The following is a 72,089-nucleotide window of genomic DNA, read 5'->3' as shown; positions in this document are numbered from 1 at the left end:
AAGTCCCATCCCCTCCCTGTAGCACAGAGGTCCATGGCCAGGAATTCAAAGTATGGTCTTTGGGGGACATTTAAGATTGAAACTATTAAAAAAAAAAAAAGATAGAAACCTTAACAGTCATGGAACTCAGTCTGTAGCCTTTCTACATAGAGGTCAGGCAGCAGGACTGAAAGTTTGAGCTCTCCATTTCCATGGAGGTTTTGGTGGCCTGGCTCATCCTGGCACTATCTAAGAGTCATTTTATTAGAATACAAGTGACAGTATCGTCCAAGGGCTTGAAAGCTCTATACCAGGAACCAGGGACAAATACACAGTATAGTCCTCCATGGGTCCAGGATATCCTGCCCAAACTGAAATCGGCAGATGCTCAATTCCTTACATAAAGTGGCATTCAGCCAGGCTTGGGGGTGCACACCTGTAACCCCAGCACTCGAGAGGCTGAGACAGGAGGCTTGCTTTGAGTTTGAGGCCAGCCTGGGCTAATGGTAAGACCCTGTTTCAAAAGAAAAGGGGACCGTGTTTGCATATAATCTATACACATTCTCCGTATACCTCAAATCATCTCTGGAGTACCTCCAATACTCAAGACAATGTAAATGTTGTGTAAATAGTTGTTATACTGGATTGTTTCAGGAAAAAGACAAGAAAAAGTCTATACTTGCTCGGTACAGATGCAGTTTTTATATTTGAGTGTTTTAGATCCACGGTTGGTTGAATCAGCAGATGTGGAAGTTGCAGTGCAAAGCACTGGTCTCTGCCCAGCTTCTCCCTTGCCCTATTCTGCTTAACCTCTACATTTAAAAAGTTTAGCCGAATTTAGGCACAGTGGCACATGCCCGTAATCCCAACTACTTAGAAGGCTGAGGCAGGAAAACAAAACATTGAAGGCCAGTCTGCCTCCAAAAAAAGACTGGGGGTGTAGCTTCATGCAGAGAGCCCGGGTTCACTCTGCAGTACCACAGGTAAATTTTGTGTTTTGCTGGAGAGCTGTCCCCCAGTAGAAGACCTGCACACAAACCCTGTCTCCAGCTCTGCCCCCAGGAGGCCCAACCTAAAACACATCTGGAGCTCTCCCCGCAGGGACTTGTGTGTCCTTTACATTTCCTCTCTGGGAGTTTCATGAGATTTAACCCACAGCTAATTCACCCTTGCCTTCCTGTGACACCCAGCGCAATGGCCTTGCACATGTAACATTTTCATTACATTTTATGGAATGAGTAACATAATTTAAAATCATCTGCACAGCGAGGCAAGGTTAAACTACTGACTTCCTTTTTTGAAGTCCCTCTGTGTACCCCTTGCCTCCCAGGCCTGGATCAGGGACGGGTCGGTTCTCTATCAGGAGGATGAGGGCCCAGGACTTCGGGAAGGCAAGGCCTGGACTATGGAAACCTGAGCAGCACCTTCCATTCCTGCCTGTTGCCAGACACAGAAGGCCGGGCAGTGCCTTGAGTAGTTTTGTTCTTTCCAACTTCTCTGCCTGATCAAGTTAAACAGTCCCCAAGAGGAAATACATGTGGCAAAGATAAAACAAATATTTTTTTCCAACTGGATTGGTTCGTTCTTTGTGTGGGTTCAGACATGGGAGAGCTAGAATGTTTTGATTAAATCGGTGTTTCCATCAAATGATTCACTTGTTTACTAACGGCTGTCAGATTCCACGTCATTATTTACCAGAGTGCGAATTCCTGGTATTGTTGAAAGGACTGCTTTCAATGGGAAAACGGCAAGGTTCTTTAACCTAATGTTCTTGTTACATTACCGTGTGCAAAACTAACTCAAAGCAATGCAAGTACAGCCCTGCAAACGAGAGCCAAGTGGTTTTCTCTCTCTCCCTCCCTCTCTCCCTCTCTCTCTCTCTCTCTCTCTCTCTCTAGTTCTGCAGTGTGTTTCAGACAACAAACTTTCCATTCTCCTTTCTTTTCATATATTATGCATGCATCTCACCAGGATGATCCCATGACTTGCTTTTGTGATTGAAAGAAAGAGGGTATTGATTCCTGTGACCACCACAGTACAGGAACCTTGGTTCTTCCCAGCCTACAAAGGTCTGAGTGATCACGTGGGGTGCCACTGATCCATCTGGTGGCCAATTAGTTATCAGTGGCCCAGAGTGAGGGTGACCCAAACTACTAATAATGAGACAGGCCACTATTCTAGTACTTCGTGTGCAATAATTTATGAATCATAACTCATAATAACTCTATGAGGTGCAGGTACCATTCATAGGCTCATTTTACATATTTAATAATCAGGATTCAGAGGTGGTTTCTTTTGTTTTGTGCAGTACTAGAGCCTTTATACTGAGCTACAATCCCCAACCCCTTTTTTGTTGTCGTTGTTGTTTTTGGTACCGGGGATCGTACTCGGGTCCTTGTGCTTACAAAGCAGGCAGTGGAAACACTGAGCTAAATCCCTGGCTATTTTTCATCTTGAGACAGTGTCTCACTACGTTGCTAACTTGCCCAGGCTAGGCTGGAAATTGTGATCCTCCTGCCTCACCTCCCAGAATGTTGGAATTACAGACTTGCACTGCCATACCCGGCAGGTAACTTGTGTAAGCATAGAAGTTCTACATGACACAGCTGGATTTGGACCCCGGTGATCTGGCTAAGGGCTAGACTTATAGTATAATCATTAATAGGATGAGTCATGACAGCAACTACTGACATTCATTAAGCCTTAAGTATGTGCTGAGTTTTCTGTGTGTACTGATATCTTTAGCAGAACCTTCACCAAAACCCCATCAGGTACTTATCATGCTCATCTAACTGAAACACAGCAAGGTTAAATCACTTGTCCAGTGCTACCCATCTGGAGAAGGAAGGAATCAAGATTCCATTCTGTGTGAATTACCTGCAGTAGCTACACTCTTTTGTGTGGGGGGACTGGGGATCAAACTCAGGACCCTGCACTTGCAAGGCAGGTGGTGGAAACACTGAGTTGAATCCCCTGCCCAGCCGTTACACTCTTAACCTAAGCTTTTCTGCTCTTGCTCACAGGAGCTATGAGCTTCTGCTTTGTGAAATGGGTGCACATGACTGTGGGTGTCACCAAGAGCATATTCTTTCTGCCCTGAGCAGACACTCAGGGAGCCGTAGGACAAGAGCCTTATCTAACCTATAGCACACATCTGTTCTCTCCTATGCTTCCAGCATCTTCCTACTCATTTTGGGACTTTCCTGATGAGGACTGTTGGCATTCTCTATAGTGGCCATAACAAATGGCCATAAACTGAGTGGCTTAAAACAACACAAATTTGTTAGCTTCCAGGTCAGGAGATCAGAAGTCTAAAATAGGTCTTACTGAGGTAAAATGCAGGTGTCCCCTGGGCTGTGTTCCTTGGAGAGACCTGTGTTCCTGAGAAAGACCTGTTCCCTGGCTTTTCCTAGCTCTGAGGGGCCATGTCCATTTCCTGCATCCTGAAGGCCAGCGGTGTCCCAAGGCCTTCTAACTCCGTTCTCCCTGGCTGCTCCTCTTCAGCCTGCCTCCTCCACTCATCACACTGGGCCTGCCTGGATAACCCAGAACAATGGCCCCATTGTCAACCGACTGACAACTCTCAATCTCCTTTGCATTGTGTAGCAGGGCTCACTATAAGAAGAGATTTAATATAAAAATATGTATGCAAATGTGGTTATATAAAGGATTTACAAGGTAGGCTTACAATGGCTGCCTGTGGAACCTGGGATAGAAGACTCCAAAGTGGCCGTCTCCATACTGGAGAGCTGGAAGGTCCAGTCAAAAGTCAAAGCCCTAGAGCTCACTGCTAAGCTCAGGGCAAGTTCATGTAATAAAGCCAGAGTCTGAGCTAGAAGCCTGAAGGAACTGGGGGTGAACCTCTAAAGACAATGTTGAAGACTGGAGCTCCCCCAAAGAAGCAGAAGGGACGACTTCTTTCCTCTCCCCCTTTTTATTCAGACCAGACTACAAGCCTATTGGCTGATGACATGCACATCTGGGGTGGGTCTTCCCTTGCATGTCAATCATCCATAGACCTGCTCAAACGCTTTAGTAATCTGCTAGGTGGATCTTACTCAAATCAAGCTGACACCTAATTAACCCTCACACCACATAACACCCACATCAATTCTAGGGATGAGGACTTAGGCCTCTTTGAGGTAGCTGTGGGGACATTATTCTGGCCCTACAGGGAGTCCCCTTCCCCCACTCTCAGACCATAGGTTCAGGGTCACAATGTCCAACCCCACAACCCTGGCTCAAAGGATGGGCTTGGTACTCCAACTAGACTTCTGGGGAAGACGGCTGCCCCTTAGCCCATGGCTTCTGTTAGTTCTGTGGATACCCTCCAGGCTGCCAAGACAAGAGCCCAAACGTGGGACAAGCTTTCCTAAAAATGAGGCCTCTTCCTCCTGCTGCCTTTTTGGGAAGGTACCACGTGTCACTTAAAAGTCTCTAAAAGATAAACAACCAAGAACAACAGCTCTTTAAGGATGTCCAAAAAAAGCTTTTCTGGCAAGTTTGAGAACAGGAAGGAAATTAGGATCTGGCTAGGAGTTTACATATTCTGTAAAGATGATAAAAAGCCTTTTTTCTTTTCACATGTTTAAACAGAATTTTCCTCAAACTGTGCAACTCAAAATAAATTAAGTCTCCTTGAGAGGCAAAGTACAGTCCTGTCACAGTGGCCCGCTCATACATGATGACCTACATGGGAGATGACAAATGTCCAGGCTACGGCCACATTTTAATATATGTGTGCTAGAAGAATGGCCTTGGGGACCCACACAGTCAGCAAGGAGGCCTGCTGAGGGACATCCTGGCCCTGAGATAAGTCCAGGAAGGCAGAGGCACATGTCCTGCGGGGCACTTCTCACAAGTCTCGGTCTGCTCTGGCAGACCCTCCCTGGCTCAGCTGTCGGCTGGGAATGACAGCTGGGTCCTGCCAGCTACATCTCCGGGCTGTGCCAACACGTGGGCTCTTTCCTCCTTCTCCTTAGATGCGTCACGCCAGGGGAGGAGAGGAAGTTCCGGCTGCTGGGAGCCGCAAGAACCATCCAAAGGGGCATCAAACTCAACGCATAGGTGGAGGCAAGAGCAAAGACACGAGTGTTCCAGGTCATCCTCAAGGGCGCGGTAGAAGTGAGCTAAAGTCCAGCACAAAGATATTCCATACATCTGTCGAATAGCTATATAGATTATATTATAGATATATAATAGCCATGACTTTCGTGTATCAGCTATTAATGGGACATCAGCCACAGGCACTCGTGACACCGTGTGCTGCAGATAACGTTCCTCGGGGGCCACATTCAAATTCCACAGCCACAGGAACTCAGAACTCCAACCATCCCTACCTCTTGCTCTCAAGAAAGCAGATCAGAATTTAAGAGTGACGCTGCGGAATCTCTCATCTGGAGCTCTCTACCACATAAAGATGATCGATCTTTCCCAAGCTTTGCTCCTTCGGATATTATTTTGGTCTCTAAAGCGGGTGAAAGACAGGCCCGTTTCACAAAGGTTTTCAACCGTAAAGACTGAAGTGGAAGGGCAGCCCGAGTTCCGGGTTAACACCTCCCGGGGGCTCTGCACATATTGTGAGATGTGCCGCTCAGGGCCGACTTCGAGCAGACTCTGCACTCTTCAAGGATCCAGTTATCACTGCGCTGCAGTGTCAAGTGACTGATCTGCTCCGCACATCAAGACAGGCGTATTTCATACACGAGCAGCGGGGAGTCTACTCAGGGAAAAGACTAGTTTTCTCCTTTGCTTGCTTTATAGAAATGCCTGCCCTCACTCCCTACGCACCTGCCCCAAACCAGACTTTTCACTTGTAGCAAGTCCTGCTGGAATAAACATGCCAACACACACACACACACACACACGCCCCTAACCCTCCCCTGAGAGAGATGAGACCACAGTCCAACTCCATAAAACTTGTCCCTCTAGTCCTCTTCAAACATTACCCTGGAGGGCTTGGAAAAAATCCAGATGGCAGGGCTCCCCCCAACCCCAGAACTTCGGATTCAGCACATCTTGGGCAGGTCTCCAAGAGTTGCTTTCCTCTGCTAAGTTGCCAAGTGGCTGCTGCTCTGGCCTGAGCCTTAGCCTTTGAGAACCACTGCTTAGGGCATCGCTTTGGGTCTGGAAAACCCAAATGATCAGCAGTGTCTCTCATGCAGAGAATGTCCCCGAAGAAAACCTTGATTCCCTTTGGCTTCTGAGCACCCTGCCACTTTCCTCAGTGCCCCTCCGTGGACCTCCTGCTGTACACTCCGGCTGGACTCTGCTCACCGAAGTCAAAAATCACACAATGGCTTCGAAATGCAACAGACAGGGAACGCCAACTTTTGAGTGTCTCACCAGCCCCGTCACAGCTCCGCACTGGTTCACCTGGTCTTTGAGCTCGAACTTCACTGCTCCCTTTACTATTTCTCTTATTTGCAGCAACTGCCCCTCCCTTCTTAGTGTAATTCAAATGCAATTTTGAATCACAGCACGCCACGCCACTGCCCACAGGGTTGGGCCCCAATCCCAGCCCTGATCATCAAGTCACCCCAGCCTCTGAGTCACAAAGACTGAGCCAGAGACAGTGACTTCCTCCAAACCAGTCAGCCTTTCCCTAGGATTTTATGGAGCCTTTCACTGAATCTAAAACTCCATCGATAAGAAGCACAATTATTTTATGTGTTACCAAGATAAAAGACTGCCGATGTGCAGCCTCGACAAGGTAGATACCATCTACTAAAAGATGCTCCCGATTTCAGAACTGTTAACAGTGAGTGGAAGTTTATAACCTTTGGACAATGACATATGAAATGAGGCTGCCAGGGGGTTGTTCTCAAGCCAACGGCTACCCCCGCCAGCTCTTAAATATCCTCTCAGGCTTCCGTTTCTCTCGAGCTGTGCCTTAATCACTCTGACTAATCCTGACCACCACCCTTTGCTGGACCCCTGGGACCCCCTCCTAACAGGCTGCTGGCTCCGTTGTTGACCTGGATCTCATGCTGCCCACTGCAGTCAAAGTCTCTGAGCCGCGTGAGCACAGGGCCATCCCAGCCGAAACCCTGGGTTCCTTCCCACTGTCTCAGGCCTGCTCTCCAGCGTCCTCTAGCTGTGCTGAAAATTGTTGGGCTCTAGACTCAACTTATTTACCTGGCCTAGAGCATCCTTCCTATATAACCTTCCTTTTTAATTTTATTTTTGGTATCGGAGATCAAACTCAAGACCTCACGCTAGCCAGGCAAGTGCTGTGCCACTGAGCTAAATCCTGGGCCTTAGAGCATCTGTCCTAATGTGCACCTGATTAGCATCAGCCCCCCTGCGATCCCACCATAAATCTCACCTCTTCTAAGAGCTACTCCTCCCTCCCCACACCAGATCGAGTCCTGTGGTTTCACTGACTACTTTCCCGGTTCTTTCGGCATCTTCATCGTTTACTCTAGCTTTTTATATGTAGGGGCATACTGACACCTTTTTTACTCTCCAATCTGAATAACAAACTATGCCAGAGATATCAGGAAGAGACAGACAGCTACTTTGAGGGCATGGGGGGGCTGCCATGGGAACTCTACTCAGCCACTCCTGCGTGGTTTCCACAACGGATGTGATGTTCTCGAAGTCCTGGAAGCTAGAAGTTTGAGCTCAAGCGTCACAGGCTGGCTGCTTCTGAGACCTCTCTCCTTGTCTTGTAGATGGCTGGATTTCCCCATGTTCCCAATCTCTTTTTGTGGATTGTACTGCGTTCGGGGCTGCCCCATGACCCCCTTGACCTTAATCACCTCTTTAGAGACCCTGCCTCACATATAGCCCCTTTGGGAGGGACTGGGAACTCAGACTTCAACAAATGAGTTTGGAAGGGGGACAGAACCCATCCCTACATGGCAGCAGTGAGTGGATTAACTGGTGAAGATTCAATGTGTCTCTACTAGAAAGAATCAGCTACCAGCCATCACCCCTAGGGGAACACCGGGCCAGGTGATCAAGAGCCCTTTTGGGCTGTAGTGGGTTGTGCATTACCCACCCCGAGATACATCCACATCCCAACCCCGGGAATCTGTGGGTGAGACTCAGTGTGGAAGACGAGCCTTCGCAGATGGAATTCAGTTAAAGGTCATGTCCAGATGAGATCCTGCTGGTTTAGTGTGGGCCCTAAATCAGGGACAAGGAGAAGACAAGGAGAGGAGCGGTGAGGGAGGGGAGGGGAGGAGAGAGCGGCGCTGTGAAGATGCAGGCAGAGGTCTGAGGGCTGCATATGCAGGCCTAGGAGTGCAGCCATGGAGCAGACGCCAGGAGGGGCAGGGAACAGAGTCTCCCTCGGAACCCACACGTGCAGCCGATCCTGCAGACCGCTTGACTTTGAACCTTGGACCTTGAGAACTACGAGAAAATGAATTTCTAAGGTTTTGGGGCACCCCGTTTGTGGCGATTCCTTACGACAGCCACAGAAACGAACACTTCCATTTTCTACTGTCGTGGCGGAAGCTGAGCTTCGGGATGAAGTCGGTGGTTTCAAGCTTCCGGGAGACAGGTCTGGTTGCTTGTAAATAGTCACCAGCCTGCTCTGAGTAACGACCAACACGAGAGTCACCGTCCCGACTCTGACAGCAGGCACCGCCGGTCTCCCCTGTGTCCCTGTGTCCCTGTGCCCGCTTCCCTGCACCTCGTAGTCAGACCAGAGGATTTGGGGTGTTGCTCCACGGATAAAAACACCCATTTGAACACGTTTACTAGTTGAGCTTCTGAAGTAGGTAGGCCTGTCGGTTTTAGTGTGGCCCTAGTAGCCATGAACGCAAGCGTGTATTATTTATGGGTTACACAGCTGTTGAGAGGAGCGCCCTAACCTCAGTGTCCGCCCTCCAGGCTGGCCTGCATCTCTCCCACTCCTCATGAACTAGGGAACTTGGCCTGTATGCAAAGGTCCCGTAGGTGATGCCTTTTCTGTTCAATGTGTGTGGAGCCGGCAGCTGATGCTGAAAATTGTCACGCAGCCCTCACAAAATTATACTTGTGAAATGTCCAAAAATAAAGCAATCTACCTAATTTCTATTTTTAAAAAAAATTTTTGGCACAGAGAGCCCACCAAGTACGCCCAGAGCAGAAGCATCTCTCTCACACCACCCTGCTTACTGAAGGGTGGGGCACCCTCTTTCCGGTGGAGAGGACAGAACGTCTTTGTGTAACACATTTAGAAATTTTTAAAGTTTCACAGAACCGTTCCTTTCCCAGAAAGCTTAAAGTGTGCTTTGTAATATCCGGCAACAAGTCCTGATAGCAAACTTCCCCACCAGCTTTTCTAATCGCGATGACATCACTGATCCGCCACCACTGGAGGAAACCACTCTTCTAGGTAGCTGCAATGGAGTCACTCAGTCTGAGGGGGAAAAAAGGAAAAGAGAAAAAACCCCAGCAGCCGGGCGTGGTGGTGGCGCACGCCTGTAATCCCAGCGCTCAGGAGGCAGAGGCAGGAGGATCGCTGTGCATTCGAGACCAGCCTGGGCTACACAGTGAGTTCCAGGTCAGTCTCAACTACATAGTGAGACCCTGCCTCAAACAAACAAACAAACAAACAAACAAAAAAGAACCCCCCCAGCAAACTCTGCGTTCAGCTGTTAGCTGATAAATGGAGGAGGAACTGGTTTTTAAAAGTCCCTTGAACTGAGCAGGCTTCTCAGTTTCATTTGTTTGATGATTTTATTTGCATTATCTCATTGTAGCATAAATTGCTAGTTAAAAAGCTTTCTTACTCCCAGCAAAATTAAGAAATATAGATCAGAGTCCCTCACCGTGGGTATCCCCAGTTCAAAGAATTCAGAGTTCACTTTGCTTATATGAGGAATGTTTAAAAGTCCCTTGAACTGAGCAGGCTTCTCAGTTTCATTTGTTTGATGATTTTATTTGCATTATCTCATTGTAGCATAAATTGCTAGTTAAAAAGCTTTCTTACTCCCAGCAAAATTAAGAAATATAGATCAGAGTCCCTCACCGTGGGTATCCCCAGTTCAAAGAATTCAGAGTTCACTTTGCTTATATGAGGAATGTGAGATCCGTAGGGAAAAGGTAGGATGAAGGTCTCACTGAGCTTTATTAAAAATTAAAAGAGAACCCTTCTACAGGCAGCTTCTGCCTCTACAGCTAGATTTAAGCAATTAGAAAGACAAAGACAATAAAAGAATAAGAAACTAGGCCCATACAAGGTGTGGTAGTGAATGCCTGTAATCCCAGCACTCAGGAGGCTGAGGCAGGAGGGTCTCTGTGAGTTTGAAGCCAGCCTGAACTACATAGTGAGACCCTGTTTCAAAAAGAAAAAAAAGAAAGAAAAGAAAAAGAAACTAGGCAGGGGAAGTCCCAGGTAGCTTTATTAACCAAAAGAATTGCATGCTTCCCATTTACTTAATCCCTAAACCTAAACTACCTTTCCATAAGACCCCCACCCATACTCTTATCCACCACCCAAGGACCAGAAAAGCCAGATTCCAGGAGCCTAAATGGGGAGAAGGATCCCAATAAAAGGAACAGGAGACAAAATCTACAAGCATTTCACTTTTGTTTTTCCTGGTACTAGACTTGAACTCAGGACCTTTCTCCTGGCCAGGCAGGTACGGCACCTGAGCTACAACCCCAGCCCTGATATTTCACTTTCAAACACTTCCTATTCATCCAGAGTAGCTGCCTGTTGTCTCTCACCCCTTTCCTTACCTCCAAATAAATTGTCTTCTTTTATTTTAAACTCTGGCTCTTTACTTCTCTACTCACACTGGGTTTAGGACCTCTGGGAGCTGCATATTCCAGCAGAGCAGTGGTGTGGCGTGGAGTGCCGTGAGGTGGCGCGGTGTACACCCCTCCCCAGCTCCATGGGAGGCTGAGAGGATTACAAGAGCCCACAAGTTCAAGGCCCCAGGGCTGCAAACAGGGAGACCCTGTCTCAGAAAAAGAATGAAGAAGTGGGGAGGGAAGGAAGGAAAGAAAGAAAAAAAAAGGAAGGTAGCAATAAACATTTGAGCTGCAAAGAATCACAATTTCCATTCATCAGAGTTTTCCAGAGCACCTGAACCCCTAGGGAGTGTCACGCATTGTGTGTGTGTGTCTTTGAACATGAAGAAAGATTTATTTTATGAATTGGTTCACACAAGTGATGGGACAGCAGCCTAAAATACCAGCAGGCTGTGATGCAGAGACCATAGGAAAAAGGGGGTAAACAAACCCGGGCCCCTTAACCAGTTCTCATTAAAGGGTTGCTTTGTGTTTTCTTCTGAGGCAGCCAGGACTTGAAAGCCACTTTTGCTAAAAACACAAACAAAAACGACAACAGAAAGTGGCTTTTCACTGGGGCCAACAAATGCTCAGGAGGTCACTAAATGCAGAACAAAGCAAGGCCGTCAGTTTTGCACCTGTCTCCTTTATTGCCTTAACATTTTTGGTCAGACCCTGCTCAGCCCTGCACACTCAAAGCCGGCAGTGTGCAGCCAGTCCGTCCTCAAGGTACCTAACCCATCTCCTCTGCTTTCAGGACTGGGGACAGAAAGGGAAGAGTCCACAGTGGGTGCTCAGAAGTCTCCCGTCCTTGCCTTAAGCCTTGGGTTCCAGGAGATTCTCCAACACGGAGAGTGCCGCACACAGAGACAATCACCTCACGCAGACTGAATTACCCATCAAGCCATAGGGCTCCTCCAGCGCCATTTTGCAAAAGCAGGCCCTGATCCCCTGAGCCTTCTCTCAAAATTGGTTTTATTCCTGTTTCATGGGTGGTCTAATCCTCTCCGCCACAGCTGTGTCCTCTTTGGCTCCTCAAGACAAAGTCCCTTCCTATTTTCTCTCACTTTCTAACTCTGCCTGTGTTTTCTGCCATGAGAGTCAAGAGTTGTTGCCTCTTCCGGGCACTGCCTCAGATGTCATCCAATGACAGCTGGAGATGACCCTGGGGAGAGTTGATTGACAGCTCTGAGTTCAAAGTCAGTCTGGAGACACTTTCCCTCTTTTTTGGATGACCTCAGTCTTTCCCTTAAAACCCTCAACTGATAGGACGAGTCTCACCACATTATGATTTTGTGTTTGTCCGTGGTGTTGGGGCTCAAACCAGGACCTTCCACGTGCTAGCAAGGACTCTACACTTAGCCCTCAAAATCTAATGATTTTAATATCAATTTTATCTCAAAAAATACCAGAACATCTGGATTGATTTAACCAAAAAAGGATACCAGACTCTAGCTAAGCTGACACATAAAATTAACCATCTGACTCAATAGCAAAATGGCAAATATAATTGACAGTAAGCTATTTTTCACCCAGCAGATTTGCAGGTTGAAAAAAATTCTACCCACTCGGAAGAGAAAGAATCTCCCATCCTTATTTAAAGACTAGGCAAGCATTCTTCTCCTCCTTTTGGAGGAGCTTGTTGATTCCTAAAATAATTTTATTTTGTGATATCCATAAAAATCATGCAGTGGTGACAAAGAGTAGCACCGTCTTCCTTAGTGCTGTTGCCCTTTCAATACCATCAATTTCTTAGATCACGTTTATTTGTACTCGTTTGCAAAGGCAAACCAGCTACAGAGGAGTCTCCGTAAACTTGTCTGTTTCTTATCACTCTAGGCAGACAAAAAGCCGCCTTGGGGCGGTAACTGTTCGTGAGAAACTGGAGTTCTGTGAAGGTATGGAAGACTGCGAGACCGGCCCCGCGACTGTGTGCAGCGGGATTTTGTGGACGGAGAGCGCAGCTAAGCACATCCTTAGCCAGCCCTGCGCACAGTAGCAGCACACAGAGTAAACAGGCCTTTCTAGCTCATCGGCTTCTCCACTCTGGCCGGGCAAATGGCACCTTACAGGGCTCCTTTTCACCGTGGAAGCAGATGGCATTACATAGCAATTCGTCTTCTGGGGATTTTTTAGGGGAAGGGTTCTGGAACAACTTTGTACTAAGAAAAATTCGTATTTTCCAGGAAACCCAGTGCCATTTTGAGAACGCTTGCAGTACACAGTGCTCAAAGAAAAGTAAGGGATGGGGCCGGGGATTTAGCTCAGCGGCTCGGTGGCCTGCCTTGCAAGCGCAAGGGCCCAAGTTCGATCCCCGGTACAAAAAGAAAAGAAAGAAAAAGAAAAGAAAACTAAGGGAAAAACAAAACCAGGAATAAGTCCTCTTGGCCTAGTTCAAAGGGGAGCGTTTGTTGACTGCGTTGTCTTATTTGGATCAAAAGCCTGTTTAGCAGAAATTTTGCTTACATAATGGTCTGCTTAGGACATGAACTATTAAGATTTAAGCTGAAGCTCTGGGCCAGGGATTTAGCTCAGTGTTTCCGCTGCCTACCTCACAAGTGCAAAGACCTAAGTTCGATCCCCCGTACCAAAAAGCAAAACTAAAACTGAAGCTCTGCTCTTTCCTGAACATAATTAATTGCCTGCTCTTCCCTCTGGCTGAGTCCAAGCCACAGAGAAAGAGATGATAAAGACACAGAGGATGAAGCTGGGTGTGGTGACGCACACCTGTAATCCCAGTACTCGGGAGGCTGAGGCAGGAGGATCCCTGTGAGTTCGAGACCAGCCTGGGCTACATAGTGAGTTCCAGGTCAGTCTCAATTATACAGTGAGATCCTGTCTCAAAAAAACCCCAAAGAAAGAAAGAAAGAAAGAAAAAGAAAAAGACAGACGATGTCTTCACTCAGAGAGATTTTACTAAAGTAGAGTATAGAATCTATGGTAGGGTACGAAACAGCTACCACTCTCTAATCCAGAGATGGTTTATTGGGTGCTTAGTATATGTGCTAGTCTCAGCTTTCCATCTCTATAACTGGTACCCAAGATAAATCAACTTACAAAGAGAAGAGACAACTTACACAGAGAAAAGGCTCACGGTTTGGGGGGTTTTAGTCCATGGTTAACTGCCCTCATAGCTCTGGGCCTGGGGTGAGTAGTGCTTCCCGGCACAATCATGTCAGAGTGTGTGGTGGAACAAAGCCACTCCTCTACAACTGGGAACCAAAGAGAGAGAGAGAAGAGGAGAAGAGTTCCCACCTTGCCCTTCGAGGGCTCGCCCCTTGACCTTCCAACCTTCTGGTAGACCTCATTTCTTAAAGTTTCCTTCATTTCACAGTAGACCAAGCTGGGGGCCGAGCCTTTGACACAGGATTGTTTGGGAAATAGCCTGGATCTAAATTATGAATTAGTCTGTGCCAGAAACTAGGGTAAGCCCTGTGTGAGTGAAAGAGACAAGCTTCTTCACCGTGTCTGCTGTTACGTGAGAAGCCTGTGTGAAACTGTTGTACTCATCAGTATAAAAGCACAGGAAGGGTAAGTGCTAGGGCGTTGCTATGGTTTTTATCTAAGTCGATGCTTCCCAAAGGCCTCCTGCACTCACAGGTGGGCCTTTTGGAAGGTGACTGGATTGTGAGAGCTCACAGAGCTGAACTGCTCTTAGGAGTAGGGTCTGGTAGGAAAGGTCCCTGGGACATGGCCCGGAAGGTTGTGTCTCCCTCCTCCGCTCCACTCTTTATTTCTGCTTCCTGACTGCCATGCTGTGAGCTGCTTCCCTTCACCCAGCTGCTTCTAGCCTGGAGTCAACTCTGGACTGCAGTTTCTCCCCACCTTGAGCCAGAGTAAACCTCCTTTAAGTTGCAGTTTCATGTATTTTGCCCTAGCCAAAAAAAAAAGACTAAGGCAGGCATTATTCACAGTGCTGTGAATACCTGAGGTAAGGGCTTCACCTTAGTGTTGCTGGTATTTAGATCTGAGGGACGAGCCTCGGTTTTGAGGGAAGGACGCATACTTCAGCCAGAGAGAAACACATCACATAGGGACTGAAGTTCAAGGGAAAGGAAGGGAAAGTGGGCAGCGCAACTCCTGCGAAGTGGTCAAGACCACGCATGGCCTTAGGTTTGACTTTCACATTAAGAACAATTTGGACAACCAAAGGCTCTACAGCTTGGCAAGCCGACAAACAGGTAGTTACTCAAGAGAAACAAAAAGTTCCCAGAAAAGATTTGAGAACAGATGAGCACAGCAGCCTTAAAATAGCAACAAACTGGATCCTATTCAAATGTCCATCAACAAGAAAATGGATAAATTAATTGCCACATATTCACGTAATATTTACACCCAACAATTGAAAGAAACAAACTGAGCCATAGATTTAGCTCAGTGGCACTGTGCCTGCCTCACAAGCGCCAAGATTGTGAGTTTGATCCCAGGTACTCCAAAAAATGTTTTTAATAAAAAATAAAAAGAACAAACTATTAATATGCATACCACAGTAACCCATTCAGGACCCCTCCTGTGTCTCAGGAGCTATGCCTTCCCCCCATTCCTATTCCCAATAAATTTTTCTGCTCTTCAAAACAAACAAAAAATATACACACCATCACAGAAGGATCTTTAAAAGGTTATAAGTGAAGTGAAATTAGTCCACTCTCTGATTATCATTGCAGGAGACCCACAAAAGACAAACGAATTTATGACAGTTAAAATGAGAAGTGGCTGCCTCTAGGGGTGTGGAAAAGGCACAGAATGACAGGATAGGAGTGTTCATAAAATCTTTATGCTGATGGAGTGTTCTATAATTGGTTTGCAGTGATTGTTTCAGCAGTTATGTCAATTGTCGAAGCCCATCAAATTGGAATGAAAATCTGTAGATTTCATTACTGGCATATAATATATCAAAGTCTCTAAAAAGCAAAATATGGCCGGGCATGGTGGCGCATGCCTGTGATCCCAGCATGTGGGAGGCAGAGGCAGAAGGACCCCTGTGAGTTTGAGCCTGGGCTACATAGTAAGTTCCAAGTCAGTGTCAGCTGCACAGTGAGACCCTGTCTCAAAGCAAACAAACAAACAAAATGTATATATAAGTGTAAGCACAAAGGATATCAGATTTGCAATGCAAGAAGATCCCAGACTGTGGGCTGGGGAAGGATTAGAAGGGGCTAGAATAGCAGTGGGTCAGTGGTGCCTTCTCCTTTATGTGAATATTTAGGAACCAGAACATCAATGGCTACCTGCCCTCATCTACCTTCTAAAATTACTAGTATATGTGTGTGATACATAATGATTACATTTATCATGCGGAATTAGTGCATCTACATATCACATTGTGATCATTTTTACTCATCTTCCTTTAACAGAAAATAATTTAGACTTCTTCTTACTGATCTCCTCTAGGAAGTATGCAAAGCAGCTCTCAATGGATCACAAAGGGAATTCCACTGCAGAAAATAGCTGGGAAGCGAAAGTAACACAATAAAGGAAACCACACACAAAGAAGACAGATGAAACTAAACTTCTATTACGCAGACTCTTTCAACACAGGACTAAAGTCATCACGCTTATCTCCAATATTTCAAGTCTGTGAGATGCTTTCTTGGGTTCTCTTCCCCACAGCTACAATTTTCTTCTGAAATTAAGAAATCTAGTCGGGCCGGGCGTAGTGGTGCACACCTGTAATCCCAGCACTCAGGAGGCTGAGGCAGGAGGATCGCGGTGAGTTCGAGACCAGCCTGGGCTACATAGTGAGTTCCAGGTCAGTCTCAACTACATAGTGAGACCCTGTCTCAAAAACAAAACAAAACAAAAACAAAAATAAATCTAGTCAGCTGGAACTGGTTGGTGCACTAAGAAGTCAGAGATTTCCTTTTATCCCTAGTTGGAATTAATAGCTAAAATGAGAGAAGATAGTGTCAGATCGTCTCAAAACGAACATGGGCAATACCAGAGTGATGAAGGAGGCTTGGAGGCAGGAGGGTTGGGTTTTAGAATTGTGTGCAGAATCTGAAAGGGTTTATCCTAGGTGCTAGTGTTTTTGAGGAAACAAACAAACAAACAAACAAACAAAACCAGAACGAATAAACCCTCTAGGTTCATTTGCTCTTAGCTGACTTAAAAATTATTAATTTTGGAGTGCACACAGCCGGGAAATCTATGATTAGTCTCGCACTAGCTTAGCTGTAGATAATACTTCTGAAGTGTGGGTTAAAATGATAACGGTTGCCTAGGTTACTTTTCCAGGACTGAAACCCACTCCGGCAGGAAACACCATCTTCTCTTGGTCCTGCAGATGTCCAGTGGTGACTGGCATGGGATTAAAAGTCTTGGCATCTCCATCTTCATATCATATCTGTGTCTTTTTCTGCACAACCTTTGGGCCATCTTTTATTCAGCTCTGCACATAGACATGTTGATAGTCTGAGAAATGTTTTGTTCAGAACTAAAATACCATACATGTTTAATTTGACCTAGACTTGCTTAGTTTCTCTCTCTTCCTCCTCTAAGGCTGAACATACCTACCAGCTGCCATGACTGGAAACAGCAGACCATAAAAATGGCAGGAAGAGGTAGCAACTGAGTACCTGAAGATCTCCATTTATTCCCCAAAAAGAAGACATGAATATTCTTCCTCTTTACTAACCTTTTTCCTTCGTTATTCCTATCCTGTGTCTATAACTCCTAAATCCCTCTGGGTCTCAAAAGGTGATTTCACAGCAAAGGTTCCCCTTTCCCATTCTTTGGCCACTGAATAAAGCCTTTGTTTGTTCCACCCTTTAACCCTTGGATATTGGTTTTTCCATGAGATGAGATTTTGGACCTGACTTCTACAAAGTTGGAAAGGCACGTGCTTGTGGAAAGTTCAAAAAAAAAAATCACAGAATCTTTTGTTTTGTTTCTGAGCTGGAGGGGTTTCTTAGCTTTCCAGGCCTCCCTGTTCACAAACGATGTGCAGAGCTAAAGCCACCATATTACCCTGGTATATTCCTGACTATCGTTTGATTGCCACTGTACCACTGGAGCTGACGGACCAGTCTATAACTTGTTTGGGGTTTCACATTCGTTGCTTCACTTAACCATTATAAATAGCAAATATTACTTCTTTCCGAAGAAGTTGCAGCTCAGAGAGGGAAGCCAAGAAAGTGAAGTCTCGCCAATCAATATTTGAGTTTCCCCTATTTTAAAGCAAACTGCCAGATGGACTGTTCCCAGCTCTCCTGCGGTTGGAGGAGTGGACTGTCATGAGCAGAAGGGACACAAGCTTCCCCCAGGGATGGCCATGAACACCTAGCACTCAGTCCTTCATTTTCTACACTCTCTCTTCCTTGCCTGACAGCCTTCTGGGAAGGAGCCCAGGTTTCCGAATGACTCCATGGAGCGAAGATAGTTTTTCACCACCATTCTGACACTGACCAGAATTAGAACGTAGCAGGAGTGAAAAGTACTCATTTATTTTGTCAAGGTGTGTGGTTATTGTATAGTGGCTTAATCGATAGAGGAGATCGAGGTGCTCAGATGAAACCCACAAATTAATTTATTTAGTACAAATGTATGGTACACTCATCATCTGGGCCAGGTGCTGTGCTAGGTGCCAGGTTTTAGTGAATTAAGACCAGTACTGATCAAATAGTTCACACAGTCACCCCATGGACAGGGTCAGCAGCCATGGAAAAGCTTGCCAACCCTAAACTTCCATTTTCTACTCCGTGTGTTTCCTCTAAAATACTTTGAACGCAAATGAATAACAATTTTGGAAGATTACTTCACAAAAAGATTAATTTTTCTCTTGACCACACCGTAAGAGTTACAGAACGGAGAAAAAGAGGTAGGGATTATTATGTTTTCTATGTTTCCTAAGACTGAAGAAGGCCCAGCTGTGGCAAAATTCTCCTGCATGGGACAGCCTTAGGAGGACTGGAAAACCATCATTTTCATATATAATTTTTCAGTTATTTAAGGATTTAACCAAAAACTTATATTTCAATTTGCAGAGACTGCCAAAAAAGTATACATCAGGAAAATAAAAACTCGTGTAAATATTTTAATAGCAAATGTATTGACACATCCTGACATTAATACAAGTTACCTTTGGTCTCTACAATTACAAGAGGTGCTCAGAGTGGTGGCCGTTCACCTCCAGACATTTATTAGTATGGCGAATTGCTGAAGTGTGCATACATTTTTTGGCAGGCTCTGTATTTTGTTGAATATGGCACAGGTCCATCTCCCTACTTTACAAAGCATTCGATGATTTAAACTCCTCCAGATCTAAAATTCTACGAGCCTATGGATCGATCTTTTTCAGATGATTTGTATAATGGTTAATTTGGGGCATTCATTCAACTGGACTGACGAGTTCCTGAAGAATTGGTAAGGAAGCTTCTGCTGTGTCTGTGAAAGTAATTCCAGAGAGGATTGGCGTGTGGTTCAGTAAACTCAAAGGGGAAGACCTGTCCTAATCATGGGTAGCACCTTCCAATATTCTGGAGGCCTGGATGGAATGGAAAATCAAAAGAAGGGGGAAGCCCCCACTTTCTTGAGCAGGCACATCTTTTATTGCCATTGTCTTCTATGGGTATCAACTCCAGACTGTTCAGCCTTTGAACACAAGAGTTGCACTAGAGTCTGTCCAGGGAGCTACCAGATCTCCAGCCTTGGACTGGGGCTGCATCACTTGTCCTTCTGTTCTGAGGCTTTCACCGTCTTGGACTGAGCGGCTGCTGGTTTCCCTGGTTATTCAGGATGCAGATCGTCATGTGGGATTACCCAACCTGCAATGGCACAGGCCAATCTATGAAATCCTCTCATAATTATATATAATCCTATGGTTCTGTTTCTCTGGAAGACTCTGCTTAACAAAACTAATTTTAGTGATATTTCAGAATCATTGCATCAGTGAGTTTTCCTGTTGCTGGGCCTTGATACCCAGCTCCCACGACTTAAAGGAGGAGAAGTTTATTTGGCTCATGGTTTTGGTGGATTCAGCCCATGCTCAGCTGCTGCATGGCAGAAACATCATGGAAGAAGGATGAGGTAAGAGCAAAGCTGCTTAGTTCATGGCAAACCGGAAGCAGAGCAGGGGTCCGTGCCAGAGAAGATGGGGTCAGGGACTGGAGAGAGAGAACCCAGTTTCACCTCCATGACCCACGCAGACACATCCATAAAAGGCTGTTTGTTTGTTTGTTTGTTTGTTTTGTTTTTGTGGTACTGGGGATTAAACCCAGGGCCTTCACACTGAGCTACTGCTCACTTTTTTATTTAAGACAGAATCTCCTCAAATCCCTAAGTTGCCCGCACTGGGCTCAAACTTGCTATCTTCCTACCTCATCCTTCCAGAGTGCTGGGATTACTGACATGTTTTACTACTCCCCCAGGCAGCACCCAAGCCATTCAAGTTATTTGTTAAACTTGACCGTCACATCTGAATGCATGGATGGCTGAGCACAGTGAGATGAATTCTGGGGAACCAGTTCATTAGAAGCACTTCTTGAGCGGACGTTCCTAAGGGCTTTCTGCTCAATTGAAATGTTGATACTTTTATACCTTTGAACCTCTTATAGGTAGATTCTTGCTCATTTCTGAGATACCTCAAAGAAATCTTTCTTCTTGTTCCTGTACAAAGTACTTGGTTTCTTTTTAATGGGACTAAACTTTTTAGTAACCACATTTCCTTTGGCTCCAACTTTACACATGATATCTTTGGGCCAAAATTTAAGTTTTTCAACTTTTTGTCCTATATTTTGCCTCTGATTCTCACTTGAAATGTGACTAACAGCAGCCAGCAGCACCCATGCCACTGCCTGAATGTTTGCTTTGAAACTTTCTTTCCCAGATCTATTAGTCCTTAAACACAGCCTCCTACAAAGCCTCAGAATATAGGCAAACTACAGACAATTTTTTTTTTCTGGAGTGTAACATTCTCAGGTCCACTTGTCAATGAAGCCCTCATTAACAATTTAAACCTCAAGAGCCTGGCCTTTACTGTCCACATTCCTAACAGCATTCTGGCCCTCTGAACTTTGACCAGAATCAGCCATCAAACTTTGCTTACAGAATTATAGGGCTTTTCCAGAGCACTTCTCCAAACTTTTCCAAGCACCTCCCACAAGCCAAGTTCAAATGCTTCTAAATCCTATAGTCACAGAAATGATCCTACTCCTGGTACCATTTCTGTATTAGCTTTCCCTTCACTTGGTCACAATACTCAATACCTACAATTTAAAGAAAGAGAGGCTTAATTTGGCTCATGGTTTCAGGGGATTCAATCCATAGTTGACTACCTCTGTGGCAAAAACATCATGGCAAAGAGACATGAAGAAAGTGCTTCACTTCATAGCAGCCATAAAGCAGAACAGGGGAACACCTCCAGAGAAAAAGGGGTGAGAGACCAGGTATAGAACTCAAGTCACAACTCAGTGACCCACTTAGGTACTTAGACATGATTTACTAATTGTCTAGGCAGCTCCTGAGTCAACCAAGTTGACAATGAAGCTCAACCATCCCCTCACTAACCAGAACAACTAGTTCACTATACTGGTTTGTTGTCATAGGATTGTAAGAGACTGGATTAAGTCTCTCAGACTCTGGATGTCAGAATAACTAATTGGATTTTAGAAGGAAATGTTCAAAGCCTTGTTTCTAATGCATTACATTTTTCTCAATAAACAACTGCAGCAAACACATTGATATAAGTTGAAAAGGCCTGTAAGTTCTGAGCTTTTATTCATTTCTCAGATCTTGTTCTTCAAAAAGAAAATCACATATGTGAACCTTATGTCTAGTAGAGAATGAAAATCTATCTACTGGTGGTATTTGTGAAGTATGAAATATCCTCTGATTGTACTGGTGTAGGTCATATGTCCACTGCAGGAACGCCTACATATAGTCTGTCCTGGGTCTGGGCCATTGCTCTTGATGTAGAGGGTCAGAGTGCTACTGGGATCTCATACACTAGGAGTGGGAAAAGGGTGAATCCCCTCAAGAAAGTCTGTGATTGAGTCTTTAAGAAGGAATAGACAAATAAAAAGTATGGAATGCAATGATTACCACTGCTGCTACAAGCATTGTACCAAAAGCATAAGTCTTCAAAGAACAAAACCTTAATCATCTTGAATAGGCATTCCTTGATATAAATGCTTATCTGGGTAAACAAAAAGATTAGGGTTTCTCCTTAGCCTTAGGGACTGGAAAAGTAAGAAGAGTAAGTAAGAACAGTCAAACCTATGAAAATAATTCTCAGTTACATATAGTGTAACTGTGAGAAGTCACCTGGGAAATTACTTGGAACTAAAAGGAAGAAAATAGAAAATTATACATTCTCTTTCCAACATTTCATTTCTTATTGCTGTAGAGAAGGAAGTATTTGACAAAGTGACAAGATAATATTCGTTCAGAGCAACAGTGGGATGGGAGAGGCGAGGAAAGAAAATACTATTTAATCTAAGGTTATCCATCTGAAAGAGAGCCTTTGGGGTTTGCCTGGGTAGATGATTTAATATTAGATATAAATAGAAAAAAATTGTTTTGAACAACTGATGCTTTTATTAGGAAAAATGCAAGTCATTTTATTTCAGACCATTTTAGATGGGATGTTGGAAATATTTATCAAAATGAATTTACCTTTTGACAATGTAAATGAAGTTGGCTTTAGGCCATGTAAATTAAAGCCCGATTTATTTGAAGTCGCTGTAGGAATGAGGTTTCTCTCTTCTGGTGAAATGTAACTGAAGCCCAAGTCAAACTAGCTCAGGCAAAGAAAGAATCTGTCATAGGGCCAGGGATTTGGCTCAGTGGTTCTGCCCCCTGCCTTGCAAGCACAAGGGCCAGGGTTAGATCCCCAGTACCAGAAAGAAAAAAAAAAAAGTCAGGAGGCTCATTTGATTTTGAGAGGGCAAGAACATCACCCATGTTCCCACCCCTAGACCGGCACTACCTAAATGATTCATGTGCCTGTGTGCTGAGCTGAGAAGGGATATGACCCAGAGTTTCATGATAACAAGGGTTACAAAATGAAGTTCAAACTTTGTTCTGCTTTTAGTTATTTATTGGGCATTTGTAGACTCAAATGAAGAGTCGTAGTTTCCAGCAAAAGATGCTCTGAAGCTCCTGAGTGCCTCAGAAGAGCACAAGTGAGGTTGAGGTCAGCCTGGATTGCATCTCAGAAAAGAAAAGAAAAGAAGCAGGCAAGAGGGCAAATAATTTGAATAGAACTCCACAAGGAAGATGTCTGAGTGGACACATATCTTCTTGGAAAGAGAATGTATAATTTTCGATTTTCTTTCCTTTAGTTCCCAGTAAGGACATGAGCAGAAACACAGCCTAATTAGCTGTTGGAAACAGGAAAAGTAAAACCACGAGGTAGCACTATACACTAAGAATAAAAACTGCTGGATGTGGTGGCACATCCCAGCGCTTGAGAGGCTGAGGCAGGCAGATTGCTTTGAATTCGAAGCCAACCTAGACTACACAGTGACTGCACAAGACTGCCTGAACCATGAGGTGAGAACTTGTCTTAAAAAAAAAAAAAGAAAAGTAAAAAGAGAGGAGAAAGTGCAGATACTACATACCTACATACTCTGTAATCTTATTTATATTAAATCCTAGAAAAATCTAATCAATAGTGACAGCAGACTGGTGGTCATTACCTGGGAGTTGGGGAGGACTGACAGCAAAGAGGGTGATATTTTAGTGTGATAGGAATATTCTATATCTTGATGAAGTGGTGTTGCATAGAATCTAATCTCATCAAACTATACCACTAAACTGTGTGCATTTTATTCTATATAAATTATACCTCAATAACATGGAATTTTTTTGTTTTTTTGTTTTGTTTTGCTTTGTTTCCTGAGACAGGGTCTTGCTATGTAGTTGAGACTGACCTGGAACTCACTATGTGGCCCAGACTGGTCTTGAACTCACAGCGATCCTCCTGCCTCAGCCTCCCAAGTGCTGGGATTACAGGCATGCGCCACCATGCCCGGCAATAATGTGGATTTTTAAATGACCTTCCATGAAACAAATTTCCCACTAATCTAAACTCCAGTGACTGCTTCTTTTCTAAACTTGAATAGTAACACACTATTCACCAGTTGCCTACTGGTTGTCTTATTTTGGTCTCTAATGGTTAAGCAGGACACCCTGCTTAGATTTTAACTCTCCGCCTTCTCCCAGCCCACCCCTAACTAACTTCTGTATGAAACCGAGAGTGTTAAAATGTGTAATTTAAATTGATATGGAAGCTTTCAGTTATTGAATTGACTATGGAGCTCATTCAGGGAGAGGCGGCTCCTACCTCAGGTATGAATTTCCTTCTCACATTGGGAAAGAAAAGTCTAGTGGATTCCAACTGACAACCTAACACGCCACGTGTATCCACCTCTGTCCACAGCCACATGACCGTCTAAACCCATGAACAAACGAACGAAGCCCTGGCAATTCCCCAGGCCATGATGGCTGCTGCCTCACACTGTAGAACGCAGCCTGTCCTCACCCATCTCCTCGAATCCTGGGATGGCCTTGTGGGGGCGACACTGAGCCAGCTCCAAGACCAGGCCTCCAGGGACCCGGAAGCTCCCAATCTTGCAGTCTTGGAAAGCTGAAGCCACCATGATAAACCAGGTGCAGCTCGCCGGCAGAGGAGACACACAGCCTGACTAGGAACCTAGCTGATGGTTACTCGAACACCAGAAATGTGGGCAATGCCATCCAGGACAGGCTGGCCTCTTCACCCGCACTAATAACCTCAGACACAGGGGCAAGTAAAGATCAGCTGAGCCCAGCGGGGACTACAACTACCCAGAACTGTGAACTAATTTTACGGCTGCTGTTTTAAAACAATTCGGTTTAGGTTGATTTGTTACTTAGCAATAGATAACTGATACTCAAGGATTCATCCAAAGTTCCCTTGAAAGACAGAACTCTCCAAATAGTTTTAAATTCATCTAAACAAAGCATTAAATCTTCCAAAGAAACCAAAAGTGAAGGTTGAAGTTGACAAGAAAAATGTATTTCTTCCGGGATGTATTCATCATAAAAGAAGGTAAAATATCTCTGAATAAATAAGGAAATCTGTATTTTAGTCATAAAGGTTTGATTTGGGGGGACACATCCAGTGGAAAGCTGTGGCTGGTTCACACCCACTTGTGAGATTCCACGGCTACAGTTTTAGGAATTTTGTGAGCCAACTGTTAAAATTGTTGGTGACTTACAGTCAACCACCATGGGAGCACCTAAAACCATGGAAATTAGCAAACATTATGAATTAAACTTTTTTGTGATAAACTTATCTGCTGCTGGAAGTGAGTTTTATTAGTATGTACATGCAGAAATACACAAACAAAGATATACTTCATGTTTAAGGAAAGCTTTGGTCGATCCTGCTGCCATCTGTGACCTTGGGGAAGCTGATTAGCCTTTCTGGATCTCAGTCTACATCCATGCCTAAAAGTCATCTTTCAGCTTTTATCTCCCATGATCTTATTTACGGATACAGGAATTGAAAACTGCCACGAGATCGAATCAAATCGCCGAACTGTTCCCACGTGTATTGGGTGCTAACGTCTCTAGAGGTGGTTTCTAGGTTCTTTCTGTTGTTGGATAGTTCCCTTAGAAATAGCTCACCATATAAAAGTATTCTAGGTCCTTCTTGCCTCAAACAAAGAATTGGATGAGATAAGCCAAGATTGGTGTCAAAAGTTTATTTGAAAAATGAGGGGTGAAGGGGATATGGGAGGAACTTGCTCTGCAGGGTGAACTTGCACTGAACAAAGAAAGGAAAGGATACCAAACATGAAAGTCCAGTCTGTGTCTAGGAGACGCAGGGTGGGCTTCTGTGAGGAGTCACGAATGCAGGATCCTCAGCACATTTCTTTCATGACGCTCACATCTCCTGCACGCAGTCCCACATATGGGGTCCTGGGAATTCTTTGATGCCGTCCTGGGATCTTGCAGTTGACAAGTCCCGCTATTTCTCCAGCCAGCTTCGCAACGCCCTTTCACCTATGCTCTGTCCCAAGCAAAGAATTACTCCAGACCAGTGCAACAAGTAGGAAGGTTTTACATTTATTACAGGTAGGAAAAGAGAAATGCTCTGCAGAGCAGGGCTGGGACAGTGAAAAGCAGGAAAAGAAGTGCTCACCACAGGGTGACGGCAGCCCATTGTGCAGGAGAGAGCACAGTGCCCCAGAGCTCGAGGGCACGTCTTTTTGTGTCTGCCACTCTGCAAGCTGACATCAGGTCTAGGCTGGCTTGCTGACAACCTGCTCGAGTTCTTGAGAGAAGAACTGAAGGCAGCGCTCTGGTTGGTTCTGTGCGCAGGGATTTGTGAGCTGCTCTGTGCACGTGTCCTGGGACTTTGAAACCACAGGTCACACCCACTTCCCCAGCCAGTCCCCCCGACCCTAATCTCCTGCCTCAATACTGACTGACCACGTTGCTAAATGCAAACATTGCTTTAACTCAAGATACTGAAGTAAGTGTAAAACAGCAATTTGTTGTGCTTTGGATTTTAGGTAAAGAAAAGGAAGAAAGAAAAGGGATCATCTGGTCAAGATATTTTGTCATTTAGGAATGAGGTCTCATCTTCAAACCCACAATGCCCTGAATTCCTAGGTTCTTCACAAAGTTTGCTGAAATGAGATTAGCTGTTTAAAGAGAACATTAGGAAGATGATCTATTCTTACTGAATTTGTTTTGGGGGGATTGGTTTTTTGGTTGTTGTTTTTGTTTCTTGAGACAAAGTCTCACTATTAGCTCAAGCTAGCCTTGAACTCACTATTACCCCAGGATGGGCTCAAACTCATGGCAATCCTCCTGCCTCAGTCTCCTGAGTGTTGGGATTACAGGTGTGTGCCATCAGGCCTGGGTTATTCTTACTGAATTTGAAGACTTGGAAGAAATCAAGATTCTACTTGTGATTTGTAGTGTAATTCTGAGACTCTCAGTTTTTCCATTGAAAAACAGAAGTTCATTTACAAACATTATAAGAATTCGGGTAACCCTCCTGAGAACACTGTCAGTTTCCTGAAAGAGGATACTGTATAGCTATGAGGTTATGGGCCTGGGATTTCGCTCAGTAGCACTGGGCCTGCCTCAAAGGTGCAATGTCCTAAATTCGGTCCCTGCTACCAGAAAAACAAAACAAAACTATGAGGTTATGTTACTAAATCAGGATGAATGCCTTAGTGCAAGACTAGAAAGCACATTACACATCTATTCTATTTCTGCATTCAAACTATTCTTACTTTCAGAAGATTAAAAAACCACATTAAAAAATAGTAGGGAAACTAATGGCTGAGCTCAATTGGGAAATATTTTCTTTGGCATTAGAATACTTGCAAATTATTTTAGTACGAATATCAGTGTGTTATTCTGAACTTGGGATGAAAAATATCTCTCTGCCTAAAAGCAGTGGAAACATTAACTTTTGCCCTTTGTAACTGAAATGATTTGTGGGCTGATACTCAACTGGAATCATCTTCTGGAAAGCAAAAACTACACATCTCAAACTGGAAAAGTATCCTCTGAGTAGGGTTTGCCTGAAATATCCGGAGGCCATCCAAACTGAAGGGACACAAAATCTTACTTTCTTTCCTAAAAACTGCTCGGAGTATGATTAAAGATGCCTCCTGGAAATCACGGAAACCACATTTGCTATCTTGTCAGTCTTTGCTGTTTCTGTTCTGATGGTTCAAGCTGCTGAGCTGCTGGCAGGTAAAATTGTGGAAATGTGACACAGACCTAACTGAGCTACAGACCTTTCCCCAGGAGACACACACAATCTGAAACATCCGCACTCTTCCGAGCTGCATGTGTACTCTCTGTTCTAAATGCCATTCAGAGAATCCCTTTGTACTGGGGCAGTTTCTTCTACAGAACTATTCGGATGCTGTGGAACAAAGAATGTGCCCTGTACCCTAGGTAGCAGGGACACCGATACCCTAAACAGGCAGGGTCCTTAGACATCACAGTTAGAGTCCAAGCAGGGCAGGTGGACAAGTATCAAATGAAAAGGTGCCTCAGGGCGGTGTAGAGATTGGCTGGGTTGCATATGACTGAAAATGCCTCTTTCCTCTAAACAGGTGAAATGTTAAGCTGTTGCATAAGTGGTATTTTGTGAGGAAAGCACAGGAAATACATCATAGTAAACTGCTGCGAAGGAAATGAAGGGACAATATGCCGGTTGGAGGTGACATTTAAGCCATGACCTGAAATTTCATTTGGTGCTTTTTAAAGTGTGATGTACACTAAATTTCAAGTGGCTGATCAAAACTGAAACATATTCCATTCCTTGCCGACTAAATTGATTTTTTAAAAAATTAATATTTATATGAGTGTAGAAAAAATGTTTTCCTATTGCTGCTAGAAGTATAAATTTAAACCACAAACTTTAGCCAGGCATTGGTGACATGCACTTGTAATCCAAGCACTTGGGAGGTTGAGACAGGAGGATCTATGCCCGTTCGAGGCCAACCTGGGCCATACAGCGAGTTCAAGACCACCTTGGACTACATAGTGAGATCCTGTCTCAAAAAAACAAACAAATAAATCAACTGCAAACTTTAGAAGTGTATGTAAGCTTTTCAGCCTTGTTGACCAGTTAGCCAGGGGAGGTGACTTCAGTTCCTACCACAGTACTTTTCCCCTCCTTCCCTTCCCAGCAGACCCGGTGTTCACCCGTCGTGGCTCTACTCTCTGCGGCCACCCGCCTTCTGCGAGCCAGGAATTTGAAAGACATCTTGACCAAACTGATACCTAAGAAACAGGTCAGAATTAAGGGCTTCAGACAGCAACATGGCAAGACTGTGGTGGGCAAATCACATGGTTGTGATGTGTGGTGGCTTGAGAGGCCTGAAGAATTGGTCTATGAGACTCAGTTCTTTTTTTTTTTGGTACCGGGGATCAGGTCCTTGCACTTGCATGGCAGGCAGCAGAACCACTGAGCTAAATCCCTGGACCGAAACTTCAGTTCTTGATCCTGATGAGGGCTTCTGCTTCTGAGGCCACAGTGTCCCTGAATGCCAGCAACTGCTGCCCACAGCTAAGCGTGGGGAAGAACCCCTGCCAGAGGGTTTTTTCTGGCTGCTGGTAACTGGACAGATCCCAACAGAAGAACAGGAATCTTGGCTCTCAAAGGAGTGGGCAAAGACAGCAGCTCTGCCTTCTCATGTGGTCACCATGCTAGACAACTTTCCTCCAATCTGCTGATGCTCAGTTCACAGAACCCGTGCGCGTATACCTCACCATTCAGTGACTATGAGGGTGGCAGTGTGAGTGCCCGTACCAGCCACTTGGTGGGCAGTGCCCTTTCAGACCCTTACCTGTCACATGTAGCATCCATGAATGGGCTGGAGAATCAGGAAGTGCTTGTCTGGCTGACACAACTACAACAGGAAGTCGGCAGAGATGGATCGGATGAGAAGTTATGAGACTACCTCTGGAACGCAACCTGGACGGTTGTTCCAGGCCATGGCCATGCGGCACTGTAAGGCTGATCTGTGATATTCCTGTTGGCGAGTTGGCTCTGAAACACCTGCCCAGCGATCCCATGTTTAAACTGGTCACTCAGTTGTGTACGATTGTGCCTAAAATTCTCCTCGAGCAGGGCCAGGCCAAGAATCCTTGGCCCAACTTGGATGCTCACAGTGGGGTGCTGCTCCCGTACTGTCATGACGGAGACGTGTCACGTGGCCCCATGTGGAGGGTTGTGGGCACTGGGTGTGCCAGCATAACTCATTCGAGCCGAGCCGTAGGCTTCCCTCTAGAAAGGCCTAAGTTCACGAGCGTGGGTGGTTTGGGGAAGTCTGTGGACTCTAAGTCGGGGGAAACTTGGAGACTGGGGGAAACTGATCACCAGCCAATAAGGAAGCTTAACAGCATAGTATACTTTTGTTTCAGGGGGCCTTTAAAGACTTAAGATTAAATTGTATCTGAAGCACTGAAAATACATTTGAAGTTAAAATATAAATTAAGACTTGAAAAGGTAGAAAAGGAAGAACCTTCCTAACTAGCTCCCTTCCCCTGCCTGGGATGAGCTGCCCATCAGCCGCAGAATGACCAGGCCAAAGGCACGTGACGGGTGTTAGGCTTGGCCCCATCGTCTCTGGAGTGAGAATTTGGCTTCTCTTTCTCTGGGTCCACGCAGGTTATAGGCAACTGCAGTCACCCTGAAGCTTTTGCTTCTACTCTGCACAGCCCTCTAGGTCAGGGAACCAGGACCTTTCTCTTCCTGTTTCCATGGAGATCATCTGGGATTACAGCTCTGGCAAACCCTCTCTCACGTGCATAGACACCTCCAGGAAGATCTGTAGGGTAGCTCAACGTGCTTCGGCAGTTTTGGGTTTGTTTTATTTTTTTTATGGTTCCAAGTGACCATGAAGAGATGGCCATTGTTGTGATTGGCACCTGTGTTTCATTTGATTTTCCTTTTTAAAGTTATCCCATTAAAATTAAGGTCTGGAAGAGCTCTGTTTCCTGCTCCTTTAATATCTCCTTCCAGTCCCGGGATACCTGTTCCGCTTCAAGCCGGGAACACCCTGGACCTGACCCTCTTGGTGCCGACTGAAGACTTCTCTCAGTAGGTCTGCCTGATGTGTGGCTTTCCCCAGTCACTACGACTGAACAGCACTTACTGCGAATGCGGCTTTTTACTTCCGCTGAACTGAATCCACTGCCGTCTGACCTTTCTCCCGTTAACATGCTATGGACAGGGGTCAGGACTGTCCATCTCCTTCGTGGTCTGGTCCCAGGGTCACGAGCATTCCTTCTGAGCAGAGAAGCTTCGAGATTAGATGGTCTCCCGTGACTATCAGGTCTGTAGGTTGGGACATTCCACGTAACCGGCCTCCCTTCTCATCCCCTGCCACAGGAAGTGCTCCCTTATTCACCAGTGTCTTTTTCCCATCCCTTGCCCCGGAGGGAATTTGTCCCTAGCACACAGTACAGTGTGTGCTTTAGAAGCCCCGTTTGCGTAGGTTTTCAGTGACTAAGAGTGCTTTGCTGCCTTTTCTTGTAAAAGGCTTGAGATACACTCCTGCTGTGCCCCCTTCTTCCCCTGATGCCCCTGCCTGCGTCTGTGTGGATCCCCAAACCCCAGGATCACACTGCTGAGGGAGACATGCAGTAAACCCCGGGTAACTGTCAAGCCATTATGCAGGCTTCAGGTTGTTCTGCATAAAATAAAAAAATAAATGTTTTTATCAATGACAACTCTGGAAAGCAAGGCCAGGAGGATCACAAGCATGAGCCCAGCCTGGGTGACTTAGCAACTTAGTGAGACTCTGCCTCAAAGAAAAATATAATTTAAAAAATTGTTATTAGCACATGCTTTCAGTACATAATTACATTCATGGGGGGGCTGGTTCATGTATATAACTCATCTTAATTCCTTTTTCATCTCTGAACAAATTTTTTTTCAGGCAGGATCTCGCTATGTAATTCAGACTGTCCTTGAACTGTTTTGTTTTTTGTTTTTTGTTTTTGTTACTAGGGATTGAACTCAGGTCCTTGTGCTTGCAAGGCAGGCGGTGGAACCACTGAGCTAAATTCCCAACCCCCTATGTTTTGTTTGTTTGTTTTTGGTACCTGGGATTGAACTTGTCCTTGAATTATGTAGTCCAGGTTGGCCTTGAACTCTAGGCGATCTTCCTGCCTCAGCCACCTGAGAGCTGGGACTACAGGGATGCACCACACCACCTGGCTGTCCATGAAAAAAAATTTTTAAAGACTAAAGACATAACTCAATGTGAAGGCTCTGGGTTCAGGACCCAGGGCTACTATATAAATACACACATATTGGGCTGGGGATTTAGCTCAGTGGTTCCACTGCCTGCCTTGCAAGCTCAAGGTCCCGAGTTCAATCCCTGGTACCCCCCAAAATAATAATAATAATAATAAATACACACATATGTACATACATAAGTGAGCATGAATGCTTTTTGATTCAACAGTTACACATGCAGAAATTAACTTAAGGAAATATTCAAGAATGATCTACCAAGATGTTAGCAACAGCATTATTTATAATACGAAGCAAACAGAAACAGAGATAATATCTAACAGTACGAAGTTAATTAAATTACAACAATTCAGATTATAGAACATGCATCAGAGTATTTAATGATGTGGAAAAGATTCCTATTCAACAAAAAACATGTTACAAAACAGCATGCATAACAAGCCCTATTTTATTTACTTATTTAACCGTGCTGGGATTAAACACACTGCCTCATGCGTGCTAGGCAAGCACTCTACTACTAGGCTACATTCCTAGCCCTTTTATTTTTACTTCCAAAATATACTCATGCAGAGAAATAAAGGTACACAAAAATGTTAACAATGTTCTCTTGGATAGGGCAATTATTTTCTGATTTGGTCTCTTTTAAAAATAAGAGAGGGCTGGGATTTAGCTCAGTGGCACCGCCGCCTGCCTCACAAGCACAAGGACCCGAGTTCGATCCCTGGTATAAAAAACAACAAAAAAAGCGGCCAAACAAGAAGTCAGCTTCCTCATCAGGAGTTTTGATTGATGGGCAGAATTCTTTTCAACAGAATGAAAAATGACCTCCGACTATCCCAACACTTAGTTTCACTGCTGCCATTTATCCTACTACTCCCTCACAACTAATGAACATCCAAATTCTCCGCTAAAAGCTTTTGTCGCTGCCTGGGGGTTAGGGATGTTGACATCGAACCCTGTGTGAGAGTGCCCTCTGGTGGTTTTAATAATAATGCTTTTTATCCACTCCCCTCTCCCGTGGAAATACGCCAAGGGGGCAGTTTCTGCTGTAGCTAAATCTATTTCATTGAAAGGGCCGTCTCACGTACGCGACCTTTAAATACACTAGAGGAAGTAAAATAAATATTTCACAACGCTAATGATGGAGCCGGGCGTGGACACCACTTTGCTTTCATTATTTATTTTCTATTTATTACCATCAATTTAAGTCCGCACTCCAGCTGGACTCGGAGGGAACCCGAGTTCAGTGAGCACAGAGTGCAGTGAGCACAGAGACGAGGGGATCCCGCGAGCAGATGGGGCGCCGAGCTCCACGGGGGGTGGGGCACTCGCGAGTCGTGCAGTCCCCTGGGCCCTCCCCTGGTGGTTCTCCACGCCCCTGGACCCGACCCCCGCAGCACCCCCAAGCTCGCGTCCTCTTGCTCCTCCGCGAAGCCGGCGCCCTTGCCAGCCAACTTCTCAGGCCGGCCGCGCAGATGACAAGCTCGGAGCCCTCTGTGCTCGGCCGGCACTCGCCAGGGTCAGGACGAAGTCACCACCCTGGCACACGGACCCTGGAATAATCCTGTGGAAGCAGGAGCGCTCAAGACCAAAGCCTTTCCCTCCGACGCTCGGAGCTGAAAAGTTTCCAGCCGTCTTTGGAAGTTTGTCTGCAAAAGCTCACAGCCCAAAGGCTCCTCGTGGGCAGTGCCATCGAGGAGGGCGCAGTGGAGGCGCGGGCCTCAGCAGCGGTGATTTCCCGGACAGAACCAGCGGCTGAGCGCTGTCTCCCAGGGAGACGCTTTGGAGACGATGATTATTTCAGAAACCCGAATCCCAACGAGCCTTTGACCAAGCCCTGGACCCATCCAAGGACCCCAGCCTGAAAGTGAAACGCAGCCCACAAAGTATGTGACCAAGACCACCAGACAGCCCTGTGCACTGGCCCAGAGCACCAGCAGGTGCAGGAAAAGAAGGAGAAAGCGGCCTGCAAGCTCGGGCCGGACCCCCGGATTTGTCGGACGAGCCCCCACCCCCATGGCAACGCCGGCAGCTCGGATGGCCACAGCTACGCGCCCAAGCGCGGGTGGGAGCTTCATGCTTGCGCTGCTGGCAGAAGCCTCGCAGACATGGGGCCTGTCCTTTTCTCCCGGAACCCGAGCCGCCGGCCGCAGGACTGGTTTGGAGCTCTTCCCGAGGACGCAGACAGGGTCATCCAGTCCACGGCTCCCACCGGGCCCGAAGCATGTTTGACGCCAGCATCCCGCCCGTCCGCAGGGTTCCCTGGGCTCCTGCGGGACCAATGCCGGTTGCCGCCTGGATAAATGCGAGCCCCGCTCCAAGCCTCCCTTCACCTCTTATATAAGGAGGGGCACAGCAGCAAGGGCAGTGCTGGGGTGTAGGTAAATACGGGAGCTGGCTGCGGCCGGAAACAGGGTGCAGTGGGCTGCGGAGAGGAGCGGGAGCCTCCGGGGATCTGGCGGTGGAGGCTCCGAGGTCCTGCTGGGTCACCTAGAGGAGGAAGTGGCTGGGACCAAAGGACAAGGAGGGGAAGCGAGGGTCCGTGACAGGATGGTGGCAAAGACGAGGCCAGGTACGTGTGGTAGCACCCACGGGGAAGAGGACACATATTTTGCAGTTACGCGTCACTCCGTATTCCTGCGCTCGCATCGAAGAACCATCTCCTGGCCACGCTGTTCTCTGTACCCTGCTGAAAGTTTGGAAGACAACTGGTTGTTCCAGAGCGTTCTGATTTTGTATAAGGTTGTGTGGGAGGAAGGGTGTTTTGGTTTTTTTGGACAAAAGCATGGCTGGTTTAATTAGTGCCTCCCTCCTGTGAAATGTTTGCAACAAGCATGTGATTTATATGGAAACTAACAGTGCAGGGACCCTTTTCAATTATCCACATCAGGGGTTATTACAGCATGGCTCCCAGGCTGCGTCTAAACGCTTTTCTCATGTCCTGTAGATGTCCTGGAAAACACCACACTGTAGCTTTTCCTCCCACTTCTATGACTGACAAATAATTCTATTACTAAAAAATAATTTTCAGAGGCAACCCCTTCTCCGGGTCCCTCTTCTGTCTCTCTTAGACGCTATCTTTCAATAACAATAAATCTGTCCTACTCTTAACCTCCGTTGCTCCTAGAATTCAGTATTCCACTTGAGAGAACACAAACTCAGAGTGTCAGACATCTGACAGATATACACGGATCAACAAGCTCATAAGGACAAAAAGCCATGCAAGAAAAAAAGATGGGACAGGAAAAGTCCTGGCGAGAAGAAATCCAAGATTAGGATGAAGACAAGCCAGGGGCTAATCAGATTCCAGGCGCCTATGTGGGGCAAGAATCTCAATAAAGGAAGCTGGAAAAAATCTACAAGCAATTCACTTTGAATTCTCCCTACTTGTCTAGAGGAGCTGCCTGCCATCTCTCTTTTCCTCCTTCTCCAATTTCAAATAGTCTTTTTATTTTAAAAAATTTTATATCATTAAAAAATAGCTAATTAAAATATTTTCAGCATTGTGGAAGGCTGAAGCTGGAGGATTTCAAGTTCAAGCCTTGGCCCAGGGAAACTATCAAGACCCTGCCCCAAAATAAAAAATAAAACCTGGGCTAGGAAGGTGGCTCAGAGTGAAGGTTCTGGGTTCAGTCCCAATCACCTGAAAAATAAGTTCGTGTGATGGCGGCAAGAGGCAAAGGATGGGAGAAGCAGGGAGAAGTGACGCTGGTGATAGAATGTGTTTGAGAAAGTGAAAAATGAGTAGCCCAGGAGAAGTAACATTCCAGGAACGACAGTGCTGATCTATATCCCCGGTACAACAGGGTCAAAATTCATTCTTCAAAGCACTGGCATCTTAATGCGCAGCTTGGGCACCCTGGAGTGGAATCATTTGTTTAATAAATCTTCGTACCCAGAAGAAAAATTTTTGTCATTTTGTTTTTATTCTTTCCCTGTCTTGATCTTTGTAAAATTTGGGGACATAAACCGGGAGGGGGGGGCTAATCATCTCTCAAGGATTTATCATCGACACACCTGGTTAGTATTTCTGGTTACCAAGCTTTTATCAAAGTTATGTTGACCCATTAATATTAATGAAGAAAGTAAACCACTTAAAAATGCTGCTTTTGGGTAGCAGCGGGTGGGGTTGCCATTATCACCTCCTTTATTCCTTGCTGTTCTTCACATTGTACTGCCCACTGGGGCTGTCAGCTGGATTTTCTTTACTAAAAGAACTAAATAATAAATTCAGCAAGCACTTATTTTATGTACCTGCTTTTCAGACATCACAAATGTTTTACAAGTGTGAGCAAAGCGCATTCCCACCCGCTGAACAGAAGTCACAGGCACAGCAGTGCTCGGGACTGTGCAAGTGGTGGCCTGTGAACTCGGCCAACGCGGGCGTGGCAGCACATTTCGGCCAGAGCTAGCTGCAGCGAGCGACCTGCATGTGTTCCGACCCTAACATAGATTTTTAAAAGTCAGAAAAAGTAAAAACAAAACAAAACAAAAACAACCCACACAAATTACCTAATATTCTGGAAAATCTCGAGGATACTGTGCTAGGTGAGAGGAAGCCGCCCGCTTCCAATGCACTGCGGAAGAGCTGTGAGGCTGACAGTTCAGACGCCAGCGAGCCCATCGGTGAGGCGGGGCTTGGTTAGGCAGCCGCCCTGACAGCCAGCGTGATGCTGCCGAGGGTCAGAGTGAAATGTAATGATGTACAGAAAGTGAGGATGTCATGAATTTACTGCCTAGAAGCCAGTGCAAACACTCAACATCTATTTCCTGTGTTAAAAACCATGTAAGTTTAATCCTTTTTGGCTGGCCTTGAACTTACTATGCAGCCCAACTGGCCTTGAACTGGCAGCAATCCTGCTGCCTCAGCCACCGTAATCCCAGCACTCGGGAGGCTGAGGCAGGAGGATCGCTGTGAGTTCGAGACCAGCCTGGGCTACATAGTGAGTTCCAGGTCAGTCTCAACTACACAGTAAGACCCTGTCTCAAAAAACCAAACACACACACACACACACACACACACAAAAAAAAAACCCAGTCATACCAGACGTGTAATAAGACCTTAGTATCTCAAAGGGAAAGTAAGATGAGGATAGTTTCATCTCAGACCAGGCAGATCAGGGCTGAGTGGAGTATTTGGGGCCAAAAGAGGCCAGGCCAGGCAGGATGCTGAGGGGAGTTGACGCTCAGGGGGCGCAACCTGGGCACAGACATCCAATGTGGGACAGCAGGCGGCAGGGCTTGAGGCCAGACCAAAGCTCACGAACCAGCAGGGGAAGGGAGGGAATGCCAGCCCAAGGGTGTCTGAAGGAGCCCGCCTGCTCAGAAGGTAGTGACGGCCAGGGCCCAATACTGGGTCTCAGGAGCAGAGTGCGTCTGCGGCCCGGCAGCCAGGGAGGAAGCCCACTGAAGACTCAGGGAGAGGTGCGAAGGCAGAAGTGAAGGGAACTGGGCTTCCCATGCTCTGAAACAAACAGGTCTACTGTTTATGGGCCAGCCCTGAACATCGTGGCGTCCAAGGAGAGAGACAGAGGCGACCCGGGACTACACGGAGTATGGTGACTGCAGGACCTTATGCAGGCCTGCACCTCAGTGACCGCCGAGCAAGCCAGACCTACTCGAGGTGAGCTCGCCCCCCTCAGGCTCAGCCAGCGCCTTGTCGTGAGAGGTCCCACTTTAGTGACCTAAGGCTTGCATCACCTCATCAGAAGTGACACTTCTGCTCCAGTTTAGCTGCCGAAGGCCCTCAAGTGTAAATGTGGTAAAGCCTTTGTCCCTGAGGGGGCCCAGGGTAGTGGGGCCCTAAGGGGGCATCCTTAGGTCTTCGGGTCTTGCCCTGAAAGGAGACTGGACAGTGACCCCTTTCTGCCCACCCCACTGCCACCATAATGTGCTGCCTGGCAGGAGCCCAAAGCAAGGGGCCACTCGGACTTGGGCTGGGACGTGCAAACCCGAGCCAAAAAAACATTTCTGCTTATAAAAGGAAAAGAAAAGTTCACTAAAAAATGAATGTTAAATCCAGACTTACTGTTTGTTTCTTTGTTTTGTTTTCCACCAGGGATCGAGCTTGGGACCTTGCGCTTGTGAGGTAGGCGGCAGCACCACTGAGCTAAATCCTCAGCTCAAATGAAGATTTGATAGAGACATGCAAACACAAACCTAATATATGAAAAGACATTTTATTACTTTACTATTACCATGCAGTATTAGACTGTACTTTCTCCAATGGCAAATGAGCCTCAGTATCATCTGTCTTTTGGAGGATTCAGTTTCATACGACGTCTGTGATACCTTGAGAAAAAAAAAAAAAAAAAAAAAACTGAGACATGACTCTTTTTTTTGGTACCAGGGATTGTACTTGGGTCCTTGTGCTTGCGAGGCAATATGACTCTTTTAACAAATTAATTACTCTTGCTGGGTGTGGTGGTGCACGCCTGTTATTCCAACACTCAGGAGGCAGAGACAGGAGGAAAGCTAATTATCCCTGATAGAGAACTTAAATGTTTATATTTTGCTGTTTTTATTGGAACTGCTTGAAATATCAATGAAATTTTATACTTGGGTCCTTGTGCTTGCGAGGCAATATGACTCTTTTAACAAATTAATTACTCTTGCTGGGTGTGGTGGTGCACGCCTGTTATTCCAACACTCAGGAGGCAGAGACAGGAGGAAAGCTAATTATCCCTGATAGAGAACTTAAATGTTTATATTTTGCTGTTTTTATTGGAACTGCTTGAAATATCAATGAAATTTTATCTATTTTTTTCAAGAAAATTTTATAAATATACTACTGAAATATCTCATGCATTATTATTTTTTGGGGGGTGTGCACTCGGGTCCTTGTGCTTGTGAGGCAGGCGGCGGATCCACTGAGCTAAATCCCCGGCCCTCTCATGCATTTTTTAACAATAGTCACATTCTCCCATTGTGGAAACTTTTGCTTTTTTTTTTTTTAACATTACTGCGGCTTGAACCCAGTACCTTCACACTGAGTTGCATTCTCAGCCCTTTAAAAAAACAATTTTTTTTGAGACAAGGTCTCATCAAGTTGCTAAATTGCTTAGGATATTTCTGAACTTTTGACGCCCCTGCTTCAGCCTCCCACAGCGCTGGGATTATAGGCATGTACCACCAAACCCTGCAAAAACTGCTTTCTATTAATTAGGCACTTTGGAAAATCTTTCAGCTCTTGGGGATAATTTCAAAATAAGGTGAATTACTGATTTTCAATTAAAAACTAGTAATTATACCTGTGTGTGGTGGCACACAACTGTAATCTCAGCACTCTAGGAAACTGAGATGGGAGGATTACAAATTTGAGCCCAGTCTGGTCAATTTAACAAGACCCGGTCTCAAAATAAAAGGAATGAAAAGGGTTAGGGATGTAGCTAAGTGTAAAGGCCCTGGGTTCAAACCTGAGCCTCACTAAAACAACAAAAAAAGACTTAATGATTTGTCTTCACAGTAAGAAATGCCACGTCATAAAGATGAACATGCACCATTAAAATCTGAATTAATAAGGGATATGTTCCTCTGAACAGAGACCTCTTAAACTATAAATTCATGTTTTAATAATAATAATAATAAAAGCGGAAGCCGGGCGTGGTAGTGTATAACTATAGTCCCAGCACTTGGGAGGCTGAGGCAGGAGGATCACAAGTTCCAGGCCAGCCTAGGGTACATGGTGAGTTCAAGGGCACCCTGAACTTAGTGAAACTTTGTCTAAAAAAACAAAGCAAGACCAAAAATAATTATAATGTCCAACCTAAGCATGGGTATGGTGAAATCAGAAGTATCAGAATAGAATTAAAATAAGAAATCAGTAGCAGATTATCTGGAAAATTTCAAAATATTCAAAACTTCAAAATAGAAATTAGCAACTACAAAGTATTCCATTAGTCAAAAAACGAAAAAAAGAAACTTTCACAAGGTAAACTGAAAAGTATTTTGAACTGAAAAACTTTTAAAAAGTCAAAATTTGTAAGACGCAGCCAAAGAGGTGAAGACTGGAAATGATGAACACTGAATGTTTAAAATAACTAAAAAATTAAAAGCTGAAGAGAAGAATAACAAAGAGCAAAAATGAACGAAATAGAAGACAAAAGCAAGAGTCAGCGGGGCAATATGGTTCCACACTGCTGAGCCCAGCACCGGGGGCTGAGGCATGATCTCTGAGACGTCAAGGCCAGCCTGAACTACACAGCAAGACCTGTCCTAGAAGTTTACAAAATAAAATAAAAACTACCAAAATCAAACTCCAAATCTTCTTTAAAATAAAAAAAAACTCACAATTATCAGGAATAAGAGAAGTAATATCACTACATATTATAAAAATATTAAAGACAGTAAGGAAATACCATGAACAACTGTATGCCAAGAGCCTCAGTAATTTAGATGAAATAGGAAAATTCTTTAGACACAAATTACTAGAGTTCCCTAAAGAAGAAATAAACAGGACAGCATTGTCAACTAAAGTAATTGAATATGTAATTTAAAACTTTCTGACAAAGAAAATTCCAGACTCAAATGGCTTTACTGGTGAATTCTAATGAACATTTAAGAAAGAAGTAATACCCGAGCCAGGCGTGGTGACACACACCTGCAATCCCAGCACTCAGGAGGCTGAGGCAGGAGGATCTGTGGGAGTTCAAGACCAGCCTGGGCTACACAGTGAGTTCTAGGTCAGTCTCAACTACATAGTGAGACCCTGTCTCAAAAAAACGAAAAAAAAGTAATACCCATTCCGTACACATATTCCTCAGAAAACTGCAGAGGAAGGAATACTTCTAGATCCATTTTATGATGCAAGCATTACCCAGAAACAAAACAGACAAAGCCATTACAAAACTGAGACCAACAGCCATAACAAACAAGGATATGAAAATTCTACCCAAATTACAGCAAACTGAACACACTGTTAAAAGAATAATACGTTATGACCAGGAATGCAAAGTTGAATTAACATGGAAACATTTTCTCCCATAAGGTTTATTGGTGCATTTTAGGTAGATACTACGATCACATTCATCATTGAGAATTTGTACCCGTACATGATATGTCTTGGTTCTGAAAGGCAACATCATTTAATATAATTCACCATCATAAAAGAGTAAGAAGGGTAAGCTTTGGGACCATCCTAATAAGTGCAGAAAAAAATGCATCCAACAAAATTCAACATCCACTCATGGTTAAAAAAATTTTTAAAAAGCAGGACTGAAGGGACTTCCTGAACTCGAAATAGAGCATCTACATAAATTCAACATACACTAAACACTGTACTTGATGTTAAAAGTGCATTCCCTCCCTAAAACAGGGAAAACAGTAGTGAAGCTTGCTCTCAACACTGTACTTAATGTCCCAAGCAATATGGCAAGACAGAGAAATAAAAATCATTATAAAAAGAGAGACTGTGTTATCATTATATATATATCTAATACATGCCAATAAAATAAATGTTTTGCTTCAAAAAAATAAAAAATAGGGCTGGGGATTTAGCTCAGTGGTTCTGCTGCCTGCTTTGCAAGCACAAGGTCCTGTGTTTGATCCCTGGTATCAAAAAATAAATAAATTAATAAATAATAATAATAATACTGTCAAAAAATAAGGACCTGGGATTTGGCTCAGTGGTTCCACCGCCTACCTGGCAAGCACAAGGGCCTGAGTTTGATCCCTGGTACCAAAACAAACAAATAAAAATAAATAAATAAAAGGAGAAATAAAAGGCTGTGGTAGTGCAAGCCTGTAGTCCCAGCATTTTGGGAGGCTGAGGCAGGAATATTGCAAGTTCAAACTCAGCTGGGACAACTATGTGTCTTTGTGAGACCCGGTCTCAAAATATAAAATAAAAAAGGTCGGGAGATGTTGCTCAGTGCAAAGGCCCTGAGTTCAATACCCAGTACCATAAAATCAACTAAATAACAAACATATCAAAATCCCTAAATAAATGGGAAAATTTAGTGTCATCTTCATGATACATTGAATGGTTATTGTATATTCTCCTAAAATTGATTTACAGATGGATTATAATCCTCTTTCAAAAAAATCACAGCATGCTTTTTATAGAAACTGAAAAGGCTATCTAAAATGTATATGGAAATGTAGGAGACACAGGATTGCTAAGAAAACTTCAAAAAATTAACAAAAAGGGCCAGGGATTTGGCTCAGTGATTCCGCCGCCTGCCTCGAAAGCACAATGGCCCGAGTTTGATCCCCTGTACCCAAAAAACAAAACAAAACAACAACAACAAAAAACTTACTCTATCTGGTTTCAAGACTTTTTTTAAAAAATTTGAGACAGGATCTTGCTCTCATTCAGGCTGGGCTCAAATTCACTACGTAGAGGTACAAATTTCCAACAATGAATGTAACTGTACTGTATCCCTAAAATGTACCAATAAACTCAATTAAAGTTGAAAAAAAAAAACTTTATCTATCTGGTTTCAAGACTTTTTAAAAAAAATCTGAGACAGGATCTTGCTCTCATTCAGGCTGGGCTCAAATTCACTATGTAGCCCAGGCTGGCCTTGACCTTGAAGTGACCCTCCTGCCTCAGCCTCCCAAGTTCTGGGATTATAAACATGCACCACTGCACCTAGCCAAGACTTATTTAATGTAAAGATAGACATATACATTCAAGGAGCAAAACAGAACCTGCGACCAACACTGATTTTCAACAAAAGTGCTAGGTCAGAGCCAGGGATTTAGCTCAGTGGTTCTGGTGCCTGGCTTTTAAGTGCAAGGTCCCCAGTTTGATCCCCAATACCAAAAAAAAAAATAAAAAATAAAAATTTTTAAGTGCTAGGTCAACTCAGTGGGGAAGGGAAACCTACGGTCTTGAAACAAGTAGAGATACTATACATATGCAACAAAATGAAGTTCAACGTATGCTTCACACCATACAGAAAAATCAGCCCAAGACTTAGACATTAAAGTTAAACTTATAAAACTTAAAGAAAAATATATAGGAGATAATTTAATTGACTTTGGGCTAACCAAAAATTATTTAAATATAACAAAAAGCCTGAGCTACAAAGGAGAATGTTGTGAACTAGACGTTATAATTGAAAAGCTTGTGATCTTCAAAAGCTATTTAAGAAATAAAAAAGCAAGCCATACAGAAAATATTTACAAAGCGCATATCTCATGAAGTCCTTTGATCTAAAAATTTATATTTTAATAACACAACCAATCTGCTCTTTAAAAAACAGCAAAAACCGAGCCAGAGATTTAGCTCAGTGGCACCATGCCTGCCTTGAAAAAATAGCAAAACCTTACAGATACTCCACCAAGCAGGAGACCCAGTCCAAGCACACAAACAGTCACATCATTAGTCATTGGAGAAATAAAAACTAAAACAATGGAATGTAATTAAAAAGCCTACAGTACCAAGTTGAAGGGAGGATCTGGAACAGCTAGAATTCACACTGTTGGTGGAAATCTAAGAGGGTCAGTCACTTTGACAGTTTCAGGTTAATTTAAATATGCCTTTACCACACAACTCGATAACCTTACACATAGGAATTTACCCGAGAAATGGAACGTGTCAACACAGTACTCGACATGTACTTGAACATTTGCTTAGCTTTATTCATTCAAGCCAAATATTGCACAGAACTCAAAATGCCCATCTACGCATTAGTCGATAAACAAACTGTGGTCTATCTATACAAGGGAATATCACTCAGAAATGAAACAATCCAGGCACGGGGGTGCACATCTATAACCCCAGCTCTCAGAAGGCTGAAGCAGGAGGATCACTGTGAATTCAAGGGCAGCTTGGGCTACAAAGTAAGTTCAAGGCAGTCTGAATTATGTAGCAAGACCCTGCTCCCCATGTGTGTGTATGCATGTGTGCATACACACATATACATATATATATATACATATGTGTGTGTGTGTGTGAAATACTTTTTTATATCTCTTAATAAAACTTATTTTAAAAGATGTTACATATACTCAGTTATTAAATTCAGAACAGGTCCTATTCTTTTGAATGCTACAACTTAAAAATTGTAAAGTATTGGGCCAGGGATTTAGTTCAGTGGTTCCACTGCCTGCCTCGCAAGCTCAAGGGCCCGAGTTTGATTCCTGGTACCAAAAAAAAAAAAAAAAAATTTTGTGAAGTATTAATAAAATCATTCTTCTACATATTGCTTGAGGCTTAAAGAGAAATGGTCACTGATATCTACAAACCAGTATTTGCAAATGGCTTACAATAATCCAAAATATGTATGTAGATACCAAATAAATATTTGTTGAGGGGCTGGGATTTAGCTCAGTGGTGCCGTCACCTGACTTGCAAGTACAAGGTCCTGAGTTTGATTCCCAGTACAAAGAAAAAAAAAACGAAAAAAGTGTTGAAATGATTTGAAAGTACAATTCCAGGTAAAAATGTTCTTTAGGCATATAAACTAATATCTGGGTTTTGATTGTGCGAGTGTATTTTTTTCCTGAGCTTGTTTTTAGGATATTGGGACAAGCAATTTCAATTAAAGTCTGCTTACAACTGAAAGTGCAGTAATCCTGATGGGTAAATGATATACCAGGTTAAAATAATTAGCAGTCAAACCTAATTTAGCAGTAATAAGATTAATAGGTAAATAAGATTAACACATTCACGATGGGGCCGTTATTCCTGTGTCTCACTGTTGAGCAGCTGTGAATCAACAGTGGTACATACGCCACTGTCCCCTCAGGTGGCACGGGATGGTCCCACTGGGCGGTATAAGGTGCTTAATGGGACAGTCATGGGTGTGCCACCAGTGGTTCAAGCCAGTGGGGACATGTTAAACATAAATTGGGAGTTAGATACAAATGTCTAAAGATTACATGCTTGTCTTTAAGACAGCTGACAGTCATCTTACAATAGAAGCTAAGTTAAGTAGAAATATTACAGGCAGCTGGACAGCGCTAGGCCCTTAAGGGAGTCAGTGCAAAAGATGAGAACACAGCACAACTGTGGCTCGAGGCACAGCTAAAAAAGATTAAAGTCACAGCGGCCAGATTTTCATACTTCCCTAAGGGATACCGGGAAGTCTGAGATTATTGGACCATTATCTCATTAGGGATGGCCCATCCTTTCCCACTAAAACTAAGACTAAGTTACTAAGATCACTAAAACTAAGACTAAAGAACACAGTAAGACTATAGGTGACTGACCAAGGCTAGTGCTGTCATATGGGTCAGTTCAGCCAAGCAAAGTGGCTATTTGTGTTATCTCACCAGTTGATTATAGCTTTGACCCACACTGTACCCACCTCGTGACTTTGCTCTATAAAACTTTCTCAGAGAAGTGGGTTCACTGGCAACCTGTTCTGGATCTCTCCTGTTTCTCAGGAGCTATTCCTATTCATTCCTATTCCCCAATAAATAGAGCCGGGGATTTAGCTCAGTGGTTCCACTGCCTGCCTCACAAGCACAAGGACCTGAGTTCAATCCCCAGTACCAAAAATAAATAAATAAAATTCCCTACTCTTAACTTCCGTTGTCCTGGCCGGGAATATAGTTCAGCGGTGCAGTATCTGCCTGGCAAGTACAAGACTTTGAGTTCAATTCCAGGCACACACACACAAAAAAACTTCCATTGTTCCTTAGAATTAATTCTTCAACTTTAGGGAACATGAATTCTGTGCATCTGACATCTAGCAGATTGAAAGTTACACATTTATTTCCCCTATATCATCTTGGAGGCCCCAAGGAAATAATTAAAAGGAGTTAAGAGTTTTATGGAGCAAAATCATGAGGCAGGTGCAATATGGGTCAAAAGCTACAATCAACCATTAAGATTGTAAGTATAGCAGGCCAGGGATTGAGCTCAGTGGCACTGCACTTGCCTCGCAAATGCTCAGTCCTGAGTTGGCTCTCCGTAGGTAAAAAAGAAAAAAAAGACTGTAAGTGTAGCTGCTTGGCTAATATTGATCCAATAGTAGCAGGGGCGTCTGGATGAGACCACTAATGTTGGTCGCTGATCTATAGTCTTAGTCTTGTCTTTAGTCCTAGACAGGCTCTGCCTGTGTAGTTCAGGCTGGCCTCAGCTCTCTGCAATCCTCCTGCCTCAGTGCTGTTGGGATCACAGGCGTGTGTCACCCCACGCAGCTGCCTGAGCTTCAGCCTTGTCCCTTCAGGTGACACCTGCAGACAACCTGGGCGGACGGTGTTTACGGAGGACTACAGCAATACAGGACACAGGAAGGACACGGTACTGAATGCCATACAGAAGTACCAGATGAGCACTGAACTTAAGTATCTAGGTCAAGTTGCAAAAATAAAAATTAAACATGACAGATGATATGACTTATGGAAAGAGATCTGAGAATACAAAAACACTTTAAGAGAAAAAGCTATGGAATGACTTGCTCATTTTTTTTCACACACCCTAACTTATAATTACAATGATATTTAAAAACCCAGACAGCGTACATAAACGAAAGGTGTACTAAGTAACACAGAAAAATCAAAGAAAGAGATTTAAAAAATAAAAGCAGGAACTGAAAGACCATGTTTGGCCAAATATACCACAGATTTTTTTCTTGGGAAACCTATACAGAAATATCACCTTTAATAAAGACAGTGGTAATAGAGGGGCTTTTTTAGACAGGAAAAGGACGGTTTCATTATAATGAATCCGAAACTTTAGGAAGAAGTCTATTTTGAAATATTTAAAGCCAAGTAACGACTGGGAGTAAAGAGGAAGTAAAGTATGACTGGGGAAATAAAATGAGTAACAGAACGGACTGCATGCCATGCACAAAGTAACCAGAGCGAAAGCTCAGTGATTTCACCATGATATGTAGTGCCCTGGGGAATTGCCATCATAACTAAGGACAAAAGAGGAAGTTAACTTCTTAAGAGGAACTAAAAAACTAAACTGAGCTCCAGGATCCACAGATCCACTGCTTTCAAAATTGTTCTCCCTCCAAAGTCAACAGAACAAGGGGCTCTCGCTCCTCATTCCCAGACGTGTTTCCCACTCACACGAATGGTACCACTATCCTCCCAGGCCGTCTTGCAGCAGACATCTCTGCCCAGTACCAGCGGGCTACGAGTGGCAAATGCTTCTTGCTTTCTGTGATTCGGCTACACTGTTTTACATCAGGAGTAGACTGAAGCCCTGCGTGACTCAAACGGGCAGGTCAGCTGGCAGAGTTGGCCCAGTATTGCTCCTTTGCTAATGGCTGTCACTGAGGCCTAAGTGTTCTGTGAAGTGGCAAGGGTCTGCTGAGTTATGTGCAGCTGAGGTTAGTATGACTACATCCATTCCCCTGAATTACAGCGTTCCACTGACTTGATGGGTTGCAGGCTAACTGCACCCATCCCCAGTACCTATTTGTGCTACCCAAACAAGATAAGCAGTGCCCTACCTGGTGCCATCATGCCAGGCGTTTGGCAGTATTTCAATAGACGCCTTCAAAGCATACCTGGCTCTCTATTCCTTCCCATGGTTGTATTCAATCAACACTGGGTATGCTTGGGGGCCTTTGTCTTTGTTGCCCAGAGCAGCACTGATCAGGTTCCAAGACCCAGCTTTTCTCTAAGTCTTGTTTTCTGTCTTTATTCTTTAGCCTTGTGCTGTTATGGTTCACAGGAGGCCAGGACCCACTGCAGAGGTTCTGGAAACATCATCTTCCCCATTCCCTTTATCTTCTATCTCTTCCCCCCTCTCCTTACTGCATTCCTACTAATGCTTAATTAAATTCTTAAGCACCAATCCCCTTTTTGCTTTTGGTACTGGGGATCAAACTTGTGTCCTTTTGCTTGCGAGGCAGGCGGCAGAACCACTGAGCTAAATCCCCAGCCCAGCACCAATCCTCTTTTCATTTTCCCCCTTTTTATTCCCAGAGGTGGTCCATTTTAGCTCTACAACATTTTTTTGAGACAGGGTTTCACTATTCAGTTCAGGCCAGCCTTGAACTCACGGTGCTCCTCCTGACTCAGCCTCTTGAGAGCTGAGATTACAGGGGTGCGCCACCACACCTGGCTCTTCAAAATTTTTCAGTGGATTATTATAAGTTTCCCCGACCCCAATTTTTCCTTATATTCCCTTGTCCCAAACATAGAGCTTCCTTAATAATTTTCTAATGCATAAGTGTCAATTGACTTCTAAAAACTCCTCAGCACAAAATGCTTCATGGTACCCTTCCTACATCCCACCTCATATTCTAGGTTTCACCTAATCTGAACTATACATAGGCTTCCTAGAAACACTTCATCTCACATGCGATTCCTTCTGCCCGCAGAGCTTTTTCCCATTCACTATAACTATCTCTGAATCACTGTTCAAGTGTCAGTCACATTTGATTTTTCTTTCTTTTTTTGAGAGGGTCTCTCAATGTAGCTCAGGCTGGCCTTGAACTCATGGCAATCCTCCTGTCTCAGCCTCCCAAGTACTGGGATACAGGCATGCACCACCACACCCAGCTGATCTTAATTGTTTACTATCTTCACTCCTTGACTGTAAGCAGCTTACAAACAGGTTTTGTGTTTTTGATCACTCAGCACTTAGACAAATTCATTACTACTATTAATGTATCCTGCTATACATGTGCCAGCCCAGTGATAGCTGTGGGGTTATACAAGTAAGAGCAAAATTTGTTCAGACAAACAGCAAAAACCAAGAAGACAGGTATGAAAGCAGTGTGAGGTTTTCAGTTCAATTCCTATCACCACACACACACAAATCAAAACACAAAAACAAATTCTGACAGAGGGTAAAAACAGTAGCACATCCCTGTAATTCCAGCTACTTAAAGGCTGAGACAAGAGGCTTCCAAACTCAAACCCAGCCTGTGCAACTTAGGGACTTAGTGGGATCCTGCCTCAAAAAACTCTAAAAAGAGGGTGGGGGATAGGGGTGTAGTTCAGCACAAAGGCCCTTCGTTCAATCCCCAGTACCTAAATAGATAAAGAAAAAGGGGTGGGGAGAGAGCTCAGTGGCAGAGCACCTCTAGGTTTGATCCCCAGTACCAGGAGGAGAAAAAGCACAAAAACAAAGAACGTATGCAATAAAATGTGAGCACTTACAAACCGAAGGGTAATAACCGTATGTCTACAGGAACAAAGAATAATATACTCAGTTATTTGCTGAACCCCAATTTTTTTTTTTTTTGAGATAGGGTCTTGACATGTAGTCCAGGCTGGCCTCAAACTCAGTGATCCTCCTGCTTCAGCCTCCCCAGTGCTGGGATTACAGACGTGCACCACCATGCTCAGTGTGAACTCTAATTCTTTCACGTTAAAAAAATGGATAAACAGGTGAGGACAGAATCAATTATTTATCAGAAGGAACAAAAACAATATACTAAATGTCTACAATAGAAGAATTTTCAAGAACTCTTGCAAAATTCATTGAAAGCTTTAAATTCTCTCATTAAAAGAAGAAATAGGCCAGGTATGGTGGTGTACGCCTGTAATCCCAGCACTTAGAAGGCTGAGGCAGGAGGATCATCAAATGGTTAAGGCCAGCTACACAGTGAGCTCAAGGTCAACCTAGACTACATAGTGACTACTCTGTCTCAAAAGACCAAAATAATATTACTAAATAAAATAAAGGAAAAATGAACTATTTCATTTTAACTATAATATATGTGGATTGAAAACTGTAATAAAAGGAAAAGAAGAAAAACGAGAAAAAAGCATAACATAGTATGTGGTCATGCACGGGATTCATTTCCCCACGCACAATACCATTTCAGAAGCTGTTAAGGCAAGAAAAGTTGTGTTCTTTTACAGTATGTAGTGGGCAATGAAGATGGGAAATAAGACTTACAGTCCATGAGGGTACCAGCGATGCTTGGTGGTGAAGAACATCTTGCTGAGTTGTTCTATCATGGGTCCTTGCTCAAGGCATTCACGTTTTTCTTCTAATTTGGTTTTCAGCACTAGATCATGTGTTTCTTCAATATTATGGACAGGATCTGGTTGAGGGATGGGCTACAAAAGAATCAGCAACAAACAATATCAAAATATAAAAATATTTTAGCCAGGACTTGATTGAGTTGACAATAAAACAAGTCCCCTGCTCAGTAACTCACTCAGTACTTCAGGGGAGGTAAGTTATCAGAACAAGTCACACAGTTGTATGATTCTGCAGAGTCAGAAATGTTTTTCTTCTTACAATAAAGTTTTGATTTCTTTTCTAACAATAAAATTCTTACTCAAAATTATTTTTCCCCAATAATAAAGTACTTCTGTCTCTATTTTCCAAAGTATCAATGAGGCCCAGGATTTCTCTCTGGCATACAAGTTTACAGTCTGTCTTGTGGACCCTGAAGGTGAGATTCACTGGGCTGGGTGTAAAGCCCTTGACTAGCACATGTGCCAGGTCCTGGGTTTGAGCTCAGCAATGTAAAAATCAAACAAACAAAAGAATTACAGAATATAACTGCTCTTAGATTCTATAGAAACAAAAAAGTTTCATTCTGGGTGACAGAAATGCTATCAAATAATGCTTTATGGTAAATTTGAGCCCCCCCGCAAGAACTAATTAGTAAAAAATTGCATCTCCCCAAATACATACGTGATACAACATATTCCCATCAGCAACAGTGGCTCACTAAAGCCTTTAGGACTCACTGACCTGAAGGGCCAAGTTACCTACTTCAAATATAAGTAATATTAATGTGCCACGTGTCGTGGTGCACACCTGTAATCCCAGCACTCGGGAGGCTGAGGCAGGAGGGTCACCACATGTTCGAGGCCAGCCTGGGCTACAGAGTGAGCTGAAGCCCAGCCTGAACTGCATAACAGAGATGTCTACCCCAAAAAGAGACATGTGAGTAAACAGAATTAATGTGTGTAACAATAATTATAACATTCAATGTTACATAATGTCACAATGAAAAAGTCCTGTTGATAATGTAACAACTATAAGACTACTTTGCTTTACAAACAACCATACACATTATAGAACCATGAAAACCTAGCATTACAACCAGATATGAAACATTCAAATACAGATGTCTCCTTTATGTTTTTAACCCTTATTGAAAACTACAACACTTCACCTCTATATTAAATATCATAATATATCTACTTTATATTCATGAAAAAAGAGGACTTCTTAAAAAGGCAAAACTGGGTATACACTGGGTGCGGTGGCACATACCTATCCTAGCACTTGGGAGGCCAAGGCAGGAAGATGCAGTTAAATTCAGGATAAGCCTAGGCTACATGGTTAAGTTTGAGGCCAGGATTACTACAAGACCCTGACTCAAATAAAAGGCAATGCATACGCATACAGAGGTGGCACAACTGAGTAAGTACTTCAGAAATGCAAAGCAACAGAGACCAATGAGAAGTAGAAAGGGAATAAAGTGACAGTCCTATCACAGACAGAGTAATTCTACTAGGGGTAAGCAACATGAGTATGTAGTTGTTCGTGGTAGTACACACCTATAATCTAACTATTCGGGGGGCTGAGGCAAGAGGATCACCAGTTGGAGACCAGCCTAGGCAACTTAGTGAGACTGTCTCAAAGTAAAAACTAAAAAGGGCTGGGACATAGCTCAGTGGTATGTTGTTCTTGGGTTTGATTCCCTGTACCCACTCCATAAAAAAAAAAGAAAAACAAGTAATGGGATGTAGGCAATTGTTTCTCAACCTTTTGGCTAAGATCAAGTGGAATTCAGGCAAGAACACATAAGATTCATTAATAAGCCTGGGATTTAGCTCAGTGCCACTGCCACCAGCCTTGCAAGCTCAAGGTCCTGAGTTCGATCCCTGGTACCAGGGGGAAGAAAAAGTTACATTAATAAGGAAGCACTTACTTATTAGTAATGTAACACTCTCTCCTATGGTAGGAGAGAACAAGAAGTGTGTGTGTGTGCGTTTGTGCATGTGTGCGTGCATGCATGCACACATGTGTATGTGGTACTGGGATCCAGCCCAGGGCCTTGTGCACACTATGCAAGTGCTCCATACAACACTACGGCCCAGCCCAAGGAGGAAACAACGAAAAAGCTAACATACACTGTGATCTGATTCTACATGGCAGTTCCATGGTCTTGGCCAAGTAAAACTTAAATTTCCCTTTCTGTAAAATCAGTGGAGTAATATCTACCTCAGAGGGGTTTGAAGAGTAAGTAAAATGATATTTACAGTAGTATGCTTTGCTGTCCCAAGTACAGTTTAGTAAGTCGTAGGTAGCTATTAACATCCCCTCCAACCACCAGGGATCTAACTCAGGACCTTGAGCTTGTGAGACAGGCCTGCATGGCACCTCTGAGCTAAATCCCCAGCCCCTTATTAACATTTCTTTTAAACAAAAATGAGGAGGTATAGCTCAGTGGCACCACATCTACCTGGCAAGAGCAAGATCCCGAATTCGATCCCCAGTACTACACACACACAAAATAAATAATAATAAAAATTAAAACCACAAACAGAAAAAGTGATATAAATTATATTAAAGAGGAACTGCTCCTTAGATATTTAAAGTAATCTTAAAAGACCATCTCTTGATAAAGTGAAATAATAGTATCTTTATAAATTACTATTATACCCTGAAAGGTACACTAAGAAAACACGGAACTTGAGCTGTGAGTTGTCAGAACCAAAATGGAGTCACACGTCAAGCCCTAACAAATAAGAAGCAGCAGAGGAAGAGGAAGCAGAAGATGAAGTACCAGCAGTAAATACAGTGGGGAGGTTCTGAAAGACGGCTTCTTGTGCATATTTTGCCCAATAACGTGAACTGCCATTAACTGCAACCCTGCACAACACCCCTGCCATGTCACACAAATTATGTCAGGGAACATCTGCCCAACAACAGCTCCCTCACGGATCCCTGTGGCTCGTTCTGAACATGCAGCGTACTATGGGACTCCTATTCTCACTGTAGTGCTCTGCTATTTCAAACTCCACCTCTGGAGAGTCTACCCCTATTATCACTTAGGTTTTTGTACTTGTTGGTAAAAATCAAATGTTTAAAACAATACAAAAGCCAGGTGTGGTAGACACACCTATAATCTCAAAAGCACTTTTTGAGGCTGAAGAAGGAGGATCAGCAAGTTTAAAGTCAGCCCAGGCAATTTAGCAAGACCCTGTCAAGATATAAAACAAAACAGAGCTTGGGATGTAGCTTAGTGTGAAGGCCTAAATAAAATCAATCAAGAAGTTATTTTCAAGTGTAATAAATGTCCACTGTCTCTCCCTACCCCCAAGCAGGCTTGACTCTAATTTGGCACAAACTCTTTTTCTCTTACATGTTTCCAGGTGCGAAGATAAAAGATCCTGGGATTAATAGATTCTTTGAAGTCCATACCAGAGCCCCTGGCAGATTCAGAACTTTTTTTATCTCTAGTACTCCTTGATCAAACTTCAAAGAAAGGGTAGGTAAATGTTTCAGTACAATGAAAAATAAATAAAACGGACTGTCAATTTTATTCAACACTCAGAACTGTCATCTTGAACTTCCTTTTAAGAATTTTTAAATTTGACTTTTAAAATTCCCATTAAATTAAATACTAAAAAGACATACTAACTTCTTTACATCTTTCCTTTTTCTACATCATTTATTTTTGCCCCCGGTACAGTATCTTTATTTTCTTAAATACAAAACCCTAAATTTTAGAAAAAAGTTTTAGAATTTTAGTACTTTAATAAAACACACATCTGGCAGAAGGAAGAAGAGGATCTTTTTCCTTGCAGGATGTTTAGATTCAACACTGTTGGAGAGCACGGTAGGGTAGTAAAGTCTTACCCTTCAAGGAAGAGTGGGAAGGATGGAGCAGAAATGACAGGAAAAAAAAGAGTGGATGATATGGTTTGACAACACAAGTTCCAAAGCTGGAGACTGTAAGATGAGGGAGAAATAATCTGGATATGACCTTGAAGAACTACAAAGTCCAGTGGTAAAAGAAATGGGACAGAACACAGCAATGACTGGAAAGATTGCAGGGGAAGCAGTGTCCCCAGCACAGTCAGATCTCCATCAGAGTCGGGAGTGAAGGAGACATTCTGGAAAGGTCAGGGTTATGAGAGAATCTGTCAATGACAGTAAGTTCTACAATCATAGTGAGAAACTTTTGTTGTTTTTTATTTTCCTTATTGAGTTTATTGGTACATTTTAGGTACACAGTACAGTTACATTCATCATTGGGATCTTGTACCTTTACATGATGGGTCTTGGTTCTCATTTGTTTTGTTGTTTTTTTAAGTGGGAAAGTTTTGAGAGTTGGGAAGGACAGAAGAGTCAGATGCGTGGACATAAAGCCAAATGGAGATGAGTCCAGATGTTAAAAATATGTCCTAGTGGCCTTGGGCTTCTTGGAAGAATTACTACAAGAGAGACAGAGCAGGTAGCCGGACACACAAGGTAACAGCAGGAGACAACAGAGTGAGCTGGAGGGTTGACAGCACAAAGGCCAGTGAATCAGGCCTATTTTTGTACATTTTACCCAAAGAAATGAAACAAAAGAGGCCCTGGATTAGTGCCTATGACACGTGAGCAGGACACGCAGCAGGAGGAAAGTGCTGAAGACAGAGTAAAGAGTGGGCACAGAGCTCAGTAGAAGGACACTCACTTAGCAGGTATGAGGTCCTGGGCTCGATCCCCAGCAACCCCAGAAATGAAGCAAACAAACTGAATAAAAACTAGCAAAAGGACAATAATCTATTAAAATCAACAAGCACGCTGGCCCTAGTGATTTGTAAAAATAGGTCTCACTAAATACATTATTATTTGTTTGCTCCTCAAAAAGCAAATCAGAGCGGGGCATATTGGCACACACCTGTAATCCCAGCACTCCCAAGGCTGAGGCAGGAGGATCACAAGTTCAAGGTCAGCCCTGGCTTCATGGTGAGTTTAAGGCTGGCCTGAACCACACTTATCACAAGCTTGTGTCAAAAGAAAAGAAAAGAAACCTAACCTACTATGATTATGTTTGGTACTAAGCGATATACCTTTCAATAAAATTATTGAAATACAAAAAAAAAAAAAAAAAAAAAAGAAAAAAAAAAAAAAAAAAAAAAAAAAAAAAAGGAATCAAAACAGTAAAATGAAAACACCAAACAAGAGATAAGCAAAGAAATAATTCTCTTTATATACTATAAGGAAGTATAGTATTGACATTTCTAACAGCAAATTAACAATTTTTTTCATACATACTCTTGTGTGTTCATATGGAACGTCCACAGAAGGGTGGTAGCATACTATTGTCCTGCCATCAGATGTCAAAGCAAGTTCTACTTTGCTAAAAAAGAATGTTTTAGACATAGAGTTATACTACATCCAAGGCACAGTGACTATTCTTAGAGCTAAAATTAATTCATCACAAACTGCTAAAAAGAATCTGCTAATTACTGGAATGGAAAAACCCGAAAACTAGTGAATGGAAAAACCCGAAAACTAGTGATGACAAACCTTTTAGACTCTACGTGCCCAAAAAGCAACCCAAAATTCACTTATTTATCACAAAGTGCCAACACTGCCCCATGTGTGCCGTTATCTGAGGCTCGACTGCTAGGGCTATGTGGGTTAACAACTTGCAAGCCAAAAGAGGGCCCAACACCACTGCCCAAGACCATTCCACAGAACACATTCAGCTCAACTACCACAACAGAATAACGAGTGTTTGTTTAAACTGCACAGTATTTTCTACCTGACAGAGGTAAGGCAGTACACTGGCCATGTTTTATCACTGAAAACCTGGCTCGGCATGGTGGCACTTGGCTATAATCCTTTACTCAGGAGGCTGATGCAGGAGGACAGCCAGGTAAGCTCAGCCTAGGCAACTTAGTGAGACTGTGCCTCAAAATAAACAGTGAGAAGGGATGGGGATCTAGCTCAGTGGTACAGTGCTCCTGGGTTGGAAAGGAAGGAAAAAAGACAGGGAATGAGGAGGAGAGGGAGGGAGATAGGAAGAAAAGGAAAAGGAAGGAAAGAGCAAGGGAAGGATTGATTCAACATCCTAACAACACCAATTTTTGTTTATTTGCTCATACTAATAGGGACTGAACCTAGGGCTAATCAACTGAGCTACAGCCCCAGCTACAGTCTCACTGAATTGCCTGAGGTGAGTTTAAACGTGCAGTTCTCCTGCTCAGCCTCCCAGAGAGCCAGTTTAGGCAATGACTACAATTTGTTTTTTTTGTCTTTTTGTACCAGGAATTGAACTCAGAACCTCATGCTTGACAAGCAGGTACTGTGCCACTGAGCTATATCCCTGGCTCTATGACTACAATTTTTTTTTTTTCTGGTACCGGGGATTGAACTCCAGTCCTTGAGCTTGCAACGCAGGCCACAGAACCGCTGAGCTAAATCCCCGGCCCTATGAACACAATTTTTAACTATCGATTGGTTTTTAATGAAGTTTTACATAATGCAAAACAATTACAAGACTCAATTTTTCAAGTTTAAAAAGTTACCTAGTCCAGGGGCCAGGGATTTAGCTCAGTGGCTCCACACCTGCCTCGCAAGCTGCAAGGCCCTGAGTTCAATCTCTAGCACCAAAAAGACCCCACAAAAGTTAATTAGTCCAACTGGGTGTGGTGGCACACAACTGTGATCCCAGTGCTTGGGAGGCTGGGGCAGGAGAATCACTGTGAGTTCAAAGCCAGCCTGGGCTACTTAGTGAGTTGAAGGCTAGTCTGAACTACATGGTGAGACTGTCTCAAAAAAAACCCAGCTAAGGCCAGGGCTAACCAGCTAACCATGTTAACCAGCTGGATGTAGTGGCACACGCCGATAATGCCAGCACTTGGGAGGCTGAGGCAGAAGGACTGCCATGAGTTTGAGGCTAGCCTGGGCTACATAGTGAATTCAAGACCAGCCTGAACTGCATAGCAAGACCATGTCTCAAAAATAAAACAAAATACAAAATTAAAGAAAAAAAAAAGACTTTTCATTGTAGTTTCTCCACATTAACTGCCATGGTTTTCCTAATTTTTAGCATAGTGACTGGAATAAGTAGAATTTTTCAGTATCAAACAAAAGAAAAATAACTACTTAAACTAATAGTATGAACCCTAACAGAAAACCATAAAAACTAATTATCTTGAGCTGGGTGTGGTGGCGCACACCTGTAATCCCAGCACTGGGAGGCTGAGGCAGGAGGATCACTGTGAGTTGAGACCAGCCTGAGCTACATAGTGAGTACCAGGTCAGTCTCAACTACACAGTGAGACCCTGTCTCAAAACAAACAAACAAACAAACAAAAAAAAACTAATGATCTTTTCCAAAAGGCAAAAGCATGCTTCAGGAGGAAAAGATAGCATTTCTAACAGCATGTCACTTTTATAGCAAATTAAGTATTCACTGAAACACAATGATTTTTATTTAAAATGTTCATAATCCTAAACACTGGATAGAATAAGATCACTGAAATAAATTTTAAAAACAAAATTACAGAAAGACTAACCACAAAAATAAGCAAAAGAAAATTAAATCATTTCAGATAAAATTAAAACTATTTTTTCTATTGAATTTTAATACATACCAATTATAGTCATCTGGAAGAGAAGAATACGTAGACTTACAACAAATATGAGATAAAGCTCCATCTGCAAAAACCCAAGACAATGAAATAAATTTAGTTAATTTGACTTTTTTTTTTTTTTTGAGCCAGTCTTGCTATGTAGTCCAGAACTCTCTAAATAGCCCATGCTGGCCTTGAACCTGTGGCAATCCTCCTGCCTCAGTCTCTCAAGTACTGGGATTACAGGCATGTGCCACCACACCCTGCTAGATTTAGTTAATTTGAGCATATACTCTCACATTAATTTAAAGCTAGGTTACTCATTTAACCAACATGTACTGTTTCCTATGAAATAGTTCTCCAGTAGGTACCAGGGATCAATAGCAAATAAATCTGAGTCCTGCTTTCAGAAGGGACCACAAGAAGGGACTTGCCTGGTACGGACAGGCAGCACAGGGAAGAGAGTGACACTCGCACAGGCCTGGCCAGTGCAGAGTGTCCACGGTACCCCAAGGAGCGAGGCAATGAGACAGAGTTCATAAAGGCTGAATACAATGTTCCCCCAGGGGAAACAACAAGCACAACAGACCCAAGAAAGTCCAGTGGTACCTCAGTTCATGAGCTTGATGCTTTGCACGACTCAGCTCACAAACTGAACTGGACAAGAAGTGAACCAAATTTCCCCATAAGGTCAATATTGAACCTGAACATTGAACTTGATTCGGTTCTTATCCAATTCAGCTTGTGACCAGAATTGTGGACTTAAATTTGTGAATTGAGGTAGCACATTGCAAACTTTCCAAGAAAGAATATGGGATGTACATGGGCATTCTGAGGTATATAATTTAGAAAGTGTGTTAAGTGATAAAAACATAAAGTTTTTTTCCTTTTTAACTGTATTTTCCTTTTTTTAAAAAACTTAAAGTTCAAGAGTCATAATTACTTTAAATGTTCCCCAAAGGTCCATTTCTGCTTTTTAAAATAGTATGATTTTTCAATACAAAGAAAAAAGTTTAGAAGTAGCTCGTTATAGTTAAAAGTAAATTCTAGGCCAGGCATGGTGGTGCAGGCCTGTGATCCCAGCATTTGGGGCCACGGTGTTTGTCACTACGAGCATGACGGAGCAAGAGTGGGTAATTTTCCTCTGTAGCCTCAATTAGCTCTTAGGTAACTTGATATTCTGACAATCATCCCAACCCATTCATTTCAGGGCAACAAACGTTTATTTATCCCTTGTCATGTATAAGAAGCACTAGGGACACCAAAACAGACATAATATAAAAGTAGTAAGAAATCTAGTAAGAAAAGGTAAATAATTTGCAGTTGGTTTTCCGAGCAACTTGTGTGAAACTGATTAGGCCTGGCTACTCATCAGCTGTAGGCTGGGTTCCTGTCAAAATGAATGCAAGGCTAAGTAGCAAGGGGCCTTTTCTCCCAATTCTCATCAACAAAAATACTTCGAAAGAATCAAAAGCTGACTATAATTTTGTTTTAACTCTTAGTTTATAGCTAATGTCTCTGAGCAATCTCCTGCTGTATATACTTAATTCTAAACTGACTTTATTCTGAATGTGTTAAATATTATAAGCACAGCTGGGCATGGTGGCACATACCTGTGATCCCAGCAGGACTGCTGCGAGTTTCAGGCCAGCCTGAACTACTGTCTCAAAAAAAAAGCCTAAATGATATAAGCTCAGAACCTTAGGAGTGGGGAGTGAGGGGGTGAACAGGGGCAGGAATGGAAGGGAAGGCTTGTTACAGAGAATGATCAGGTAAACTTTTCAATACTGTATTGAAAAGTATCTAGTGGCCAAAACGTTTTTCCGTACCTCAAGTGCCCCCAAATCACATATTTATTACTTTTTTGTCCTAGTTTTCAAACAGTTTTCCTCCTAACACAATAAACTTTCAATTACAAATAGTAGGAAATAAGAAACATGAACGAAGAGATCAAAACCAAGCAGAGATGCATAAAAATGTTGTTTAGCACCGCTAAATGTGAAAAAACAAATCTATTGCTCTCTTACCATGTCTACTTTAGAAACAGAACATACAAGGTGTGGTGGTGCACACCTGTCATGCAGCACGCAGAAAGCTGTGAGTTCGAGGCCAGCCTAAACTACACAGTGAGACCCTTTCTCAAAAAAAACAAACAACTATAACAAAAAAACCAAAACCAAAACCAAAAACAGAACAGTCTTTATGGAGGGAAAAGTGAAATAGTTTGCTAAGCTTTTTATATTTTACTTACTTATATGAGTTCATTGTTTGACCATCAAACATATTAACAGACTTTCATGAAAGTATGAGACAGTTCATTAGAATTACATTTTTTTTAAAATGGTTATATACATAGGGGAAAAAAATAAAGAAAATACATCAAAATATAACCAATGATTTTCTTCAGAAGATGAGACTGAATTTACCTTTTATTTGCAAATTTTAAGTACTAAAATGTAACAAATGGCCAGGTATGGTGGTGCGCTCTGGAAGGCTGAGGCAGGAGGATCACAAGTTTGAGTCTAGCCTGGGCAACTCAGCGACTTAAGAGAGAGCTTGTCTCAAAATAAAGTAAGTAAGTAAATAAATAAATAAATAAATGGAAGGAAGGAGAAAGGAAAAGGGAAGGGGATAGGGGAGGGGAAGGGAGAAGGAAGAAAGAAGGAAAGAAAGAAAGAATGGAAGAGCAGGCTGTAGATAGAGCTCAGTGCAAAGAACCAGGGTTCAATCCCACTATTTAAAAAAAAAAAAAGGCCGGGCATGGTAGTGCATGCCTGTAATCCCAGCACTCAGGAGGCTGAGGTAGGAGGATCGCTGTGAGTTTGAGACCCGCCTGGGCTACAGTGAGTTCCAGGTCAGTCTCAACTATACAGTGAGACCCTATCTCAAAAAACCAAAAGAAAAAAAAAAGTAACAGGTATAAATATACTAAGTATAAATGTTTCAAATGAAAGCTACCCTTTTCCAGTTCTTCATCTAAATTCGTAACCAGTATTTAGTCCAGATCTTTTAGTCTTGATTTATGCAATCTACAGTATTTATGATTAGATTATCTTTTAACACACAAAAAGGATTTATGATCGTTTTCTGAATGCTTTATTTCCTCTTATATTTGGTGATATTTCCATGTTGATATTTAGTTAAAATGTGGCATAATTTATCTAGTCCCCTTTTTATAGACATGTAGGTTTTTTCCTTTTTCCTTATTACAAAAACTCCTGCAAATAAAAGGCGTATGCAATGACTAAATGTTTTATTTATTTATTTATTTTTTAATGGTACTAAGCATTGAACCCAGGGCCTTGTACATACGAGACAAATGCTCTATCACTAAGCTACATCCCCAGGTTACTTTAAATATTCCATAATATCTGCAAATGTTTAAGATTCTTTTGAAACATTAAAAATAACCTCACTTACTTTGGATTGGGAATAAATGCTTCAAGATAGTTCTCTTTGCTATCATCCATTTTACTGCCACTGCCATGACGTATCAAGAAGGTTATATCAGGTTGTATGAAAAAAGATGAGGGAGAAACCACCTTTAACATCTGCTTCTAGGCACACCAATTTTCTCTCCTGCTTAAGAAATAAAGAAAAATCAGCCCTTGCTAAGACAAATTTAAGCACTAAGAGAATAAGACATAAATTACTACCTAACACTACAGTCACTTGAAGCAAGGCTTTTAAAAACTATGCATTTCACAAAATTTAACAATAAGCCAAAGAGCAACAACATCAAAAGATGAGACAAGAAATTCACAACTATGCTCATTACTATTTATCCTAAGTGCAAATTACTCAGCAGCCAGTGGGTTTTTCTATTTAATGAGTAACAGTATACATGTAATTAATTTTAGAAACAATCACACGTAGTACACAAAGCATCTTCCCTCTAAAACTACTGTCTGTGTACAATCTTCCAGCACCACACCCAAGATCTTATTGCATCACTTACAGTAGTATTGCTTCTGACTAGATGAAATAATAAACATGGCCTATCCTCGACATATAATATACTTTCACGGAGGAACACATAAATTTCACCACTTTATATGTGTATAAAATTTTCAACTTTCCCTTTTGCCAGAGGGCAGGATCAAACTTTTCATCGCAGGGAGCAAATTTCAGGGGTAAATTCCCTGACACAGAATTAAGTACCAAGGAAAAAGGTACAGGGAGCCTCAGAGGGTCTAAAGTATTAACAACAAACTCCCGGGAGCACAAAGACCTACCACTCAGGAACAGGTCCTAAAGACTTCAACCCGGAAGGGTCCCGGAAGCCACAAGGTCAGTCAGTTCAGAGACCGCATACCAGCCCTTCGGCGGCACGGGAGCATGGAAATGCCAACAGCTCCGCTCTAAAGCCAACGACTGGGGAAGACCTCAACAACTGAGGTTAAACCACTGGTCCTGCCCGGCTTCTAGGGACTCCTCCACACAAAAATAAGGAACCGGTTACCTTGACAATTACTCGCCACTAGGCCGCCATCTTGCCCACATCCGGGTCCTCCGAGGCACCTTCCCGCGCGCCCTTCCGGCGCCGCAAGGCACCCTGGGAACCGTAGTCTCCGCAAGCGAGCAGCAGGCGCAGAGAGTACGCGGGCAGGGTGCTGTCTCCCGCCTGTGGTTGCACCTGCTTGGCCTCATCACTTCCCCAAGCACACATCCTTAGAAAGCAGCAAGTTCTATTACAAGAAAAGTTTATATTAATATTCAGAGACATGCTGGATTATTCTTTGGTGGATGAATTCGGGTTTCCATGGGGCATGAGGCATTCCAGAGAAGTCCTGAGAGGTGGGAGCATGGATTCTAACGTTTGAGATGGGCTGGAGAGCCCTCCCAGCCCCTGGGTTGAGGGAGAGGAAGACACGTAAGGTGCCCTTCTGTAGACTAGACTTGACTGTGTCACGCATGAACAGGGAAGACTGAAGGCGGGCAAGTATGAAGTTTTGAGTCTGGTGGAAATGAATACTTCTATTTGGAAGTTGTTAGAGTTAAGTGGAGGTAAATAAAATGAGGCAGGAATTTAGATATACATGTTTGGATAGTAGAGGTTGGGAGAAAAATAAAGATACACAGACATATAATTTGTATGTCTATCTTTGTGGTTCTAATATTTTGAAACTTTTATTACAGAAAAAAATTCAAATATACAGAATTAGGAAGAAAGGTACTTGGGAGGCTGAGACAGGAGGATCGCAAGATGGAGGCCAGCCAGGGGAACACAGGGAGACCTGTTTCAAAAAATAAAAAGGACTAGAATGTAGCTCAGTGGTAGAGTGCCTCTGTGTTCTAGCCACAAGACCACAAAATAAATGGAATGGTATAAGGCACGTGCTCCTCATTCGGCTGCAGTATTTATCAACTGATGGCCAGTTTTATTTCATCTGTGCTTTTATCATGTACTTTTTTTCTGTATTATTTTGAAGCTTATAATTTCATCTATAAATACCTCAGTAAAAATGTTTAAAGGTAAGGATTCTTTAATATTATAACCGCAATGTACTGCGCACTTTTAAAAAATTGACAAGGATTATTTAGCATTGTTAACTGTCCAGTTAACACACAACTTCCCAAATGGCTCATAAAAATCACATTTTTGGGTTGGGAATTTAGCTAGTGGTGCTGCCACCTGCCTAGCAAGTGTGGTGTCCTGGGTTCCAGCCCTGGTACCCCCCATCACATTTTCTATTTAATTGCTTGTTTGAATCAGGATCCAAATTAAATCCATGCATTTCAAATACTTTTAGTCTTTCTGATTTATAAATTCCTCCTCCATTTCCCTTCCCCCAACACCTTTCTTGATTTATTTGTTAAACAACGTTGTTTGTTTTAAAGAGATTCCCACAATCCTGATTGTGCTGAATGCATCTTTGGGACAGACTTTAATATATTGGGGGGGATGTTGGAGACAAGGTCTTGCTGTGTAGCACAGGCTGGCCTCGAACTAGCAGTGATCCTCCTGTCTCAGCCTCCATGCCTACCTGTGTTTTTTTTTTTGTTTTGTTTTTATTTTTATTTTATTTATTTTTTTTTTCACAGCCTGCATTTTGTCCTCTTGTATTCCCATTTTTCTCTCTGCTGGAGCCTGCAGACGCCTGGCAGGAGAATATTAGTAAATCCAGCTGACTGTAGGTTTAGAGTTGGATTCTCCAGGCAGCTTTCTTAACAATGGACACAATATTTTTATCTCCATCTGCTGCCTCCTATATGTACCTTTCAACTGGTTATACTTTCAGGAGGGAAAAAAAAAGACACTGTTTAGCTGGATATGGTAGAACACGTCTGTAACCCCAGCACACTGGAGGCTAAGGGAGGAGGATCGCTGTGAGTTCAAGGCCAGCCTGGGCTACATATTGAGATCCTGTCTCAAACAGGAAGGAAGGAAGGGAGGAAAGGAGAGAGAGAGAGAGAGAGAGAGAGAGAGAGAGAGAGAGGGAGAGAGACAGAAAGCAAATAGGCAGGCAGGCAAGCAAGCAAGAAAAGATGGTGTTTATACCCTCCTCCTCCAAAAAACCTACAATCTTGAATATTGAACACTTGGGAGTCAACTTAATCTCCAATGATCTGAAATATGTAACACTTGGACCATGAGAATTTGAATAAGCAGGAAGAAAGATACAAATATGGGTCAGAGGAGTTTAAAAAAACAGGAACAGGTGTAAGTCAAGGTTGCTAATGCAACTGTTTATTTTTCCTTGACCAGATCAAATAATATGACATCGACTTCCAAGCTTTGGAGCCTTCTGTGGCCCTGTGTTTTTGACAGATGCATGAGGCTAGTGGCTTGAACTCAGATGTTGGCCAGGGCCCCCTTCACCTGTGTGTTTAATCAGGCTCCAAGGGGAGAAAGTCTAAAAAATCCCTTTTCTGGGCTATCTCTGACGCCAAATTATGTACTCAGAAGAAAAAGACAGATTTCAGGATCATTTTGAGGGAAGCTAGAAGCAAGCACAAGGCAGTTTCCTGCACATAGTGAGTGACACGTGAGAGGTGTATGTGCCATGGTGAGGACTGGCCCTGGGAGATGGGAGGCACCCTGGGGAGGCGGAAACGGAGAATGGCTGAGGCTGGGCAGGCGCAGGCGGAAGCCAAGGACCTGGAATGCTGCAGTTCTGGGTGGAGCAGGGGAAAGAGCAGTTGCTGCCTGCCTGGGCAAAGCTTCTTGCCAGTACTTGGGTCACTGTCCTCTGGAATCCTGCTTCCACTGGGAACTGGCCCAGGGAAAGGAGACAAGTGTGTTTCAAAGGATGATCTGTCCTTTACCTTTTTAGAACACTGCAGAATCAAGGAGCTCTGCCGCAGAACCAAGGCACTGAAGGGCCCCCTCCCTGGGTACAATAAAAACCCTCCTCTTACAGGAGGATCTGTAAGATCACCCACAAGGCAGTGTCCTGATGCCGCAAGAAATAATAAGGAGACTCGCAAACAAATATTTCTGCCTCAACAACTCTGGCTTATGAATTGAAAGAGGGCCTCTAATCAGGGTGACTGACACATCATTTTCAAAACAGATCGGTTTTGTCTTTGCAAAGTGTGACACACTTTGTAGAAAGCTCTGTTGTCCTGCTGACGAGAAGGCAAGGTGAAGAGTAGAGGGACGAACAGAAACATCCCTCGCATTCTGTCAGCCCTCATTTATGGGCCATGAATCTGTGTTAACCATTCTTGGGCAAGTGTTTATTTTTAGCCCCATTTCATTCCTGTGACAATTTTTTTTTTTCTTTTTTGCTATGTAGTTCAGGCTGGCCTTGAACTCACCATGTAGCCCAGCCTGGCCTGTAACTTTCCACAATCCTCCTGCCTCAGCCTCCCCAGTACTGGGATCACAGGCGTGTGCCACCATATCCAGCTCAAACTTTTCTTTTTGAAGTTAATTGGGACAGGTATTTTGTAGCAGAAAGCTAACACAGTAAATTAAAATATTTCCCTTTTATCTCTCTTATCCGTAAAGGAACTGATTGTTAGTGTTTTAGGGATCTCTATTTTATACATATTTTATGGGTATAGTAAATGCATTTATTTTTTAGCACTGAATACTGAACCCAGGGCTTCAGGCACACACTAGGCAACTTTTGGAACAATGCACTACATGCTCAGTACTTTCAGTTTCATTTTGGAACAGGGTCTCCCAGTGGTCTGTCTGGCCTGGAATTCCATGCCTCAGCCCCCTGGGTGGCCAAGATGAAAGGCTTGCCACTGGACCCAGCAAGGCGTCTTATTTTAAAAATGAAATGTTATTATGTATATTTAAGGCATACAACATGATGGTTTTATATAGATAGTAAAAAAGTTACTGTAATAAAACAAATTAACCAATCTAGCACCTCTTATACTCACATTGTGTTTTCGTAGCAAGCCCAGTGAAAACCTATTCATTTAGCATAAATTCTGTGTACAGTATGTTTTACTGCCTGCAGTGCTCATGCTGTGCATTAGATTTCTAGATCTCTATCTCCCCTACATACCTGCTACTTGATATCCTCCGGTCTATATCCCCGAACGACTGTCCTCTCAACTACCTCTGTGTTGCATGTAGTCATAGGTTTCTAAGCCAGCCTTCTCAGCTGAGAGTAAACCCTGTCTTAGTCCAGTGGCAACCCGTCCTTCTTGAATATATTCTGTTCTACAGGACTTAGATGAATCAGAGGTTTAGGTTTTGTTTTCCAGATGATTTCTGAGTGAGCTGTTCTCTTGGGAAAACATTTAGGAGAAATATGAAATACACACACACACACACACACACACACACACACACATATTTATTTTGTTTTGGCTTGGTTTTGGTTTTTTGAGACAGGGTCTCACTATATAGTTGAGACTGACCTGGAACTCACTATGTAACCCAGGCTGGTCGATGAATTTGCAGTGATCCTCCTGCCTCAGCCTCCCAAGTGCTGGGATTACAGGCATGTGCCACCATGCCCGGCCTAAGTTTGCCCCCCTCCAGCCATGTTGCTTTGTTGCTTGTGGTTAAAAGGGCCATTCATGAGGGGCAGGTGGCCCCAGTTATGCGCAAGCATTTTCTCTGGCCCCGAAGCCCTGGGACCATGGACAGGCACAAGGGGTGGGGGGAGGGCCCAAAGGCAGTGCGTCTATGTTTGGTTTTTTGAGACAAGGTCTCACTATGCAGCCCAGGCTGGTCTTGAACTTACAGTTTTTCTCCTGCCTCAACCTCCCAAATGCTGGGATTATAGGTGTGTACCACAAAGCCCAGCCTGAAAAATATTTTTATTTTATTATTTTTTAAATGCATTTTAAAATGTTACCAATCTAAGAAAATGTCACACTATCAAACTGATCTCTGCCAAACAAAGTTGTAACGTCAAGGTTTTTTGTTTGTTTGGTTTTTTTTTGTTTTTTATTTGGTACTGGGGATCGAACTCAGGTCCTTGTGCTTGCAAGGCAGGCGGTGGAACCATTGAGCTAAATTCCTGGCTATAATGTCAAGTTTTAAAACATAAGCAAAGCACGAGGCATCACAATCCCAGATTTGAAGTCATAATGACAAAACTACAATGATAAGAACATGGTATGACACAAAAAAAGACATGTGGATCGATGGGACAGAACAGAGGATATAGAAACAAACCCAGGCACATTCAGCTATTTGATCTTTGACAAAGAAAATAAAAGCATGCAGTGGAGGAATCATAGCCTCTTTAACAAATGATACAGGGAAAATCAGCTATCTACATGCAAAAGATTGAATCTGGAACTCTGTCACCACGTACTACAGTTCATCAAAATGGATTAAAGATCTAAACATTAAAACAGAAACAATCTGCTAGAAGGTAAAATAGGTACAATTCTTGAAGATATAGGTGTCATAGGCAAGAACTTTCCGGTTTTCTGAACAGAACCATCATCTCACAAGAAATGCTACCAAGAATCAACAAGTGGGTCATAATCAAATTACAATGCTTCTGTATAGCAAAGAAAACAACCAATAGAGCAAACAGACAACCTACAGAATGGGAAAAACATTTTTGCCAGCTATTCCTCAGTGTTACAGCTGTGTCTAGATGTCCCCCCAAAACCTCATGCAGTCAGGTGGGGCTTATTTGCAGGTGGCTGGATCTAGAATGTGTGATACAAATACTGATTCATGGAGCAATTCTATGATTTAGTGCACTGGGATTAAGGGTGTGAGTACCTGCACAAGGTATAAGGGATAGAAAGAGCTCTGGTCGTCCCTTCCTTGCTTTGCTGCCTTCTACCCACCATGAACTGTTTCTCCTCTGCCATGCCACCCTGCCTTTGATTGTGGACTGAAACCTACAAACTGTAAGCCAAAGAAACCTTACCTCCCCTAACTTTTGATGTTGGGCATTTTGTCTCAGCAACATGAGAAAAGTAACTAAGATGGAAATTTGGTACCAGAGAAATGGGGTTATTGCTGTGACTGGACCCAACCATGTGGTTCAGGAGCCTTTTGAACTGGCTTTCAGGAAGAGTTTGGAAAGGTTCAGAGATATCAGCTGAAAAAGTGGAGCTGGAACACCTTTAATTGGAGGTTCTGGTCAGACTTCAGAAGACCAGAATGCTGATAGAAATAATACTGGTAAAGACCAGGCTCAGGACGTTTCTGCTGGAAAGAACTGCATTGGCTATTGGACTCCAGGCAATTCATGTTATGGCCTGGCAGAAAGTTTGTCTGCATTTTGCTCATGTCCAGAGACTTTGCCTGGAACTGAGACTAAGGGCAGTGAACTAATTAATCTGGCAAAAGAAATTTCAAGGCATTCTAACGTTGAGGCTGTGGCATGGCTACTGTTGTGGGCTTTTAACCGGATTTAGTTGATAATCAACAAAGAGCAAAGAGCCAGCAGAATGATTTAAAAGGTAAGTTTAGCCAGACAGGAAATTCCAGTAAAGTTCTTTGCACAATGCAAAGATAGAGCAAAGGAGAAATTGGTACCTGAAAAGACTAGCAGAAGAAGCCAAATATTTCAGAAGAAGACAATAGGAAAGATAGCCTGAGGACATCACAAGAACCAGCAGGATTCTAGCCTTTGCAATCTCAGAGTTGCAAAAGTGAAAGACAGCTCTGAGAAGAAAGCCCCAGAGTACCATGTTCCAGAATGGTGGGAGCTTAGAGAATTTGAACCCAGGATTGGGTTTAGAGTGTTCAGCAATCTTGGCACTGAACACCTATAGCCAAGAGAGAAGGAAGCCTGGTTCCTGCTCCAGCTGGCAGCAGAGCTTGGCGTCATCCACGTGGTGCTGTTTTTAGGTGTGTACAGAATGCAAGAGTTGTGGGGTCAGGAAGGCTTCCACCCATGTCTCAGAAGAAGGCCTGGGAGGCCAGGCTGTGTGCCCCTGAGAGGGCCATGTGTGAAACTTTGAGTGTGAAGCTGAAGGTGCAGTGGAGACCACAGAAGGTTGGAAAAGCCAGGAACATGGATCATCTGAGGAAAACTGCAAGGAGGGAGCAGAGCTGGCCCCAGGGAGAAGCCATGGGAGCTACAACCACTGGCAGTGCCATAGGAGTGGAGCCACTCAAGCCTTTTGGAATTCATATCTTGCCACAGATTGCTGAGGAAGCTGGACATGAAACTACTGAATTTAACGTTTACCCTTCTGTATTTTGGTCTTGCTTTGATCCCATTTCTTTGTATCTCCCTGTTTGCAACTTTGGGAATGAAAATGCCCAACTTGTGTCATTGAAGTGTTTAATGTTATTTTAATTCGTACATAGGCTCACAGCTAAGACTTTGCATTAAATCTTAGAGGAGGCCTTGGACTTGGCACTTTTCAGCAATGCTGAAACTGTTAGGTCTTTGGCAACTTAGAGATGGGCTGAATGCCTTTTGCATAAAGGGATGTGCATGAGTCATTGCAAGCCCAGGGGCAGAATGTTATGGCTTGTGTCTAGAGATATCCCTAAAACCTTGTGCAGTCAAAGATGTGACTCTTTTGGGTGGTGGATGGATCTAGAATGTGTGATGCTGGTATTGATTCATGGTGCAATACTGTGATCAAGAGCACCAGGATTAAGGATGTGAATGTTACCTGCCCTAAGTTGCCTGGATAAGATATAAAAGATAGAAAGAGCTGTAGTTTCCCTTGCTTGCTTTGCTAGCTTCTGCCTACCATGAGCTGTTTCTCCTCTGCAATGTCTGTTGCCCATACCACCCTACCTTGCAGCCATTTGACTATGGACTGAAACCTCTATAAACTGCGAGCCAAATAAACCTTCCCTCTTAACTTGGGGCATCAGGTATTTTGTCTCAGCAATGAGAAAAGTAACTAAGATGCTCAGACAGAGGATTAATAACTAGAATATATAAATAATTCAAAAAATTAGACCACCCAAAATAAAAACCCAATTAAGTCTGGGGTGTTGGCACACACCTATATTTCCAGCACTAAAGAGGCTGAGACAGGAGGATCACCCTGAGCTTAAGGCTAGTTTGGGCTGCACAGTTCTAGGCCAGCCTGACTATGTAGCAAGACCACCTTAAAAAATATATATATATGTATATACACATATATGTATGTATGTATATATGTATACACACATATACATATAATGTATTAATATATATATATATATATATATATATCCAATAAAACAAGGACAGCTGAAGTGAATAGACCCTTCTCAGAAATACCAATGGCTAATAAATACATGAAAAAATGTTCAACATCACTAGCTCTCACAGAAATGAAAATCAAAACAACAGTGAGACACTATTTTACTCCAGAAAGAATAGCTATCATCTAGAAATCAAATAATAACAGCCAGGTATTTAGCTCAGTGGTTTCACCGCCTGCCTTGCAAGTACAACAGCCTGAGTTCAATCCCAGTACAAAACAAAACAACAAACAAATGAACAAACAAAAAAATAACAAATGCTGGCAAGGCTTGTGGGGAATCTTTTAAGATTGTTGGTGGGAATGTTAACTAGTAAAACCACTATAGAAACCAGTATGAACATTTCTCAAAAGACTAAAACTAGAGCTCCCATTGGAAGCCGCCATTGCTCCAGCACCAGGAGGGCTGCCTGGGCCCCGATGCACCATGGGAAGGGTAGCCATGCCTTCCCCTATCGGGAGCCGCTATTGCTCCAGCACCAGGAAGGTAGCCGGGCAAGCACCCCTGAACCCCCACAATGCCCCCCCACGTGCACTCTCAGACCTCCTGATTGAGCCAGTCTTTGGACCCACTCTGCAGAGGCAGAGGTGGTCATCAGGGTATTTTTCTGAGTTCCCAATTTTGAACATCTTTAAAGAAAGGGCATGGGGAACCTGTAGTAGAATGGTGTGGATTCAATCGTTCAGAAGGTTGGGGAACTCAATCTGGGCCTTGCAGCCCGAGGTCAGTCTGTGTCATGGGGTTCAGCCATCAGCTAACTGAGATCAGAGGTCTTGTGTACTAGCTCTGCCTGAGCCATTAAATGGTAAATATATACACTATATTGAAAAGTTTGTTCACTGCAGACTGGACTGCTTCTTGATTTCAATTTAATTCAAATGCTTTAAGGGTGATAGACTAGTGACTACCACAGGTGGTCAGTTTCCAAGTTGTGCTTGATCATATTGGGTTGCTGATTGTATCAGCTGGGATAAAGGATTGTGGTTGATTTGATGAGCTGTTTTCTCTGTTATGAAGATGAGAATGTCTGTGGGTCGTTAGAGACACAGAAGCTAGGGCACAACTATATCAGGAAGATTTGGGTGATAATCCAGAGATTAAACCAAGGACAGCCTGACAACAAAAATAAAAATGAATATACATATGTATATATATATGTCATTTGAATTTTTGGAAACTTTAACTGTGCTGTCGATTTTGGAAAAAGTTATCCCAATTTACTGTGTTGAGTTTGCATTGTATAGAAATTAACAGCCATATTGGTCTAGAAATGTTAGTTTTTTTCCATTTGTACAGGGGTAACACACTGTATTAAATATGTAAGGTCATATCTACGTGGGTTTGATTACAGAAACTAATGTTCTCTAAATAATGAAAAAAGAATAATATAAGACTACAAGAGAGAGAAGCAACTTAAATATGTTCAAGGACCATTTTCATATTCAGAATTAAGGATTATTTTAATTTTACATCATTGCCTTTTCTCTTTTACTTTCCTTTTTAGTTTTATTTTAGGATTCCCTATTTTTAATGTTCATACAGAGATTTCTTTCACTGAAATACATAGATATAGAAGATAAGATCACAGTCAGTGACCATGAAAAGAGAGGTCTTTTAAAAACAGTAGGGGATCATGAGGAATTGATCCAGCAACTCCTAGATGATGCAAAGAAGAGTAACATAAGACTGACAGGAATCCATGAAGTAGCAGGAGAAAATACAAATGACTTAAAAAAGCTGTTCACAGAATTAATGACAGAAAACTTCCCAAACAGAGGGGAAGAATTTGACCTTCAGATAAGTGAGGCATATAAGACCCCAACTAGCTACAATAAAAAAAATCTACACCTAGACATATAATAATCAAGATCCCAGAAACGCAACAGAAGAACAAAATACTACAAGCAGTAAGAGAAAATAAACAAATCACATGCAAAGGAAAGCCCGTCAGAATCACAGCAGACTTTTCAACACAAACTTTTAGGTCAAGGAGAGCCTGGAGTGAGGTATTTCAAGTACTAAAAGACAACAACCTCCAACCTAGACTGATGTATCCTGCAAAACTCTCTTTCAAAATGGATGGGGAAATAAGATACTTCCATGACAAAGAACACCTGAGAAACTACATGAATACCAAACCAGCACTACATGCAATTCTAAACAAGATCCTAGAAAAAGACAATGAAGGCAACAACACCATGAGGCCCAACAGAGCAAATCAAATAGGCAAGGTAAGAAACTAAAAGGAGAAGGTAAAAAAGTAAAAAGAGTCAACAAAAGGCCAATAACAGGACAATAATAAGTCAGTACATAACAGTAATAACCATCAATGTCAGGCTTTAACTCACCAATCAAGAGAAATAGACTGGCAAAATGGAATAAGAAGAAAAATCCAACAATATGTTGTATACAAGAAACACACCTAGTGCAAAAAGAAGCCCATAGACTGAAAGTGAAAGGGTGGAGAACAATTCTCCATGTGACAGGAGCCCAGAAAAAAGCAGGGGTAGCAATCTTACTTGCAGACAAAGTAAATTTCAAACCAAAGCTGATTCTAATATTATTGATGTAGGACAGTACTGTATCATACCTCTGTGAATATAAAATATGTAGTACCTGCTTTATGATACATAG

The 72,089-nt window shown here is 43.1% G+C and overlaps 1 protein-coding gene, 1 non-coding gene and 1 pseudogene across 5 annotated transcripts; 1 reads left to right on the top strand and 2 right to left on the bottom strand.

The window, feature by feature from the left end:
• Positions 1-27,876: 27,876 nt before the first annotated feature.
• On the top strand, positions 27,877-29,617 carry LOC117286120 (annotated as a pseudogene).
• A 7,900-nt stretch (positions 29,618-37,517) lies between these two features.
• Positions 37,518-61,394, bottom strand: Mrpl42 (mitochondrial ribosomal protein L42). Of its 4 annotated transcripts, none has more exons than XM_010629209.3 (6): positions 61,314-61,394; positions 60,272-60,430; positions 56,873-56,936; positions 54,543-54,627; positions 49,203-49,366; positions 37,518-37,597 (listed from the first exon to the last, which is right to left on the bottom strand). In XM_010629209.3, exons 2-6 carry the CDS (start codon positions 60,336-60,338, stop codon positions 37,561-37,563), a joined length of 417 nt encoding a protein of 138 aa, XP_010627511.1. In that variant the 5' UTR covers positions 60,339-60,430; positions 61,314-61,394; the 3' UTR covers positions 37,518-37,560. The 4 variants fall into 4 exon arrangements, with proteins under 4 accessions (XP_010627511.1, XP_010627509.1, XP_033619723.1 ...); XM_010629207.3 differs by lacking the exon at positions 37,518-37,597 and adding an exon at positions 37,618-37,729; XM_033763832.1 differs by lacking the exon at positions 37,518-37,597 and adding an exon at positions 37,618-37,729 and having other exon boundaries at positions 60,272-60,433; positions 61,314-61,329.
• Positions 61,395-65,812: 4,418 nt separating this feature from the next.
• LOC117286203 lies at positions 65,813-65,947 on the bottom strand. Its single transcript, XR_004517349.1, has one exon. It is a non-coding gene; the product is annotated as a small nucleolar RNA SNORA76 (small nucleolar RNA).
• Between the last annotated feature and the right edge of the window lie 6,142 nt (positions 65,948-72,089).

This window comes from Fukomys damarensis, unplaced genomic scaffold, assembly GCF_012274545.1.
Source record: "Fukomys damarensis isolate Sample0158 unplaced genomic scaffold, DMR_v1.0_HiC HiC_scaffold_15, whole genome shotgun sequence".
In the NCBI taxonomy this organism is placed as follows: domain Eukaryota; kingdom Metazoa; phylum Chordata; class Mammalia; order Rodentia; family Bathyergidae; genus Fukomys; species Fukomys damarensis.
Note: the sequence above shows the minus strand (reverse complement) of the source record. Positions and strands in the feature narration are given on the sequence as shown.

Excerpts from the sequence above, each read along its gene's own strand:
- Mrpl42 (XM_010629207.3), bottom strand. The coding sequence starts at position 60,338 with ATGGCAGTGGCAGTAAAATGGATGATAGCAAAGAGAACTATCTTGAAG. Across the intron at positions 54,628-56,872 it reads CTTCCAGATGACTATAATTG|CAAAGTAGAACTTGCTTTGA; the intron begins GTATGTATTAAA and ends ATTCTTTTTTAG. Across the intron at positions 49,367-54,542 it reads TTCCATATGAACACACAAGA|CCCATCCCTCAACCAGATCC; the intron begins GTATGTATGAAA and ends ATTCTTTTGTAG.